The 72,089-nt window shown below is 41.8% G+C and overlaps 2 pseudogenes; both read left to right on the forward strand.

Moving 5' to 3' along the window:
- Positions 1 to 10,413: 10,413 nt before the first annotated feature.
- LOC116560571 lies at positions 10,414 to 13,981 on the forward strand (annotated as a pseudogene).
- A 19,574-nt stretch (positions 13,982 to 33,555) lies between these two features.
- LOC116560572 lies at positions 33,556 to 34,700 on the forward strand (annotated as a pseudogene).
- Positions 34,701 to 72,089: the final 37,389 nt, after the last annotated feature.

The following is a 72,089-nucleotide window of genomic DNA, read 5'->3' on the forward strand; positions in this document are numbered from 1 at the left end:
GTAGTCTGCATCTGTCCCGCACTCACGCAGGCCTCCTCCAAGACCCTGGAAAAAGCCCTTGCTGTGTATATAAATGAGCATATATTTTTGTAAAATTTGTAAATATTTTCTCTTTTTTTCTTTCTCGTTTTAGAGAGTGGGTCTTGCTCTGCCACCCAGGCTGAAGTGCAGTAGTGTAATCAAAGCTCACTGAAGCCTGGAACTCCTGGGCTCAAGTGATCCTCCTGCCTCAACCTTCCGAGCAGCTGAGACTACAGGCTCACCTGCACCTAAACTCCATTAATTTTGTTAAATTATTTTTTTTATAAAGACAGAGCCTTTTTGTGTTGTTTAGGCTGGCCTCAAACTCCTGGGCTAAGCAATCCTCTGTCCTTGGCCTCCCCGCCAGATTTCAATACTTTAACAGCAATCAGTTAAGACTTCTGCTACTTCTACTTCTTTACACCCTCCTTGTCTATGGAGGCATTGAAGTGGCTGTGGGCCTTTTATAGGATCTGGTTAAGAGGAAAGTGAATACTGTATATGTTAGACCTAAAAACACAAAAAAACCAACAAAACCTTAAAAAATTAAAAAACATATATTTTGTAGAGACAAGGTTTTTCTGTGTTGCCCAGGCTTGTCTCAAACTCTTGGCCCTAACTGATCCTCCTGCCTCAGCCTCCTAAAGTGCCGGGATTACGGGCATGGACCACCATGCCAGGCCAAAAAAAAATTTTTTTATGAGAAAGTGGAGTTGGAAATAACGTTATATAGTTTTTGTTTGTTTGTTTTTGAGGTGGAGTCTCGCTCTGTCACCCAGACTGGAGTGCAGTGGTGCAATCTCAGCTCACTGCAACCTCCGCATCCCAGTTTCAAGGGATTCTCCTGCCTCAGCCTCCGGAGTGGCTGGGATTACAGGCATGTGCCATGAGGCCCGGCTAGTTTTCCTATTTTTAGTAGAGATGGGGTTTCACCATGTTGGCTAGGCTAGTCATGAACTCTTGACCTCAGGCTATCTGCCCACCTCAGCCTCCCAAAGGGAAATATGCTATTTTTAACAGCTTTACTCGGATATCCTTTTTAAATTTTATTTATTTATTTATGAGTCCCCAGGTCTGTTCCATCCAAACATTGTTGAAGTAAGGGACAGATCCTTGTGACCTCTGAACATGTTACCTACTCATGTATTATTGAAATGTAATAAACAGCACTTTTTTTTTTTTGAAACAGGCTTTTGCTCTGTCACCCAGGCTGGAGTACAGTGGCACCAACATGGCTCACTGCAGCCACCACCTCCAGGGCTCAAGTGATCCTCCTGCCTCAGTCTCTCACGTAGCTGGGACCATAGGTATGCACTATGGTGCCTGGATAATTTTTCGATGTTTTTGTAGAGACAGAGTTTCACTTTGTTTCCTAGGGTGGTCTTCAACTCCCAGGCTGAAGCAATTCTCCTACCTCAGCCTCTGAAAGTCTAGAGGCATGAGCCAGCTGGGTGGGGTGACTCCAACCTATAATCCCAGCACTTTGGGAGGCCAAGGCAGGTGGATCACCTGAGGTCAGGAGTTCGAGACCAGCCTGGCCAACATGGTGAAACACTGTCTCTACTAAAAACACAAAAGTTAGCCTGGTATGGTAGCAGGAGCCTGTAGTCCCATCTACTAAGGAGGCTGAGGCAGTAGAATCGCTTGTACCTGGAGGCAGAGGTTGTAGTGAGCAGAGATTGAGCCACTGCACTCCAGCCTGGGTGACAGAATGAGACTCTGACTGTGTCTCAGTTAATTAATTAATTAAGTAAGTAAGTAAGTAGAGGCATGAGCTACCATGCTCAGCCTTAAACAAGCATATATTTAAAGTGTACAGTTTGAAATATTTTGACTTATGTTCAGTCTAGCCTGAGATGACATCACTAAGTCAAGATAATGTACATATTCTTCACCCTCAAAATTTTTTTCATACCTCTTAGTAACCTCTCTCTCTTGCCCTCACCCCCATCCCTAGGCAACCACTGATCTGCTTTCTTTCAATATAATTTGATTTTTTCCATAATTTTCTGTAAATGGAATTAGATAGTATATACTCCATTTTGTCTGTTTTTTTCACTCAGCCTAGTTATTTTGAGATTCATTCATGTGATTACATCTGTCAATAGTTCATTCCTGGCTGGGCATGGTGGCTCACTCCGGTAGTTCCAGAACTTTGAGAGGCTGAGGCAAGAGGATTCCTTGAGGCCAGAAGTTTGCAACTAGCCTGGGCAGTACAGGAAGATCTTGTCCCTACAAAAATGTTTTAAAAATAGTTCATTTGTAAATAGTTCATTTCTTTTCAATACTAACTAGCATCCAGTTTTATGGATATGCCATAATTTGCTTATCTGTTCAACTGTCAAGAGACATTTGAATTGTTTTCAGCTTTGGGCCATTACAAATAAAGCTGCTATGAACATTGGTGTATAAGCCATTATTTATATGGCTCATGCTTTCATTTCTCCTGGGTGAATACCTGGAAGTAGAATGGCTGGGTCATGTGGTAGATATATATTTCATTTTTAAGAAACTGCCAAGTTTTCCAAAGTAATTTTATCATTTTACATTCCCACTAGCAATGTACAAAAGTACCAGTTAATCTGTAGCCTTTGTAATACTTAATATGGTCAGTTTTTCATTTTAGCTATTCTAATAAGTGTGGTAGAATTTTTTTGTAATTTAAATTTACAATCACCTAATGACTAATGGTGTAGAGTATCTTTTCATGTATTTATTGGTCATCTCTATATTTTCTCTATAAAATGTTTTTCATCCCAGCATATGGGAATTAAAAAAAAGGTTTTTCAATTCTTTTGCCCATTCCGTAAAAATTTGGGTTGCTAATCTTCTTATTGGGTTTTGATAGTTCTTTATGTATTTAGGATACTCGGAAACACAGTCTGGCTCCATATGGCCAAAATAATATTTCCAAAGCCACTTACTCATCTCAAATGATGGCACGTGTGGGATGCCACACTCTTACCCCATGCTGCAGTATCTTCTCTACAGCACCCGGCCAAAGCAGCCTAAGTCCTTTTCACTAGCATAGGAGGAAGGAGCTTTTCTCCTAGCACAGGAGGAAGACTAGTTCAGACCTACTCATAATCCTGCCTACGGTCTAGTCTTAAATCATCTCCCATGAGCAAATGCTTTAACAAAAATACACCTACATCTTCCAAGAACCATCACTTTCAGAGACACTCCAGCCTACACTGGCAATTAGAAAAGCAAAAAAAAAAAATTTTTTTTAAAGTCTCTCACTCTAAAAGTGCATAGTCCTGCTAATGATGCCACTAATATATATCCCTGAATGGAAGGCTGAACATTTTAAACCTTCAGATGCCTTACAACTGCCTGCAGTTGTCTTCACAGTTGTCTCCAAGAACAATTGATGGATTCCTTCGTGTCATTTGCATTTCGTGGGTTTTATTTTGGCAACTTTTCTCCAAAGCAGAGATTTTCATCTCTGCTTCTAGAAACAGAACATTAATAGTAAATGTCACTTCTTCAGTTTCTCAAAACAGCAAATGTATTTATCTACTGGACACTGAAATATATATACTACATGTGTAATAATTTATAGCCTATAAATAAAAGTTTTATAATGTAATAAATATGATCTATTTATAATAAGTCATATATATATATATCAATAAGGAACATCTACAACTCTCCCTTCTAAGAAACTTTTTGGGGCAGGGCGCGGAGTATCTGGACTGATTAGCAAGCAGTTGGGGGCTGCTAGCACTCCGAGATGCCTACGTCTAGCATCTGGCCACTTCCAAACACTAGCAAAACTCTGATAGGAAAGTGAGGGAGCCACTCTACACAGAGCCAAGAAGTGGTGGCAGAATGTTTCTCCCATCCTAAGCTTTTCCTGCTACTGTAACTTTTAGTTATGCAAAACAAAGGAAGCTTTTACAAAAGGACATAGTATAGAAAAATTCATGGAAATTAGAGCTAACATTGTGCAAAGATTCTAGTTGATACAAGATGGATAGGAGGCCACAGAGCAGAGATGAAGCTAAGGGAAATCACAGCCCTTGGAATTAATTGACAATAGCATGAAACTTACTGTTAGCACTTGAACAGCACAGGTTGGAACTGTGCTGGTCTACTTGTATGCAGATTTCTTTCAGTCAATATATTGGAAATGTTTTTGAAGATTTGGAACAATTTGGAAAAACTCATAGAACTGCCACCCCTGAGACAGCAAGACCAATTCTTCTTCTTCTTCCTCCTCTCAGCCCACTCAACACAAAAATGACAAGGACAAAGACCTTTATGAAGATCCACTTCCACTTAATAAATAGCAAATATATTTTCTCTTCCTTATAATTTTCTTTTGTTTTTTGTGGGGAAGGAGGTGGAGTCTAAATCCATTGCCCAGGCTAGAGTACAGTGGCGAGATCTCAGCTCAGTGCAACTTCTGCCTCCTGGGTTCAAGCTATTCTCCTTCCTCAGCCACCCAAGTAGCTGGGAACAGATGTGCGCCACCATGCCCAGCTAAGTTTTGTATATTTAGTAGAGATGGGGTTTCACCATGTTGACCAGGCTGATCTCAAACACCTGCTCTCAAGTGATCCACCCCTTCGGCCTACAGGTGTGAGCAACCATGCCCAGCCACCTTATGATTTTCTTAATATTTTATTTTCTCTAGCTTACTTTATTGTAAGAAGACAGTATATAATGCATATCACATACAAATTTTTTGTTTGTTTTAAAAAGATAAATAGAGATGGGGTTTCACCATGCTGGCCAGGCTGGTCTTGAACTCCTGACCTCGTGATCCACCCATCTCGGCCTCCCAAAGTGCTGGGATTACAGGCATAAGCCACTGCGCCCGGCCCACATACAAAATTTTTGTTAACTATGTTATACATAAGGCTTCTGGTTAACAGTAGGCCATTAACAGTTAAAGTTTGGGAGAGTCAAAAGTTATACACAGATTATCAACTGTGCTGGGGGTTGGTGTCCGAAGTCCCTCATTGTTCCAGGGTCAACTGTAGTTATATCGCTGGATCTTGGGAATATGAAAAGATTTCCTGAAGTTTTGCCATTTTTTCTACCTTGACTCCTTGTTTGTTTGTGCTACTTCTCTGCTCAAAATAGAATATTTTTTAATGAGGAGCAGGGCAGGCAGGATCTCACTCTGTTGCCCAGGCTAGAGTGTAGTGGCATGATCATGGCTCACTGCAGCCTCAGCTTCCTGGGCTAAGGTGATTCTCTCACCTCAGCCTCCAGAATAGCTGGACTACAGGTGCACACCACCATACCTGGATTTTTTTTTTTTTTAAGGGACAAGGTCTTGCTATGCTGCCCAAGGCTGTTCTTGAACTCCTGGCCTCAAGTGATCCTCCTGCCTCAGTCTCCCAAAGTGCTGGAATTACAAGTGTAGCCACTGTGCCTAGTCTAAAAACTTCTTTAAGTCATTTTTCTGCCAGATCTTATTGCAGAATCTTGAAAAATTTTGGAAACAAAATCCAAGTCAAAGGAACTCAAAAGTCACAGTTGTTTGAGAACATTTATTATGGCATCAAAGACTATTAAACCCCTCAACAACCCTTGAGAATTTATCATATTTGATACAGCACAGTCATCATCATCATCTTCACATAAGTATTTTATCTTTTTTTTTTTTTTTTCGAGACAGAGTCTTGCTCTGTCGTCAGGCTGGAGTTCAGTGGCCCGAGATCTCTGCTCACTGCAACTGAGTAGCTGGGACTACAGGCAAGTGCCACCATGCCCAGCTAATTTTTGTATTTTTAGTAGAGATAGGGTTTTACCATGTTGGCCAAGATGGTCTCAATTTCTTGACCTCATGATCTGCCTACCTCAGCTTCCCAAAGTGCTGGGATTATGGTTATAGGCATGAGCCACCGTGCCCCGCCTATATTGCTTTTTTTTTTTTTTTTTTTAACACACTTTATACATTACATCTTATTTAATAAGTCAGAACAGCCATATGTGATAGATGTTATTATCCCCCTTTCACAGATTGAAAAACTGAGGCACAGAGAAATTAAGTCATTTACTAACAGCTAGTAAATGGTGGAATTAAAAAACACAGATTCATTTAACTCTGGAGCCATGCTGACTATTACCTCACCATATGCACTCCTTCATTCAATAAATGATATGTGTAGGAGCAGATTTACCATGAAGCTAATAAAGCTTAGGACCCTTGACTTGTCCAAGCTCCTTCCAAAGCTTGGGAGTGGGAGTCCCTCATGGTGTGTTCACGCAGCCGTGTGTCTTTGTAAAATTGGCAATCAATTAAGACTGTGGTCTGGTCACTCTGGCTCCTCCTCCATCACACTTACCCTCCCATCAAGTGGCACTAGAGTGACTGTGGATATTTTTGCGATAATGCTAAATTGGGGATTGGGGGATACAACTGATTTGGGTTTTGTGTAATAGTTTACGTAATTCACAATCTCTTTTGTGTAAGGTTAAGCTATCACTGCCTATGTTGCTGTAGAAATGCCTTTTGGTAATATTCTTACCACTTACTGTGAGAACTCATCTGGTGTTACAGTTCAACTAAAGGAGTTAACAAATGGTGAAGAAAATAAAATATTTGGGAGGTTGAGGCAGGTGGATCACTTGAGGCCAGGGATTCTAGACCAGCCTGGCCAATATGGCAAATCTCCATAAAAACACAAGAATTAGCCAGGCTTGGTGGCCCACGCCCATAATCCCAGCTACTCAGGAGGCTAAAGCATGAGAATTGCTTGAATCTAGGAGGCAGAGGTTGCAGTGAGCTGAGATCACACCACTGCACTCCAGCCTGGGCGACAGAGCAAGACTCTGTCCCCTCCAAAAAAAGAAGAACCAATTAGAGCAAAAATCACATTTTGGACATTTTAAATTAAACTTGCATAAAAATTCATAAAATTTAAATAAAAGTAAGCTCCTGTTAGAATTAATTAAACCATTAACGAAATTAGGTACAATGTAGTATTTAAACACCTTAGAGATATTTTTATTAAATGGTTTATATAAATGAACATAATTTTTCTGGATACTGTGCTTATAGGAAGTAGCTTATTCCCCCGCGGTGAATGATGAATCATGAATTTGATGAAGAACCCAGGCATATTATGACATACAATGGGTGATAAATTTGGGGCTCCTCCAGCTTGAATTGTCAGATGAACAGTGACAGCCAGGTCTTTACCTTCCTGGTACATAGTTACTGAAGCATTTGTCAAATGAATGATCAAATGAATGAGTGAATGAATCATCAGATTTATATACAATCCTGTAGACTGAGACCCTTTAGTTCAGAGAGGCTGGGTGATTTATCTCCTAGTGATCAGTGATCAGTGGCAGGTTGAGACAAGGACTTGGGTTGCCTCACTTTCAATCCTGCAGTCTTTAACAAGATTTCAAATTGTGAATGTTTTCTAGAAGGCTTTAAATAAGTCTCCACCATTTCCAACAACAATAGTACTGAAGGTACATCTTTTACACCGTGGGGACTATTGTCCCATAGGCAAGGATGGCTCCTTAGGAAATCCAGGAAACAAGGCAGTGATTGCTTTAGATATGCTTTCATATTATCTGACCTGGTTCTGATCAACAATATACCAACAAAGTGTTAGGGGGACAGAGGAGTCTCTCTAGATCAAGTGTTTTCAAACTGAGGGTCTTGACCCCATAGTTGTTAAAGAAATCGATTTAATGGCTGAATTTTAAAAGTAGAATAAAAAAGAAAATATCAGATTGCATTGCCACATGGTAAGGGATTAAGTATTATTTAGAGAAAACCTTATACCTTGTCATAATGTAAACATATATATATATATTTTACTGTGGATAGTAGTCAAAACTTATTTTTAAAAAAACTAGAGTTGGTGATCGAATGCCTAGCACACAATAAGAGGGTAACATTCAGCGTAATATGTATTTAGGGGAAAAGTAAGCCTGGGTATAAATGTAATTGTTTGGAGTTGAGGGGGAAAGGAGGAAGAACTACCACAGTTGGGTGGGCTCTTAAATCATGCACAGAGGAGAAAAAGCTCAGTGCCCAAGTGCTGAGTCCAGAGTTCAGGGCTGGAGGTCTCAACAGACTGGGCTGAGACTCAGGATCCTGAAAAGCTTCTCACTAAATGGAGATTCAGCCTGAGTTCAGGTCTGTGATGGATCCAGCTGGAGTTGATGTGGGCAGGCTTGCAGGGGGCTGACACCAAGCCAAGGTGTCACTGGGCATGGTCGAAGATTAAGGTGTTGACTTTAAGGTGCGTTGAGCCCCAGTTGCAGGTATAGTTGGTTTTATTCAGTGCTAGATTTTGAAGGAAAGACTTGAAGGGATGTGTCCAGAGTCCATTGGAAGTGGATGTAAAAATACTGGGAAACTGGAACTGGGAGCCTATTGAATTGTGGGGGATGCAATAGGCAATGGGGTGGGGATAAAGCCAGAGTCATACAGTGGGCTTAGAAAATCATCTCTATTACCTGTTTTTTTCTCAGATTACTTACTCCATAAAACAACTATATATGGATGATACTGCAGTGCTGCTATATTGAATATTATCCAAAAAGAATAATGAGTATAAAAGTGCTATACCTGCCTTTTTGTTAGTATTTTCCTACTGAATCTTTTTCCATACCTTTATTTTTAACTTTTCCCCTGACTTTTTTTTTTGAGATGGAGTTTTGCTCTGTCACGCAGGCTGGAGTGCAATGGCGCAATCTGCTCACTGCAGCCTCTGCCTCCCAGGTTCAAGTGATTCTACTGCCTCAGCCTTCCAAGTAGCTGGGATTGGATTACAGGCATGTGCCACCATGCCCCGCTAGTTTTTGTATTTTTAGTAGAGATGTGGTTTCATCATGTTGGCCAGGCTGGTCTCGAACTCCTGACCTCAGGTGATTGCCCACCTCGGCCTCCCAAAGTGATGGGATACAGGCATGAGCCATCGCCCCCAGCTGGCATTTTGTTCTATTTGTGTCTCTTGTAAATAGGAGATAGGTATTTTTAATTAAAATATATCAAATTGTTAAACAGCTTTTTACTAGGAAGGTGAATAACTGTCAAGATCCAAAAAGTTTAAAGTAGCAATTACAAAAAAAAATTTTAATGCTAATTCTATAACTAGATGTATTAAAATGAATGCTTTGCCAATTGGCTCAAAATACAACTCAGTAAATATTAATCTATGAAATTATGCTTTAGAGTAAATGACCATAGAAAAAGGAGTATAGGGAACAAATAGTGCTATTAGATCATATTAAACCAATGCCAGAGCACTGGTGATTTGACATCCACCAACTATATAACCAGGAGGAAAAAATGATAAAAACATTTTATTTATTTATTTATTTTTTGAGACAGAGTCTCGCTTTGTCAGCCAAGCTGGAATGCAGTGACACCATCTCGACCCATTGCAACCTCCATCTTGTGGGCTCAAGCGATTCTTCTGCCTCAGCCTCCGGAGCAGCTGGGATCACAGGTGCCACAATTGGCTAATTTTTGTATTTTTAGTAGAGACAGGTTTTCACCATATTGGCCAGGCAGGTCTTGAACTCCTGACCTCAGGTGATCCACTTGCCTCAGACTCCCAAAGTGCTGGGATTACAGGCATGAGCCACCACCACAGATGGACAAAACATAGATTTAAAAATCCTGTCTACTTTTAAAATCCTTTGAGACTTTAGAAAAAGGTCAGAATTTAACTTGAAATGTTTTACTTTGTTTTTTGAAGGAATGTATAGACTGTAATTGACAGATTGCCTATGGAATTAAATTGGGTACAGCTTCAGACCCCATCTTGACCTGGCCCTGTGAGTTACTTCTGTTATTTCAGCACTTTGGGAAGCTGAGGTGGGCGGATTGTTTGAGCCAAGAGTTCGAGACCAGCCAGGGCAAAATAGTGAGACTCCTGTCTCTACAAAAAATAAAAAAAGAAGACATAAGGAAGCTATTTGGGTTTTTCCACTCTTTTAATTTTTAATTTTATTTATTTATTTTTTGTTTTCTTTTTTTTCCACAAAACTGGTTCAGAAGAAATTTTTATTACATATAACTATATATAATAAAATACATATTTATATATAATATATAATAAAGATATATATTATATATAAGAAAAACATATTTTGTATCATATATCATTACGTATATGATTATATCATATATATATTTGAGACAGGGTCTTCCTCTGTCTCTCAGGCTGGAATGTAGTGATGCAATCATGGTTCACTGCAGCCTTGACCTCCCCAGCTCAAACAATCCTCCAACCTCAACCTCCCAAATAGGTGGGACTACAGGTACACACCACCACACCCAGCTAATTTTTTTTTTTTAATTTTTTAATTTTTTTAGAGACAGGGTCTCAGTATGTTTCCCTGGCTTGTTTTAAACTTCTAGACTCAAGCAATTCTTCTGCCTTGGCCTCCCAAAGTGTGGAAATTACATGCATAAGCCACTGCACCCTTTGACTTCTTTAGAAGAAAAAGTCTCTAGAAGCCACTCTTTGACTTCTCTAGAAGAAAAATTATGTTTTTAAAAGACAGATTATAGAAGAAGTGACTGATACTGCAGTGAATATCCTAGCATAATGCATGACAAAGGTAAGTTCATGATGTTCATGATGGGGGTGGGGTGGGAAGATATTCAGCTGGAAGGGGCATGGCTGTGGGTATGGGAAGCCAACTAGTCAGAATGAACACCAGCCACAGGGCTGGAGAAAGGTCCTGAAGCCCCCCTACAGTACTATGTATTAATGTTTTAGTGTGTGTTTCTTGAGGATCTCTAGAGGGGCTGGGCAGCAGCAGGGCTCTTAGGGGATCAGGTTAGAGGCCATTTCCCAACCAGTATGAGAGATGGTATTTCAAGACAACAATCTAGGTGCTAGGGATGCTTATTGCTTCTAGAATGATCAATATTTTTAGGCCTTTTCAGTAGACAGGCCTTGGAAATGTATATCTAGTTTTTAAAGATAAAGCGTCTCATAAATTTGTGCAGGCACACACTTTCAATTCAAATTCAGCATTTTTACTTACCTTCTTCTTTATCACATTTATATCTTCTTTCTTTTACACCAAAAATCCTGATTCTCAAGAACACAGGGAATGAGAGTTAGAGTAATTCATAGTTTCGATGCTATTAGCAACACTAACAGTACCACCACTGATGTGTTTACTGAAAACAGCTAATATTTTTGCCTGTGCTGTCTCCATTTCCCCTGCGTAAAAGCATCTGTTCTTTAAGTACACTAACCAGAGCATGTAGCCATTACATGCTATACTCTCTCTTTCTACGCTCATTTGTCTTAGATCTATAAGTAACTGTGTATGTAATTTTTTTTTTTTAGAGATGGAGTTTCTCCATGTTGGTCAGGCTGGTCTCCAACTCCCGACCTCAGGTGATCCGCCCGCCTCAGCCTCCCAAAGTGCTGGGATTACAGGTGTGAGCCACCGCGCCTGGCCAGCCCATTCTTTAATATATTCCTGAGGAAAGGCACATGACAACATATTTCCTGATAGCAGATTGTTTGTGTCTTTTATATTTGAGGCCATTTTGCTAGATATAAAATCCTGGGCTTCACTCTCAAGCAGGCTTTCTATAGGTAGAGACAAGATGTCTACCAGTGGCTCCAGAATTGTACCCTTCTAGCTTAATAACCCTGGAAGACAGAGAGTTTTGCTTTTCAAATAATTCCAGCAAGTCTTGGGATGAGTTCTGATTTTACTCTTTTGAGTCATGTTTTCATCTTGAAGCCAATCACTATTGTCAAGTGGATGAAATGCAAAGATGAGCCAGGCATGAACTGTACATTCATCCTGGATCTAAGGAGTGGGATAGCCCCATCCAAGCCAAATGGATCAAGAGTGGGAAGGGATGGATTCCCCAGGGACTATCAGTGTGCTGTCAGTAGAAAAGGCAGGAATCGAGGTTAGATAGGCAAAAGCAATAGGTAGATATCCACTATAGTTTCACATGTATGGATAGATTTTCCTCAAATTATTTGCCAGTTGTTTCAGGGATGAATCCTTCATCTGTCCAACTAGGAACGGAACTGCCATAAAGGCCCACTTTTGTGATTGTAGCAACACCTAACGAGAGGCCAGATATTTACTCAGTTGGGCAAAGCTACAACGCTCCACTACTTAGATGAATCTGGTCTAACATTGTAGTAGTATGAATCCTGTGGCCAGATGTATTGTCATGATCAGTTATTAGGAAAAATACTTAACTGAAACGACATTGTCAGACATGACATTTGACAACAAATATGTGAAACAAGGAGACCAACAAATAGAAAAACATATTAAGAGAAGGTTCTGACCTTTTGAGATATAATCAGAAGTAGAATTTGCTTTTAATGCTGCAAATGGAAACTTAAAATGATAGAATTGGTTAAAATTACAAATTAAATATAGATAAAATTCCATTTCTAGCAGCAGAAGAAGAGATTGTTATGTGTCACTATCAAATGCAACAAATACATTTGGCAAAAGAATCTTTTGAAGTTGGGGTCTTGAAAACGTCCATTTTCATGAACTGGGTTCCAATTGGGTATCAATATTTTAGATGATAGAAATTAAGTAGCAATTACTCTATTAAGATGGGGAGGGGGTAGGTCTTTCATAGATAAAACATTTAGGTAGCAGAATACAAAGTCATTTTTAAAAATTCTAGCATTTATTGCATGCATTTTTCCCTTCTGATTTTCCATGTTTCTTGGGCTTGAGCTATAGAATGACTGAACCGTGCCTTTTTCCAGTGATTTCTTACTGCATCTCCCTTAGTAGCAATGGGGAGCAGTTACATTAAAATTTAAACATTCTTTAAAAATATAAGATGTGGAGCAGAAATCCGCATCCAGGAACAGAGCCCTTTGCTCCTCCCTCAGAATGAATGGAGACCAGAAATCAGATGCTTATGCCCAAGAAAAGCAGGATTTCATTCAGCACTTCTCCCAGATCGTTAGGATGCTGACTGAGGATGAGATGGGGCACCCAGAGACAGGAGATGCTATTGCCCAGCTTAAGGAGGTCCTGGAGTACAATGCCATTGGAGGCAAGTATCACCAGGGTTTGATGGTGCTAGTAGTGTTCTGGGAGCTGGTGGAGCCAAGGAAACAGGATGCTGATAGTCTCCAGCGGGCCCTGACTGTGGGCTGGTGTGTGGAACTGCTGCAAGCTTTCTTCCCGGTAGCAGATGACATCATGGATTCATCCCTCACCTGCCAGGGACAGATCTGCTGGTATCAGAAGCCAGGTGTGGGTTTGGATGCCCATCAATGATGCTATCCTTCTGGAAGCATGTATCTACTGCCTGCTGAAGCTCTACTGCTGGGAGCAGCCCTCTTACCTGAACCTGATCGAGCTCTTCCTGCAGAGTTCCTATCAGACTGAGATTGGGCAGACCTGGACCTCATCACAGGCCCCCAGGGCAATTCGGATCTCGGCAGATTCACTGAAAAGAGGTACAAATCTATTGTCAAGTACGAGACGGCTTTCTACTCCTTCTACCTTCCTATAGCTGCAGCCATGTACATGGCGGGAATTGATGGTGAGAAGGAGCATGCCAACACCAAGAAGATCCTGCTGGGGGTGGGAGAGTTCTTTCAGATTCAGGATGATTACCTTGACCTCTTTAGGGACCCCAGTGTGACTGGCAAAGTTGGCACTGACATCCAGGACAACAAATGCAGCTGACTGGTAGTTCAGTATCTGCAGCAGGTCACTCTAGAACAGTACAGGTCATGAAGGAAAATTACGGGCAGAAGGAGGCTGAGAAGGTGGCCCAGGTGAAGGCATTATATGAGGAGCGGGATCTGCCGGCCGTGTTCTCACAGTATGAGGAAGACAGTTACAGCCACATTATGGGTCTCACTGAACAGTATGCAGCACCCCTGCCCCCAGCTATCTTTCTGGGGCTAGTGCACAAAATCTACAAGTGGAAAAAGTGACCTAGAGACTGCAAGGGCGGGGAGAGGAGGCTCTCAACAAATAAATTATTGTGTAATCTTAAAATATATATATATGATGTATACTTATAAAATAATGTAGCACAAGAAAAAGTGACCTAAGATTACTTCTGAAAAAACAATTAAAGGAAGCAAGTTCATTATTGATAATTGTTTGGATTTACATGACTGCCCAAATCTCAGGTCAAATTGTAATCCCCAGTGTTGAAGGAGGGGCCTCATGGGAGGTGACTGGATCCTGGGGGCAGATTTCCCCTGTGCTGTTCTCATGATAGTGAGTGACCTCTCACAAGATCTGGTTGTTCTTTATATTTTTAAAAATAGAGACGGGTTTTTTTTTTTTTCTTTTTTTTTTTTTTTTTGAGACGGAGTTTCGCTCTTGTTGCCCAGGCTGGAGTGCAATGGCGCGATCTCGGCTCACCGCAACCTCCGCCTCCTGGGTTCAGGCAATTCTCCTGCCTCAGCCTCCTGAGTAGCTGGGATTACAGGCACGCACCACCATGCCCAGGTATTTTTTGTAGTTTTAGTAGAGACGGGGTTTCACCATGTTGACCAGGATGGTCTCGATCTCTTGACCTCGTGATCCACCCGCCTCGGCCTCCCAAAGTGCTGGGATTACAGGCTTGAGCCACCGCGCCCGGCTAGAGACGGGTTTTAACATCTTACCCAGGCTGGTCTTGAACTCCTGGCCTCAAGCAATCCACCCGCCTGGGCCTCCCAAAGTGCTGGGATTACAGGCATGAGCCACCATGCCTGAGATCTGGTTGTTTATAAGTGTGTAGCACCTCCCTCCTCTCTCTCTCTCCTATTCCAGCCATGTGAGACGTGCCTGCTTCCCCTTAGCCTTCTGCCATGATTGTAAGTTTCCTTTACTTTCTGTACAGGCTGCTGAACTGTGAGCCAACTGAACCTCTTTTCTTTATAAATTACCAGTGTCAGGTAGTTCTCTATAGCAATACGAGAACAGACTAATACAATCGTCTTTTATATTCTGTCAGTAAAAGCTAAATATTGATTCTGTTTTTCTCTTTACCCCTTTTTAATCTTCATACCACTCATTTAAAACAATCAGATAACTGGATTTCTCAATTTATGAAGCACAGTAGATTTTTGTCAAGGGGACATAACTTTCCACAAACTCAAATAATGTATCCCCTCAAGATGCAGCTGAATATGCCTAAAGCTTTAATTATAAGGCACTTTCAGACTTCTCATGTCAAGTTCAGGTTGAAATGGAATTTGTTGGCATGTAAGAAAATGCAGTAATTTATATACACACACACCAATTTAGACACTCCAGATCTATTCCTGATGGACCAAAAAAGTACTGAAAGATAATTTTGGCTTTATAAAAGTGTTCCAGAAGATATGATTATTGTAATTTTGCTCTATTCCAATTTTTCCTTAGATTTGTGCCCTTCACACACAAATACATACTTCTTCAATTTTTCCCCATTTCTCAAAAATCCAAGGATTCTGTATGTGTGGTACAGCTTGTCCCTGGATTTTCTGACTTTTCATTTTTGCATAATACTTTAGCATCCATGAATACATTTCTCTAGCAGTTGAAGATTACTAAACTTTTCTTCCCTGAGCAGTGTAGCAATGAATCTTTCATTCAACAGGAACATGAACAATTAGGCTTTTATTAGTTAGAGCATGGAAAATTCATTATGTTCAGTGTTTGATTCCATCGATTAGGTACTTTTAAAGACCTTTCATGCTAGTCACTGGTCCACTTGGGAAATATGACAGTTCATATCATTACCATCATAGAAATGTCTGCTGCTAAATGTCTCAGATCAAATGACTCATCAGTCTCCACACCAGTGATTTCCAACTTTAACTTCTCAAATCTCTGACCACCCCCTCTTACCCTCTCACTGGCAACAGCTAACCTCACCTCCTACGTTGTAGAGGAAATAGAAGCCCCATCTTCTCAATATAAAACATATAAGCCTACCTTTCCTCCTTCCTGTAGTTACAATAGAGAATTTATACTGATTGCTCTTTAATGTTAACCCCTTCTTCCTTAATTGTAGTCCATTACCTCCCTGCTTCTAAAAGGTACTACTTTATCAGTTCTTTTTCTGCTCTTGTACATTCCATCTCTCCCCACCTACCCTGATTAGATCCTCTGAATTGAGCTCTCAACACATTCAAGTCATTCCCATTTTTATTTTTATTTATTTGTTATTTATTTTTTGAGACAGTCTCACTCTTGTTGCCCAGGCTGGGGTGCAATGGTGCTATCTTGGCTCACTGCAACCTCCACCTCCTAGATTCAAGCGATTCTCCTGCCTCGGCCTCCCAAGTAGCTGAGATTACAGGCACCCACCACAATGCCAGCTAATTTTTGTATTTTTAGTAGAGACGGGGTTTCACCATGTTGGCCAGGCTGGTCTCAAACTCCACCCACCTTGGCCTCCCAAAGTGCTGGGATTACAAGCAAGAGCCACCACACCCAGCCTCATACCCATTTTTAAAGAAGTCTCTCAGTCCCACATCCCCTTCCAAAGATCATCTCATCTCTCTCCTTTCCTTTATGGACACACTTTTTGAATGTGTGATTTGTATTTGCTGTGTAGCTGCTGTAGTTACCTTCCCCAAATCCACCTCCCCTTCTTTCTAACAAAAACTGATTTGTGGGAGGGGAGCAGCAATGGGTCCAGCTAAAGAGCTACATTTCCCAGCCTCCCTTGCAGCTAGGAGTGGCCATGTGACACAGTTATGGCCAGTGATTTGTGAGCTGAAGTCATCTGGGAATTTATAGCAAATGTTTGCTTTCCTAAAATGGCACCAACCTTTCCCCCTTGATGTTTCTTCCTTTTTCCTATCTGAAACACTGACTTGAGAATTAGCAGCCTTCTTACACTCACAATGTTTAAAAAAAAAAAAAAAGCCAATACTAAGGATGACAGTGCAGAAAGATGAAGGATTCTAGAACATTGATGACATTGTGGAGCCACTGCACCAGCCTGAACTATCAACCTCTGTCATTCTTGTTATGTGAAAGAAATAACCCAATATAATTAAGCTATCTTCAGCAGATTCCATTACATGTGGCCAAATGCAATTCCTATTCAATGCTCTTGATCCCTACATTTCCTCACCTTCCACTCACTCTCAAGCCATGCCATTCTGGCTTCTGGCAGGTCATTCCACTGAGCTCACCAGGGACCTACATGTTGTGAAATCCAGGGGGCATTTTTCAGCTCTCGTATTAACCTCTGACTCTGCTGTCCGTGTCCTTCTTCTTGAAACCACCTCCACTCATTCACCTCCTGCTGCTCCCTCTCTGTCTCCTCCACAAGTTCATCTTCCTCTTCTAGCCACACTGTCTTGCAGCCTCTAGGACATACCATGGCCTTTGCCACATGCTATTCCTGCTGTCCGTTATGCTCTCTTCTCCCTCCCTTTGCCTAGCTAACTCTCTCTCATCCTTCAGTTCTCCATCGATTCTCAGTGTCCTCAGGGAAGCCTCCCTTGACCTCCTTGTGAGATCACATTACCTTGTTATACACTCCCTCACAGCTCTTAACACAGGTGCAACTGTACCTTCTCTAGCATGGCTCCTTGAGTAGGTCATCTCGTCCTGCAGACAGTAAATGCTGTGAAGTGAGGGACAAGTCTATTTTGCTCTTTATTGTATTCCCAAACCCACATAATATGTGCTCAATAATAATAAATGAGTAAATAGATCAATGTGTAATTATATAGTGATCTACTTATTTGTTTATTATCTGTCTTTCTCCATGACAGCAGGAAACAAAACTATTTTGTACATACAGTTCTAACACATCGCACATGGCACACAGCAGGAAAACATTTTAATTTTTGAATAAATGAATGAGGATTCCAAAGGAGACAATATAGTAGTTCTACCCATATCATGTCAGTGTTTTGAGGTTTTTATTTTTATTTTTTTACTAACTTTTGATACAGTTTCTGGTTACAATAAAGCACCAAATACCTTTACTGTCCATAGAGAAGAGTCATTTGGAAAATGTTACCGACTAGCTTGTTCTCACAATATGTTTTATATAAAATAAGAAGATCTTGAATATATACACTTCTCCCTTTCTTCATTGCTACCAACCTGCATGAAATTACTATCATATTTCCCTTGGACTGCATTGAACCACATACCTTTCCCTGAGTGTGATTTATTAAAGTATATATAAACTTGGATGGCTCAGAGTTTTGATTGAATCTTAAAGCCAAGGATCATATCTATTTATATTATTCCCAAAGAAAACTAGACACATATAGGTGCATCAGTAGTTTTTGATTTTATTGTAGCGGTTTATTTCTGTTCTTCATTTCACAACATATTTAGTTCAGTTAAAGAAAGTAAGTATTTTTAAACAGCAACAATTTTTGGTTTCAAATGACCAAACTGAAAATATTCAGTTAAGATAAAACATCAGTCATGGCTGGGCGCAGTGGCTCACGCCTATAATCCCAGCAATTTGGGAGGCTGAGGCGGGTGGATCATTTGAGGTCAGGAGTTCAAAACCAGCCTGTCCAACATGGTGAAATCCCGTCTTTACTGAAAATACAAAATTAGCCGGGCATGATGGTGCATGTCTGTAATCCCAGCTACTCGGGAGGCTGAGGCAGGAGAATCGCTTGAACCTGGGAGGTGGAGGTTGTAGTGAGCCAAGATCATGCCACTGTACTCCAGCCTGGGCAACAAGAGCAAAATTCCATCACACACACACACACACACACACACACACACACACACACACACACACAACATCAGTCACCAGGTGTGGTGGCTCCCAACACTTTGGGAAGGTGAGGTGGAGGGATTGCTTGAGGCCAGGAGTTCAAGACCAGCCTGAGCAACATAGTGAGCCCCTCTCTCTCTATTAAAAAAAAATGTTTTTTATCGGGAAACTTTATAGCTGGGCTGTGAATTTTTTTAAAAAAAATATTTTTTAATTGCCAAGGTTGTGGCACACATCTGTAGTCCTAGCTACTCAGGAGGCTGATGTGAGAGAATTGCTTGAGCCTAGGCAGTTGAGGCCACAGTAAGCCATGATCACACACTGCACTCCAGCCTGTGTGACAGTGAGACCCTATCTCAGCAAAATAATAATAGGTGAGGCACAGTAGCTCACACCTGTAATCCCAACAATTTGGGAGGCCAAAGCAGGTGGATCACCTGAGGTCAGGAGTTTGAGACCAGCCTGGCCAACATGGTGAAACCCTTCTCTACTAAAAAATACAAAAAATTAGCTGGGCATGCTGACATGTGCTACTCAGGAGGCTGAGGCATAAGAATTGCTTGAACCTAGGAGACGGAGGTTGCAGTGAACCGAGATCACGCCACTGCACTCCAGCCTGGGAGAAAGAGCAAGACTTTTGTCTCAAAATAAATAAATAAATAAAAGAGAAAGAGGAGGAAGAGGAAGAGGAGGAAGAAGGAGGAGAAGGAGAAGAAGGAGAAAAGGAGGAGGAATCAGTCAATGACTTTTTAAGTCCTCCCCCTCTTTCCTGCCACATGAATTCTTAGCCATTGAGGTACCTGAGATGTTCAGTGAGGTTGACATTTATGCAACTGTGACAGCCCTGAGCATGTCCTCTGGCTGTGGTCAGCTCATCTGGCTCCTGCTTCTCCTCTAAGGCCAAGCTCCTGTCTGTCTCCTTGACAGGCCTTCTTCGACGACTCATCCTCTCACACACGTGCCACGTCACTTATATATGTTTACATAAACATACGTGTGGATATATCCTTTCTCTCCAACCAGCCAGGGAAGGGTGAAACAGGTATCTTATCATTGTTTTAGCCACAGGGCCTACTACAGAAAATGCTCCACTGCTGCCAATGCTCAATGCTTGTTTTCTTTTCTTTTCTTTTTTTTGAGACGGAGTCTCGCTCTGTTGCCAGGCTGGAGTACAGTGGTGCAATCTCAGCTTACTGCAACATCCACCTCCCAGGTTCAAGCAATTCCCCTGCCTCAGCCTCCTGAGTAGCTGGGACTACTGGGACTACAGGCACATGCCACCATGCCCAACTAATTTTTTGTATTTTAGTAGAGACGAGGTATCATCATGTTGGCCAGGATGGTTTTGATCTCCTGATCTCGTGATCCACCCGCCTCAGCCTCCCAAAGTTCTGGGATTACATGTGTGACCCACCATGCCCAGCCCTTTTTAGTTAGTAAGATTTAACAATCATTTACTATCTGCTGGGCACCGTTACACTCAATAGGTGCTGCCGTTGTTCCCTTCCCACAGATGAGAGTCTAACAAATTGCGTAAGTCTCAGTTAGTGAGTAGTATGCCCCAGATGCAAAACCCAGCTCACCAGATTCCAGAGCTAAGGCTGTAACCATCAGGCTACTCTGTGCTTGCGTCATATGCCGAACTGCAACCAGGCTGCCTTTGCTCTTGACTAACTTTGAAGGCATCAGGTGACCAGCTTTGCTCACAACTAGTCAGAGGCATTTCACATTGTTCTCAAATGAAATCCTAAGTCTGCAAATAATTAAGAAAGAAATCATTTTGGAAACAGCAGGAAGGTATGATCTATAGAAACCCACTTTGACAATGGGATGCACACAGCTCAGGGCTATAAAAAGCCACTACATTAAGATTGCAAAAGTAAGGTTGGGCGCGGTGGCTCACGCCTATAATCCCAGCACTTTGGGAGGCCGAGGCGCGTGGATCACAAGGTCAAGAGATCGAGACCATCCTGGTCAACGTGGTGAAACCCCATCTCTACTAAAAATACAAAAATTAGCTGGGCATGGTGGCAAGTGCCTGTAGTCCCAGCTACTTGGGAGGCTGAGGCAGGAGAATTGCTTGAACCCAGGAGGCGGAGGTTGCGTTGAGCCGAGATTGCGCCATTGCACTCCAGCCTGGGTAACAAGAGCGAAACTCCATTTCAAAAAAAAAAAAAAAGATTGCAAAAGCATTAAAAATCAAATTGCCTTATAATTTTTTTTAGAGAACTGTAAATGGCACCATATCATCTCTGGGGAAATCTTTCCCTAAAGCTCCAATCCTCTTGGTCACCCGGATGAATAAAATTGGCCTCCTTCCTTTTCATCTCTTCATTCTCTGCCCCATCAGGTCAAAAAGAAACGATCTTACTTCAAGACTTAAGCTTTGTTGAAGTTTCTAGCTAGTTAAGCTGAAAGCAAAAAAGTCATTTCGGCCAGGTGCAGTGGCTCACACCTGTAATCCCAGCACTTTGGGAGGCCAAGGTGGGCAGATCACCTGATGTCAGGAATTCAAGACCAACCTGACCAACATGGAGAAACCCTGTCTCTACTAAAAATACAAAAATTAGCCGGGTGTGGTGGCACATGCCTGTAATCCCAGCTACTAAGGAGGCTGAGGCAGGAGAATCTGGAAGGCAGAGGTTGCCGTGAGCCAAGATAATGCCATTGCACTACAGCCTGGGCAACAAGAGTGAAACTCCGTCTCAAAGAAAGAAAAAAAAGAAAAGTCATTTCACATTGGCATGATAGTAGAAAGCATTTGGCCACATTTTAGTTTAACAATGGAAGAATATTAAGATTTAGTGCCCGCATTTAACTAATACAGTTGATTAATACCCTTCCTATCAAGGAAAAAAAAAAAGCTTTGCAAAGTCTTGATTATTGATATTTTAACCAGCTTACCCTATTGTATTTTGAGTGAAAGTCACTATATCATTAACCACTGAGTTCCTCACAAGCTCAAGAGACTCCAACCGTTGGGGAAAAGTCCAGGGGTAAAATAACTCAGGGACATGAACCTGCAGCAAAATGGAATTTCTTCAAATTGAGGATAGAAGGAGCAACAGATAAAAGAAACTGGCAACTGGAGATGTCCTTTTTTTTCTCCGTTCTAGAAGCATGCTGGCAGAGGCTTTAACTAACTAAATTTACTTGCAAGTTCTCCAAAGGGAGTGATCATATTGTAGCAGGGTAACTTTTCAGAACACTTTACTTGGCAAACAAGTTCCTGGGACGTTGTAAAATACTTTATTCTGAACCTTAATATAAGTATAAAAATGCCAGCATGTCCATTGCATATCTTAACTATAAAAAACATGAGTTTAACTATTCACTGAAAATGGAAATTTCAATCATATTTATAATTTACTAGAGCATGCAATCTTCATTTTGAAAGACTTAAAGCATCAAGGAGGTATTTATCCAAAATTAGCATCCAGTAATAGCACCTTGGGATATCCCTGTTTTGGCAGCATCTGTAGCCAGATCTGGTTACAGTTAACAAATCTAATGCTGGAGCCACTGACCTCAGGAAAACAAGTGTCCTCTCCAATATCAAGTCCACATTCTGGGCAATGAGAAATGTGCTTGATGTAATTGCCTGGAGGCCTGGCCTGTTTGCTCAGGTATCTGGCCAGCATAGTGGCCCCTTCACAAAGAATGAAGTTTTCATCTCTTCCTCAGATTCATTGCTCTATAATTAATTAAGCATTGCATTACCCCCTCCCCGACAAAAAAAAGTTTGCTTGGCTGAATATAATACACTACCATTTGTTGATTTATTTATCAATGAATCCAAAGTGTATTGAATGCCCACTATGTACCAAGCACTTGGCAGGCCATAGAGATAAAAATATTAAGTGACAGGGAATCTCTTTCATTAATAAGCTCAGCATAGGCTCAATAATTGTTTGAAGGACGCAGAATGGATCTTCTATCTATATTTTATCTTTCCAGCTCAATCTTAAAAGCCCATTTCAGGTCTTACCTTCTTGCTCATTTATTTAGAAAATCTCTATTAAGTTCCCAAAACTGTATTGGGCACTGGAACTACAAAGATGTGGAGAATGCAATCCCCATCACTAGGAGCTTTAGCACTGCAGGCACTGCAAGGCAGACAGGACCGGATCATGGCAGATATAAGCCACGCTAACCACGGAGTGTGGGCTTTAACCTACAGCCCCGAGGCAGTATTAGACAATCTAAGGAAGAGAAGCATGATTAAATTTTCATTCTGGAAAGATCATTTTGAGAATGATAATAAAGATGGATGGTAAGGAAATCTGGCTGGAGGGAAGGAGGCCAGAAGGAAGGAAAAATCAAATTCCAAAGCTATGGAAGATTTAGCTAACAAGATTTAGCAACAAATCGAATGTGAAGACTGAGGGAAAACATAAAATCTAGGATGACTCTTAAGATTCTGGCATGAGTGGCATTAGCAGGAGAAGGAGGAACAGGCTAGTAGAAAAAATGAGCTCAATTGTAGCCCTGTGTAACATCCAGGTGTCATCATCAAGTTTGCTGTTTAAAATATTTGCCTGAAACTCATGAAAGAGTTAAGGATTCAGAAGTCATCATCTTGTAGATGGCAGCTGAAACATAATTTCAAATAACATTGCCAGTTCTGTATCCAGCCCATAATACTCCCTGGTTCCAAATACCTTGAACTCATCCTCACTATGTAACAGGAGCCCTGCCTCTACCTGCTGATCAGGTACAATGACCTCTGCCAAGATGGTGACTCCTCTGCTTGCCTCCTGGCCCCCGGACACAAGGACTCCAAAGTATCTGTAGGACACTCTGAGGACTCCAAAGGCGGCACCCATAGCCTGTAGTTCACTGCATCCCCTGGCAAGAGTGCACGCCCATACCAGCCCCTTCAGCCATGCGGAGCCCAGAGTTGTAGGGGTGGAAACAAAATCCTCCAGCAGCATTTTCAGAGTGATGATAAGTCAAGGAAAAAAAATGTTTTACTAAGTCTTGACTATTGTTATTTTAACCAGCTTACCCTTTTGTATTTTAAGTGAAATGCACTGTTACTTAAATACAAAAGGGTAAGCTGGTTAAAATATCAATAGTCATATCAACAACTCATCCAGTGTTCATTTTTTCATTCATTTATTATTCATTAATTAATTCGTTTTTGGCCAAGTAACAAAAATGGAATTTCTATCTCATATTCTAAGTAATGTGAAAGTCTATGGGTGGACATTGATGAGTAAGCTTTGATTCCCTACCCTAAAATATCTCATAACCTGGTTATTATTATTATCAACTGAATAATTATTATCAACTGAATAATTCTCTAATTCTGTGTGTGTCGATCTTAAGTTGCTAAGAAGAAAATAAACTTCTCAAAGTAAAGGACATTCTTTCAGTCTCCTTAAAAAAAAAATCCTCATAAAGTCCTAGCATAAATTTCTGCTCTTTGTAGATGCTCAGTATAAACCTTGAGGGTTATATCAATTACACATTTAAAAATATAGACCAGGTCAGACACAGTGGTTCACTCTTGTAATCCCAGCACTTTGGGAAGCTGAGACAGGCAGATTGCTTGAGCCAGAAGTTCGAGACCAGCCTAGGCAACATGGTGAAACTCTGTCTCTACAAAAAATACAAAAATTAGCCAGCATGGTGGCATGTGCCTGTAGTCCCAGCTACTGAAGAGGCTGAGGTGGGAGGATCTCCTGAGCCCAGGATGTTGAGGCTGCAGTGAACTATAATCACACCACTGCACTTCAGCCTGGGTGACAGAGTAAGACCCTGTCTAAAAAAATTTTTTTAAATTATATATATATATATATATATATATAATTTCTCCATATATATATGGAAAGAGAGAGAGAGAGAGAGAGAGATCAATGTGTTTATTTTTAAAAAATAGTTTTGGAGGGGAAGGGCTCTGACTAGAAAAGACAATCCTCAACTTATGATGATCTGACTTATGATTTTTTGAATTTACAATGGTGCAAAAGCAATCTGCATTCTGGAGGAACAATACTTGGAATTTTGGGCTTTGATCTTTTCCCAGGATAGCAGTGTGCAGTCCAATATTCTCTCAATGCTGGAGGGTGGCAAATGAGCCATAGCTCTCAATCAGCCACACCATCGTGAGGGCACATAATCAATACTCTACGGTGTGCTGTGTTGCCAGAGGTTGCACCCAACCATAGGCTAATGTAAGTGATCTGAGCATGTATAAGGTACGCTAGTCTAAGCTATGATATTTAGGAGGTTAGGTGTCTTTTTTTTTGAGATGGAGTCTTGCTCTGTTGCCCAGGTGAGAGCTTGACTTACTGCAACCTCTATCTCCCAGGTTCAAGGAATTCTCCTGCCTCAGCCTCCCAAGTAGCCGGGACTACAGGCAAACACCACCACACCCAGCTAATTTTTGTATTTTTAGTAAAGATGGGATTTCACTATGTTGGCCAGGCTGGACTCTAACTCCTGACCTCATGATCCCCCCCACATCAGCCTCCCAAAGTACAAGCGTAAGCCATTGCGCCTGGCATGGGTTAGGTGTCTTAAATGCATTTTCCACTTTTTCAGCATATGATGGGTTTATCAGGATACGACGCCATTGTAAGTCAGGGAGCATCTGAATTAAATTTTCATCATAAAAAAACAGAAACATTAAACATTAAAAAGATTTTTTAAAATACTCATTTTAATATACTGCCCAAAGATAAGCACTATTAATATTTTATGTAGAATACTCAGTCTTTCTTCTAACTACAAAAACATGCTTTTTAAAACATTTTTGGCAAAATGGATCATATTAAGCATATATTTGTGATTTCTTTTCATTTATTAATGTTGTATCATGAACATACTCCCATTCCATGAAATATAGATTCTCACCTCATTATTTTTAACTGTTTCGTTGTATCCCATTGTATTACATTCCATGATTTATTCAGCAGTTTCTATACTGATGCAAACTTATATTTCCAAATGTTCACTACTATAAAGAGTGTAATAATGAACATCTTTTTACTTACGACTTTACACTTTGTGTGGTTTATTCCATATAATACATTTCTAGAAATTGGTTTATATATTTCTAAGACCATCTGGGTATATTATCAATTTGTTTTGTTGTTGTTGCTGTTGTTTTGAAATGGAGTCTTGCTCTGTCACCCAGGCTGGCGTGCAGTGGCATGATCTTAGCTCACTGCAACCTCTGCCTCCTGGGTTCAAGTGATTCTCCTGCCTCAGCCTCCGCAGTAGCTAGGATTACAGGCATGTGCCACCATGTCCAGCTAATTTTTGTGTTTTCATCATGTTGGCCAGGCGGGTCTCAAACTTGTGACCTCAGGTGATCCACCTGCCTCAGCCTTCCAAAGTGCTGGGATTACAGAAGTGAGCCACCACTCCTGGCCACCAATTTGTTTTTCCAATATAAGACTATCCCCGCCTAGGGTTTGAGTTTCAAAATCCTAATTAAGGTTGTTTATTAAGGCTATTTGGAAGCCAAAGGCAGAAACTCATGATTTTTAAAAGATTGAAATATCGCACACATGAATTTCTCATGTCAGAAATGAACTTGATAAAAATTTATAAAATGAACACACACACAAAACCCAGATTAAGAAACATATCATTACCAAAACCCCTCTCCTACCTCCTTCTAGTCCCTACACACCACCGACTTTTCTTCCAGAAAGCTCCCAGCCAGTGTCTGAGCACAGCCCAGCGAGGGACCCCTCTAGGATTTTCTCAGAGCTACACCTCAAGCCTAAGGTGCTTCCTGCTCAACCCTCCTTCCTTTCTCCTCTGCCTTTACAGGTGTCAGACCCGCACCATGGCCTAGAGACTTTCCCAGACTACTCCCGCTCCTTTTCCCTCTTGTCCTTTACCAGATATTACCCACAACGAATCTCTCCCCCTTCTAACTTTGCCTTCATGTCTGCTTCCCTAAGGACCCATCAGCACAGCTGGTCCTGAAGGCAGTCGGAAACAACAAGCTCTGTTTGGGGACTGAACTGCGTGCCTCCCAGCTGTCAAGGAGAACCGCATCCCAAGTGGTATGTGGGCAGGGATAGTCCCAGTCACAAGGGCTAGCCCATTTGCTAAAAATACCATCAGTAGTGACTTGAGAGTGACATCCCAGTGGAGAATACAGTGGCTGGTGAGAGGATTCAAGCCCTGGAAAGCATGGGGACCTGGGGGAGGGGAGGCACCTCACACGGGAACGATGGAGTAAGCTGATTGCTCAAAAGCTGCATTGACATCCTACACAACAGCTGTCCCCCACCTTTCTGGCACCAGGGACCAGTTTTATGGAAGACCATTTTTCCACAGACTGGGGTGGGGTAGGGGATGGTTTCAGGACGATTCAAGTGCATTACATTTATTAGGCACTTTATTTATATTATTATTACATTGTAATGTATAATGAAATAATGATACAACTTACCATAATGTAGATTCAGTGGGAGCCCTAAGCTTGTTTGCCTGCAACTAGATGGTCTCATCTGGGATGATGGGAGACAGTGACAGATCATCAGGCATTAGATTCTCATAAGGAATGCACAGCCTAGATCTCTCACATGCGCAGTTCACAACAGGGCTTGGACTCCTATGAGAATCTAATGCTGATGACCTGACAGGAGGTGGAGCTCAGGTGGTAACGATCACTCGCCTGCCATCCACCTTCTGTGCAGCCCATGAGTCCGTGGCCTGCGAGTTGGGGATCCCTGCTACAGAGGAAGCATTGCAAACAGAGGGCAGTCAACAAACAGTTACAGCTAAGTGTGAGAACCAGAGGGTCTCTTCAGTAATTTATAGGGTGAAAGAGTTAGCACAGCTAAGGAACAAACTCAGGATCTGAGAGTCAGGGTCAAAGTTCCCCAAAATTGTTGAACGCTTGGTCAAGGCAGGGCTATTGTGCCCCAGTTGAGAAAACCTGGGGCCCTGAAACATAGGATGGGAAAATCTGAGTGGATGACCTGAAAGACGGCATATCTGCAGACTCCCTGGTGCTCCCAGAATCTGCATAGGTGGCCCACCCCTCCCTGTGCAGAAAGACACTGCAGAGGCCTCTCCCCTCCAGGCAACTGGTACCCCCTGAGAAGCTGTGCCCACTTCCTCTCCTGGCTGCAAGGTCGATAATTTGGGGTAATTCCAGTATAACTTGACTGGGGACATCTGGGCCTGGTAAGGGCACGAGTGTCCCTACCTCAGCTTATACCTGTGGTCCTGGGGAACATCATGACCAACAAACCGAGGAAGAAAAGCCCATGCTTGGTTTACGGGTGGGTCAGCTCAATGTGTGGGTATAAGCTTTGTCATTGGAATGGGCACAATGGGCATGTGAAGGGGTGGCATGGTAGCAGAGACAGGGGCTACCTGTGACCCAAAATCATGGACTTCTCCCAAATTCCTGTGTTGAAACCCTAACCCCCAAGGTGATGGTGTAAGAAGGTGGGGCCTTTGGGAGATGGTTAGATCATGAGGGCAGAGCCCTCATGGATCAAAACAAGGGGTGGCTCATGGCAACCACAGATAGGTGCACTGTTTGCATTTCCCTTCAAGAAAGAACTGAATGATCAGCTGCAAGGAGAGCAGTCAGCGGACAGCCTCCAGTTACAGCACCTTTAAGACCGGCTGCACCAATAGATAGATCTCAATAGAGATCTGTTGAGCTGAGGCCGTTCTTTCCCCACCCCTGCAGTCCCAGCCAATGACTGAGCATGGCAAGGGGCCACTCAGCACCCTCCCGTATGTTTGAGAACTTGTTATCCAAATCCCCAATCCCAACCACGGGATTCCAACAGGAGCAATTATGCTCTTTTATGTACTTGTTCCCATGGTCAAAGTTGAACTTGTATAAGGATGGATGCCCAAGCTAGGCCACGCATAGTCCTTCCCCTGGCTTTTGTTGTTGTTGTTTAAACTATAGCTGAGAAGAACATCTCTCTAGTGCAGGAAGTTGCAAGAGATGGGCTCGGGAGTTGTTGGTTTCTGGCCATATGAGGAAGCCCATCTGCAGTGAATGAGAAAGAAACCAACAGACACAGACACATAGAGAGGAGACAGAAAGTGCCTGCAGTGTCGGAGCTCTGAGGTCCAGCTGTACCCAGCTCTCCTGAGTCTGATTGTTCTAACCTTTTTAGTTTGGTATGTTTCCAACAGGTGTCTATCACATGTGACCAAATGAGTTCTGACACACATTTAGAAGTATCCTACACCTATTTTATATTAATAGTTAATGTAGAGTGAGTTGATGGTTTATTATGTTCTAGACAATGGGCTAAGCACTTTACATATATGAATTCATTTAGTCCTCCAAGTAACAACATGAGTCTACTCTGTCTCTGTTATTTCTCCCAATTTACATATAAAGAGACAGAGGCTAATTTGCTCTAGATCAAGGCTACGTAAGGTATTTTAGCACATGACCTTATAATGGGGGCTTTGGAGAGCAGAAACTTTGGAAATGTGCCATCTTCAAGTGTTTTAGTTTCTCACTCAGTGATGTCATCTCTGTTTTGTGGCATGAGCAAGACAGACTTGCAGCTGCAGGTGTCTTGCAACCCCTGCTGAGGGTTGAAAGATCTTTTTCAGGAATAAGGAGAGCAGCATGATACAGAAGCAGAATGGTCATTCCCTACATATGCACATTTTAGAAGCTTATACTGGGATTCAAGATTGGACAAGTATGAGTAGTTACATGGTCAGAACATATAAATTGGGACAATCCTAGAAATCTAAGAAGTAAAGATAGACTAAGAAGTAAGGTACACAGGGGGGTACCTCCCAACAGCTAGCTCTCAATAGAGACTCCTGGAAAGCCAAATCCTTCCCTCCCAGAGGACTGAAATCCAATGTCAGTGAGTCGCTCCTTTATGTGAAGCATCCACATGACCTCTGCTCTCTTTTAAAATTAAACTCTGAGGCCAGTCAAGGTGGCTTATGCCTGTAATACCAGCACTTTGGGAGGCCAAGGTGGGAGGATCACTTGAGGCCAGGAGTTCAAGACTGGTCTGTGAAACATGGTGAAACTCCATCTCTACAAAAAATATAAAAATTGACCAGGCATGGTGGCTCACGCCTGTGGTCCCAGCTATTGCAGAGGCTGAGGTGAGAGGATTGCTTGAGCCCTGGAGGCAGAGGTTGCAGTGAGCCAAGATTACACCACTTTAGTGCAGCTTGGGTGACAGAACAAGAACCTGTCTTAAAAAAAAAAAAAAGAGTAGTAAAAGGTGGGGAAAGCCCTCTCTAACCCCACCACTAAGTGGAACTCTGTTAGTACCAGGACTCTGCCTCTGGGTCAAGACCATCCAAAAGAAATATAATTCGAGCCACATATTTCATTAAAATTTTTCTGGTAGCCATATTTAAACATTTTTTTCTAAAAACAAGTGAAACTAATTTTAATAATATGTTTACTTAATACAATATATAAAAATATTATTTCAATAGGTGGTCAATTAAAAATTATTAATGGACTAGTTGATGTTCTTTTTTCATAAGCCTTTGAACACTAGTATATTTTACACTTAGAACAAATGTCAATTCAGATGCTAAATTCTCATCAGAAATACTTGATCTGGCCAGGTGCAGTGGCTCACGCCTGTAATTTCAGCACTTTGGGAGGCTGAGGTGGGCAGATCACTTAAGGTCAGGAGTTCAAGACCAGCCTGGCCAACAAGGTGAAACCTCATCTCTACTAAAAATACAAAAGTTAGCCAGGAGTGGTGGGCACCTATAATCCCAGTCCTTGGGAAGCTGAGGCAGGAGAATCACGTGAACCTGGGAGGCAGAGGTTGCAGTGAGCCGAGACCATGCCACTGAACTCCCACCTGCGTGACAGAGCAAGACTCCATCTCAAAAAATAAAGAAGGAAAAGAAATATTTTGTCTGTATTTAGATGTCATAAAATTAAAAATGGAAAAATTAGTGTTATACACTAAGTTGTTCAAAATATACTTAAATTTTTTCCAATAACTAAATCCAGTATCAGTTTTCAAATTTAAATTTAAACTAATTAAAATGCATATAATTAAAAACTCTATTCCTTGGTCACAGCAGACACATTTCAAGTTCTCAGTGGCCCTGGTGGCTAGTGGCACCATGTCAGACAGCATAGAGAACGTTCCAGTGGTACCAAAAGTGCTCTGGGACTGTGCCATACTAGATGGTTCCAGCCTTGGCCCTGCAGAGTTGGAAGTGAGTTATGTACACAAACAGGTTCCTCAGCTTCCCAGAGGCCTTCCCATGCCTCTCCCTGGAGTCCCGGACTAAGGCTTCTGAAGCCCTTCCTCCATCTACTCCCCGACACCCTCCCCAGCAAAGCAGTTAACAGCAGGAGCTCTGGAGTCACAGAGATCCCAGGTTCATCTTAGCTCATCATTTGCCAGTCATTTGGCTTCCAACTGGCTAATTAATTTCTCTGAGCCTTGGGTTTCTCATTAGTAAACAGACGATAATATTTTAAGGGAATGTTGTGAGGAGTGCATGAGGTAATGAGTACAAGGCCTGACACAGAAAATAATGAAAGGTTATTATCAGACAAAAACCCCAAACTCTTCTACAGAAGAGTTTGCTTTTGTAGATCCCTCCCCAGCATCCTCCTGCCACCCGGGCCAGGTTATTCCTTGGTATCTTTGGGAGGGATCAGGAGTCAGTGGGGATGGGGAGGGACTGGGGAGGGCCTGGTGTGTGGGTGCTGGGGTGCCCCTGTGAGCCCTGTGGTTGTTAGTTTTCGGGGCATTTACACCGCTGCTCTCTTCAGCTCTTTCTTCCCTGCTTATCGGTTCAGATGGCTTTTGCTCTGGAACTCTCAGTCCTACACGGCCCCCCTCTTTCTTCTGTGACCTAGAACAAATGATTAACCACACAAAACTATCACCTACATCCTCTTTCCAAGGACATCAATGACCTCATTCAGTCCAAACCCATGGGCACTTTCTCCTCCACCTCTTGGCAATGTGTAAGCTGTTATTTCTCCCCCTCCTCATCCTGGCTATCTCTGCCACCCAGGCCTTTCTTCCCCCTGCCTTTTCGAAGGCTGATCTTTTCACTGCTTCCTAGGTCTGAGCCTTCCCCAAGCCAGTCTCACTTGGGAAATCTCATTTACTCCAAAGCCTCAGCTCAGGGTCCCTAAACTGACAACTCAAAACCTGCACCTCCAGTTCCCACATCAGGCCCAATTCACAGCTCCCCACTGGCCTCGCCTCCTGCATGACCCACCTCTAAATTCATCCTTACTGCCTTCAAACCACCAAGGTTCCCACTTGCTGTGAGTAGGGGAAGAGAACACACAAGTAGCTACAAGCACCCATATGCCCTTCCTGACTTCACTTAACCTTCACAATGACTCTGGGAGGAAGGAATGCCAGTCTCCAGTTTACACCTGGAAAAGACAAGACCCAGAAGAGGAAGAAAACCTAAATCCAGGGCCAGGCATGGTGGCTCATGCTTGTAATCCCAGCACTTTGGGAGGCCGAGGTGGGTGGATCACCTGAGATCAGGAGTTCGAGACCAGCATGGCCAACATGGTGAAACCCCGTCTCTATGAAAAATAAAAAAAATTAACTGGGCATAGTGGTGCAGGCCTTTAATCCCAACTACTTGGGAGGCTGAGGCAGGAGAATCGCTTGAACCCAGGACGCAGAGGTTGCAGTGAGCCGAGGTCGTGCCACTGCACTCTAGCCTGGGCAACAGAGCGAGATTCCATCTCAAGAAATATAATACATATAAACAAAAAAGAAACCCAAATCCAGGTCTGCCTGAATTCAGACTCCATGCTCTTTCCAATCCATACGTCTGCCTCCCATGATTCATTCAATAGATTGAAGCTCTCTGCCAGGATGGATTACATACTATCTGTCTTCAAAAGATTGGCAGTTCAGTGACAGAGAAGATATGGATAAATACAGTAGTGTGGAAGTGCTGAGATAGGGTCTTGGGGTCAGGAAAAACTCTACCAGAGAAGCGACATCTATACTGAATTAAGAAGGACCAGTAGGAATTATACAGGAAGAGAATAGGGTAGGAGGAAGTGGTGAGCAGTGAGTGCAAATGGCTGAAAACAGGAGAGAGAGAGCTGGGAGGCTGCACGTGGTTTTAGCGTGGCAGGAGCCAGTGCAGAAGGAGCCTGGGAAAGAGGTAAGCAGAGGCCCTCTAGAGTCTAGATTGAAGGTGCAAGAAACCATTCAGTGCTTTTAAGTGGAGGAGGGGCAGGTGCAGGTTTGCATATGAGAAAGAATCACCCTGGCTGCATGTGGAGAATGGGCTGGAGGGGCTTACTGTGGGTGGAAAGACACTGAGCAAGCCACTGGCTTAGTCCAGATGAGAGAGGATGATGATGGTGCAAAAGATGGGAGAGGCCCCTGGATGAAGAGGACTAGAGAGCTACGCAGGATGATGACAGCACAGCACTTGGTGGCTGACTAGATGTGCAGGACTTACATTTGCAGGCTGGGCAATTGTGTGGATGGTAGTGGAGTCAGTGAGAAAGGGACACAGGAGAAAGGGCAGGTGTCAGGGGATGAGGATGCATTTCACTGAGGAGTTGTTGAGTTGAGGTGCCAGTGGGACACCAGATCAGGATAGACAGTGATATATGGGTTCACAACTCAGGATAAAGAACTGTTGAGGATAGACACAGAGGTCTGAGTGTCATCAGTGGCAACTTGAGCAATGGGAATATATAAATGATCCAAAGAGACAGGAAGTGAGAGGACATGAAGGCTGGAGCAGGAACTTTGAGGAATACCAGCATTTAGGAAGTGTGCAGCAGAAGAAAGACCTTAGAGGAGAACTGTGAAGAAGAAGTCAGAAGGTAGAAAATACACACACACACACACACACACACACACACAGCCCTCAAGTGTAACCAAAGCCACTGCAAGTGTAACATGCCAATGCCTGGCACATAACAATAACTTAGTTAAGTGTTAGCTACTACTATTATTATTATATTAAAGAATATATTTCAAGGAAGAAGAGAAAAAATGATAGCCATAAGGAGACATGAATTTAGGGAAGCTTTTTAAAGGCTTCCCTCGCTGTTACGCTAAAAAAAAGAAAACTTCCTTCTTGCCAAACGCCGCCATCATGGTGTTCAGGCACTTCCTGGAGGTTTACCAGTTGGCCTATGTCTCCTCTGGACCTTATGCTGGAAAGTTGTCACAGTTGTAGATGTTACTGATTAAAACAGGGCTCTGGTTGATGGACCTTGCACTCAAGTAAGAAGATAGGCCATGTCTTTCAAATGCATGCAACTCACTGACTTCATCCTCAAGTTCCCACATAGTGCCCACCAAAGGTATGTCCAACCAGCCTGCCAGCAGGTAGACCTCAATGCAAAATGGGTAGCCACACGATGCCAAGAAGATTGAAGCCAGAGAAAGGGAAGCCAAGATGACAGATTTTAATTGTTTTAAAGCCATGAGGCAAATAAAATGAGGAAAAGAATAATCAGGAATTAAGTTAGAAGCGCGGTGGCTCACGTCTGTAATCCCAGCACTTTGGAAGGCCAAGGCGGGTGGATCATCTGAGGTCAGGAGTTCAAGACCAGCCTGGCCAACATGGTGAAACTCCGTTTCTACTAAAAATACCAAAATCTGCTGGACTTGGTGGCGCATACCTGTAATCCCAGCTATTCGGGAGGCTGAGGCAGGAGAATCACTTGAATCAGGACGCGGAGGTTGCAATGAGCCGAGATTGTGCCATTGCACTCCAGCCTGGGCGGCAAGAGTGAGACTCTGTCTCAAAAAATAAAAAATAAAAAATAATCAGTTTAGAAAGCTTCTTAAGGCAGCTCTCCTGAAAGCTTCTACCAGAAAAGCACCTGCTCTAAAGTTCCAGCAAAAAAGATGACCACTGAGGGCAAGAAGGCTCCAGTCTGGAAGGTTCCTGCCCAGAAAGCCACAGGCCAGAAGGCAGGACCGCTTCTGAAAGCTCAGAAGGGTCAAAAAGTGCTGTCCCAGGGAGCACCTGCTCCAAAAGCATCTGGCAAGGAAGCATAAGACGCTACTATCAAAGTAATAAAGGTTCTTTTTGATATGTTAAAGGAAAAAAAAGCTTTAAAATTTTCATCAAAGAAATACATGTGAATGGTTCAAAAAAGCAACAGTCCTGAGCCACCCTTTCCCAAGAGAAGAGGCAAGCACTTTAAATTGCTTCTATGTTGTAGTAACCTCCAGGTCGCTGGAGGTCTATTTCTTGATTTATCAGCCTTTGACATTCTCTATTAAACTCCTGATACACTGGATGAGAATTTAGTTCACTTACACTCCTCTCTTTCCCCTCTCCTCCAAAGTGGTTGTATCTCCATTCTGTCTCTCCACTGGCCCTCTTTGCAACCTACTTAAGCTCCCTTTTTCATTCTATTAATCATGGATATTGTCTCTTGACTCTCTATTTCTATGATAAGGACAATAGTAGTCTATTCTTCCTCTCAAGAGGGAAAGTTTATTTTGGTTTGTTTTGGTTTATTTTGTTTCTAAAATGTGGAGATTCTTAAATAGGCCTAAATGGAAAGTAATCAATGGCAGTAAATAATTGAAGATAGATGACAAAACAGTTGTTGGCATGAGATCCTTGAAGAGGCAGAAGAGGACGAGGTAGAGCCCAGCGTGGTACATCTCCTCCACAGCAGCACTACCAATTTCCTAGCACATATCTTGGAATTTTCTGGGACCTATGGAACTCCTTTACATCCTGGATCCAATCAGCTATACAATTTTATAGATGTGCTTCTTCAATTCCTGTCTTTCTATTTATTTCTCTCCTGCTCATGGCTTTAGTTCAGGCTTTCATTATTTCTGGTTTGGACAACAGGCTTTTTTTTTTTTTAAGTGAAGGCAAGCTTATTAGGAAAGTAAGGGAATAAAAGAATGGCTACTATATAGGCAGAGCAGCTGATCAAAATTCTTTTTTTTTTGAGATGGAGTCTTATTCTGCAGCCTTACTCTGCAGCCCAGGCTAGAATGCAACAGCACGATCTTGGCTCACTGAAACCTCTGCCTCCCGGGTTCAAGTGATTCTCCTGCCTCACCCTCCTGAGCAGCTGGGATTACAGCACCCACTATCTTGCCCAGCTAATTTTTGTATTTTTAGTAGAGATGGGGTTTCATTATGTTGGCCAGGCTGGTCTCAAACTCCTGACCTCAGGTGATCCACCCGCCTCAGCCTCTCAAAGTGCTGGGATTACAGGCGTGAGCCACTGCACCCAGCTGACAAAAGGACTTCTAACTTCTAAAAAACTTCTAACTTCTTGATCTCTTTCTCTACTCACTTTTCCCTCTCATGTCTCTTACACTGATGCTGGGTTAATCTCTTAAAGCAGAACTCTCAACATCCTACTCCCTTGTTCAACCTCTGCAGGCTGGCTTTTAAGGCCTTTCATAATGTAGTCCTAGTCCAGCATGGGATAATAAAAGGTTCAGTCTGGGAATAGTGAGGCAGAGGTCGGGGCAAATAAGCGCAGTTCCTCAGACCCACCTGTTTCAACAAGAGCTTCAGGGCCGAAGGAGGCAGTGGATAGGCACCCAAATGTGTCTACTGCAAAATCAAATAGCCATAGCATGGGCTCTGGTTCAGAAATTCTCCTAATATTTCCTTTGAAAATTCACAAAAGAAGAAATACAAAAAGCTAATAAACATATTTAAAAGTTCAACATCACTGATCCAGAAAGGCGGCCATGAGTGTGTCCCATTTTGTAAAGGGCTTCCTCTGTATCTGTTCTTAAATGAAATCAGTAGCTGGACATCTTAGCTGGCAGCTGCCTTCCCCTCCTTCTCTGATCTGAGTCATTTGGGAACTGGATATGCCTGGCTTAGGGCACTAACTGTGGAGAGCATGTGAGGTATGTACCTCTGTGTCACAGAAGCTCTAACACCGAGCAAGATTATTTTTAGAGGTGACCTTCTAGGTTCCACGGAAAAGTAAACAGACAGATGCACATGATTTCCTCTGAGAGACTCGTGGTAAATAAACCAGGACACATGCACTCGCTATTATCCTGCGTCAGGTGAAAAGCTTTATTGAAAGCTGGAAATCAACCAGAATAAAGAGGGGGTAACCGAATGAAAGAACATAGCATCCAGCTGCTCAGTCAGAAAACTGCAGGTGGAACAACTTATCCATTCTGAATTCTTGGAAAACATGTTGTTTTCAATAAATTTTCAATACTTCCCCATGAACATATTTGTAAAATGTCTTATTTAATGTCTTGCCTTTCATTTTGTATTATTCTTTTTGTTATTACCTTTGTTATTTTTCTTGTGTAATGCATTTATCACTTTTAAATGAACATTATTTTTAAAAATAGAAAAATCTCCATAATCCTGCCCCTTGTTAATAGTTTGTTGGCCAGTGGGGTGGTTCATGCCTGTCATCCCAGTACTTTAAGAGGCTGAGGCAGAGGGATCATTTGAGTCCAGGTGTTTGAGACCAGCCTGGCCAACATGGTAAAACCCTATCTCTACTAAAAATGCAAAAATTAGCCAGACATGATAGTGTGCACCTCTAATTCCAGCTACTTGGGAGGCTGAGGTGGGAGGATTGCTTGAACCAAGGTGGCAGAGGTTGCAGTGAGCTGAGATTGTGCCACTGTACTCCAGTCTAGACAACAAAGCCAGACCCTGTCTTAAAAAAAGAAAGGAAAAGGGAAAGGAAAGTGAAAGGAAAAGGAAAGGAAAGGAAAAGAATTGTTGTATATGCCTCCATATATTGCATACAAATATTCATATCTATATATAAACAAAATAAAAAATATAGCCTTACAACTTTCTTTTGTCATCTAGCAGTACCTGTTGGGCATCTTTTCACGTTGGTATATGTAGGTCTCATTCTACTGTTGGACGTTTAGGTCATTTCCAGTGTTTTTCTGTTACAAAAAGCGCAGAAGTAAGCATGTTTGAAAAGATATCTTTGGACACTCACACTCATCCAGCAAAAACGTGGACAACTTCTGGGAGTAAGAATTCTGGATCAAAATATTTATATATTTTAAAAGTTTTAATGTAGTTGCTGCCAAATTGCTTTTCACTTGTCTCCTGGAATGTATAAAAATACATTTATTTCTCAGGAAGACTTAGCACCTAACACAGTGCCTGGCATACAAAAGAGCTGTTTATTAATTGCTGTTTAGATTAAATCATCATAAATATTTGTTATTATTCTGGTTATGAAAAGCAATGCTTCTGACATGATTGAAGTGTTTACCCCGTCTGCCTCACTCCTAATCGTCCCAGACATTGGAGGTATTTAAGTGCTGGTAAAGCACTAGAGTAGTGGTGGTGGTAGTAGCAAATATAATTTTTAAGAAATAGTCCAAAAGCCAGGCTTAGTGGCTTATCCCAATAATACCAACATTGCGGGAGAACCAGACGGGAGGATCCCTTGAGCCCAGGACTTTGAGACCAGCCTGGGCAACATGGCAAGATCCTGTCTCTACAACAAAATTTTAAAAATTAGCCAGGCATTTTTTAAAATGAAACCTGTAGTCCCAGCTACCCAGGAGGCTGAGATGGGAGGATCATCACCTGAGCCCAGGAGGTTGCGGCTGCAATGAGCCGTGATCGCACCACTGCACTCCAGCCTGGGAAACAGAATGAGACAGTATAAAAAACAAAGTTCATATCACAATACTCCTGACTGACTCCTTGCTGGCAAGCTATTTGTTGTAACCTAAAATCATAGAAATCTACAGTAAACAGGGGCCTAGACATTAAATATTTCTTTTTTTATATGAATAAGGAAAAGCCCAGAGAGGTAGTGATTGGTCAAAGGCTTGAGAATTATAAATTTTACTTAAAGCACCTCTTCCTTCCCACCTTCCTTTTTTGACTTAAATGCACAGATTTAGTATAAGTTTATTGCACTTGACTGTATCATATAAATGAGGCACATTATTGACTAGAATCTTCAAGTCTTTTTAGGTCTGTCAATTTATCTGCCTAGAGCTTCCCTTCTTGCCTTCCTAATTTTCTACTTCAAATCAGCCAAGGATTGAAAATGAGATAACCAAGTTTGTTAAAACTATACGTCAAGCGTGAAACTATTAGAACTACATGTGAAGGGGTGGAATCACTGTGTGGTCTAAGGTTTTCCTATGAGTGAAACACAGGCTCTCAATATCTTTTTGTCAGCTGTTTTGGCTACTGGAGACAGCTTATGTGTGTGTGCAGGCACTTCCTAGGCTTCAGCAGTGTTGCCATGTTCTGGATTGTACGGTAGGTGCACCTGACAGCAATCACTTAACTTGCACATACCCTGAGAATGACCTTCTGGCAGATGCACCTGACAGCAATAATTTAACTTAAGCATACCCTGAATGGCAGATACACCTGGCAGCAGCAATAACTTAAGAAATGAGGGTTGCTGGCCGGGCGCAGTGGCTCACGCCTATAATCCAGCACTTTGGGAGCCCGAGGCAGGTGAATCACTTGAGGTCAGGAGTTCAAGATCAGCCTAGCCAATATAGTTAAACCCCATCTCTACTAAAAATACAAAAATTAGCCGGGTGTGGTGGCAGGTGCCTGTAATCCCAGCTACTTGGGAGGCTGAGGCAGGAGAATTGCCTGAACCCAGGAAGTGAAGGTTGCAGTGAGCCGAGATCGTGCCACTGCACTCCAGCCTAGGCAACAGAGCAAGACTCTGTCTCAAAAAAAAAGAAAGAAAAGAAAAAAGGGAGGGAGGGAGGGTTGCCACGTGGAGGTTGTTGGGGGGAGGGTGCTGAGGGAAGGTGCTATAGTCACTGCATGCCTTTTGCAAGTGGTTGCAGTTCTGTCTAGCCAGCCACTGCTGGATTGTCCCTGTATGTAACTTCCCCCAAATAAAATCCTATGTCTTGTTTGCTGGCTCTGGGTCTCTTCTTCAGCCTCTTGAACCTGGTGTGATCCTGGTTAAAGTTAATAGGGGTCTAGCATAGCACAGATGGATGAGATTATATATTATATAGAGTGAAATCTTAGAAGGTATTCAGAGCCCTTTAGATTTCAAAACTTCCCAAATTCTAAGAAAACAAGTAGCTAAAGAGTTTGTTTCAAATGCTGTTAGCTTTTGGCCAAGGTCTAAAGTACAGTGAAATAAGAATTTTTTCTCCATCCCTTTGCAGGGATATAACTCCAACTTTGATTTCATTATTAGAAATTTTAGAAATAGTGTCCACAACAGACAGAATAACGACTGTTTGAAGATGTTCATGTTCTAATTCCTGTAATCTGTGAATATGTTACCTTATATGGAAAAAGGGAGTTTGCAGGTGGAATTAAGGATCTTGAGATGAGGAAAGGACCCTGGATCTTCCAGGTGGGCCCAATGTAATAACAAGCATTCTTTTAAGTGAAAGAGGGAGGCAGGAGAGTCAGAGTCCAGGGAGATGTGACAACAGAAGCGGGGGTTAGGGTGGAGAGGAATGCCAGAAGAAGAGACCCTGAGCCAAGGAATGCAGGCAGCCTCTGGAACCTGGGAAATGCAAGGAAACGGATTCACCCCCAGAGCCTCCTGAAAGGCATGCAGCCCACTACCAATACCCTGATCTCAGCCTAGCAAGACCACTTTGGATTTCTGACTCCAGAACTGTAAGTTAAGAAGTCTGTGTTGTTTAAGTCACGAAGCTTCTGGTAATTTGTTCTAGCAGCAACATGAAATCAACACACTGTTTTACCATAAAGCAGTTCAAATCTGCATTTTGACTGAGGGACAACTGGTCTTTTGCATATTAAATCAGGGCAAACATCTCTTAAGTATAAGTGGTAATTTAGGCCAACATATTTAAACAGTATCCAGTGAGAATTTACTGGAATCCGTGGTTTTATTTCCTTTCTGGTAAGTGTAAATTATTTGTAGAAATACAAAGTAGTGTTTTGTTTTGTTTTGGTCCAGTTTTTATTTTTTTAGAGACAAGTTTTCACTATGTTGCCTAGGGTGCTCTTGAACTCCTGGCCTCAAGCAATCCTCCTGCCTCAGCCTCCCAATTAGCCGGGATGACAGGCATGAGCCACCATGCCCAGCATTGCTTATTATTTTAAAGGACATGATCATAATTATTAATATCTGTACCCCAAAAGTAATAATAAAGAAATAAAACTGGCTGGGTATGGTGGCTGATGCCTGTAATTCCAGCACTTTGGGAGGCCGAGGCAGGTGGATCACCTGAGGTCAGGAGTTTGAGACCAGCCTGACCACCATGGTGAAACCCCGTTTCTACTAAAAATACAAAAATTAGCTGGGCGTGGAGGCATGCACCTGTAGTCTCAACTACTCAGGACGCTGAGACAGGAAAATTGCTTGAACTCAGAAGGCAGAGGTTGCAGTGAGCTAAGATCACACCACTGTACTCCAGCCTGGGTGACAGAGCAAGACTCCTTCTTAAAAAAAAAAAAGAAAGAAATGTATATAACTTATTTTTATCATGTTTCATATTTTAATATATGTTATGCCAAAAAACTATTAAATATGATTTTTCTCATTTCAATTATGATGAGCTTTATGACAAACCATCTCTATTCATTTATTTATAGCTTGTCACCCAGGATGGAGTGCTGTGGTGCAATCATAGCTCACTGTAGCCTCCAGCTCCTGGGCTTAATCCTCTTGCTTCAGCCTACCAAGTAGCTAAGACTACAGGTGTACCACCATGCCCAGCTAATTTTTTGTAGAGATGGGGTCTCACTTTGTGCCCCAGGCTTGTCTTGAAACAAACCATCTCAATAGAGCAGAAGAATATTAAGCAACTAGGAAATTCACATAATTTTGTGCCTTAGTTGAAGCTGGAAATGCTTTGATAAACTATATTTTTTTCAGGATGCTCCACCTAACTGAACATAGCAGGAGCCTCATAACTTGCATGGACTTGGAAATAAAGCATTCTGGGGCCTCAGGCAGGACCGGGACTACAGTGAGGTGCAAAAAGCACAAAATTTAAGGGAACACCCAAAATTGCAGCAATCAAGATCAATAATTCTTTTTCTTTGAGACAGGGTCACACTCCATCACCTAGGGCGTGAGCCACTGAGCCCTACCAAGAATGGTCTCTTAATGCAATATTTTTGAAAATCAAAACAACGAACTATGGCCTATGGGCCAGCTGGCTGATGTTTTTGTAAATAAAGTTTTATCAGCAACTCTAAGTGGGACAGGAGAGGAGGAATAGGGGCTAAGAAAACTGAAGTTAGCTACAGTTTTGCCTAAAAGATAACTAGGAGAACAAATGCACATGCTGAAAAAAGCACAGTAATGTACCAGAAAGCAGCAGGAAAAGAGAAAGACCAAAACAACCTAGGAAAACATATCTGTCACAAATATATCAAAAGGATAATAGTCTTCATGTGTACATAGTTAACAGTCAGTAAGAAAAATACTAATATACAACTATACAACTGAGCTAAGAACAAATAGTCCATTCAGAAAAATGAAAAACAAATTGGCAATAAAGACACCAAAAACATCCAACCTCATTAGTAAGTAATACTTGTAAATAAAATAGAGGTGACATTTCAACTATCAAATTAATTTGCTTTTAATTTGTGCAGGAAGACAAATCTGAACGAACATATAAATGGTACAACTTTTTGGAAGGAAATTTGGCAATCTGTATCAAGAACCCAAAATGTTTTGTACTTTTAGAGTAATATCATCTCTGGGAATCCATTCTGAGAAAATATTGCACAATGTTGTGAAGGAGTTCCACACAAAGTTGTTCCCCAAAGCGTTAAACCTTCGTTTATTCATTAAACAAATGTTTATTGATTGCTTATTTACTAGAAAAAAATCTATTTACTTTGGAGACTGAAATGAACTGTTATGAAAACATCTGTCTCTGACAAGCTGCAAGTCAAGACATTAATTTTCCCTATGGGTCTGTTACGCAGTTTTCTTTTAACATTCATAATGATTGGTTTTGAATGTGTGATCAAAGGATAGTAAATATATTATACTCATTTGTTAAAAGTCCTACCATTCCTTGAAAGAAATGGAATTTGACATATGTTTCCAATTAAATTTAACTTAATTACAAACTCACAGGGGAAATATGTATTCATACACTGTAGGCAGAAATGTACAGTGGTAAAACTTTATTAGAAGGCCTTTTAATATTATCTACTAAATTTTAAAATATTCCTTCCCTTTGACCTAGTAATTCTACTTCTAGGAATACATTCTGTGAGAACACTCACATAAGTATAAAAAAATACATGCACAAAGATGTTCACTGAAGTACTGTTTGTCATTTTAGGCCAGGCACATGGCTCACACCTGTAATCCCAGCACTTTGGGAGGCCAAAGTGGGCAGATCAGTTGAGGTCAGAAGTTAGGGACTACTAGCCTGGCAAACATGGTGAAACCCCGTCTCTACTAAAAATACAAAAATTAGCTAGGTGTTGTGGCACATGCCTATAATTTCAGCTACTTGAGAGGTTGAGGCAGGAGGATCGCTTGAACCCAGGAGGCGGAAGTTGCAGTGAGCTGAGATTGTGCCACTACATTCTAGCAGCCTGGGCAATTGAGTGAGACTCTGTCTCAAAAAAAAAAAAAAAAAAAATACTGTTTGTAATTTAAAAAAAAATAGAGACAGCTCAATTTTCCAATATGGGGGCTGGAGAAATTATGGCACTTCATTCAATAGAATAGTATTAATAATAATTAGCCAGCCAGGCACAGTGGCTCACGCCTGTAAATCCCTGCACTTTGGGAGGCCAAGTTGGGTGGATCACCTGAGGTCAGGAGTTTGAGACCAGCCTGGCCAACATGATGAAACCCTGTCGGTACTAAAAATATAAATATTAGCTGGGTGTGGTGGGCACCTGTAATCCCAGCTACTTGGGAGGCTGAGGCAGGAGAATCACTTGAACCTGGGAGGCAGAGGTTGCAGTGAGCCAAGATCATGCCATTGCACTCCAGCCTGGGCAACAAGAGTAAAACTCAGTCTCAAAAAAAAAAAAAAAAAAAAAAAGGAGCAATCTTTCTGGAGGGTAATTTGTAATATGAACCAAAGCTCTAAAACTGCATTTATCTGTTGACCCAGTGATTCCACTTCTGGGGATTTATCCTGGAAAAATGATTAATGATACAAGCAAATATTTAGCTATAAGAAGATTCTTTGTATTTTCTGTCAAATAATCTAAAAGAAAAAGAAAGGAAAAAATAAACTATTGTAGATTCATATAAAGTATTCTGCAGCCATTAACAATAATATAGAAGTCTATTGATGTAAAAAGTTGCCTACTTGTTTTAAAGTGTAAAAAAATAAAAACAGGTCAGGTGTGGTGGCTCATGGCTATAATCTCAGCACTTTGGTAGGCTGAGGTGGGTGGATCACTTGAGGTCAGGAGTTCGAGACCAGCCTGGTCAACATGGCAAAACCCTGTCTCTACCAAGAATACATAAAATTAGCCAGGCATAGTGGCATGTGCCTGTAGTCTTAGCTACTAGGGAGGCTGAGGTGGGAAAATTGATTGAACCCAGGAGGTGGAGGTTGCAATGAACTAAGATTGTGCCACTGCACTCCAGCCTGGGTGATAGAGCAAGACTCCGTCTCAAAACATAAATAAATACAAATAAAAGCAGATCACAAAGCGATATGTATGGTATGTTCCCCACTTTTGTAAATCTAAAGCTACCGATCTTACGACTTCGCTAAGTCCCTGGCTCGCATACAGTTACATGATTTGAGAGGGGAATGAAGCTAGATGTAAACTGTGACTTTTCCCAAAGCAATTCAGTAACTTGGGTTGTATGATTTTCACTGCCTGGAATGGCTTTCTCTGCCCTGTGTGAGGAATTCTAGTGAGGCTCTTTATCATCTCTTCAGTACCCTGTTGAGGCTAGTGTAAATTGCTAAGTTGGAGAATTATTTGGCACTTATCACTTTTTAAGTGTACATGGCTTTTGACACAAGTCTGCTTTTAGAAATTTATCCTGGCCAGGTGCGGTGGCTCATGTCTGTAGTCCCAGCACTTTGGAAAGCTGAGGCATGAGGATTGCTTGAGCATAGGAGTTTGAGACCAGCCTGGGCCACATGGTGAAACCCTGTCTACAAAAAATGTAAAACCTAGCCAGGGGTGGTGGTGTGCACCTGTAGTCCCAGCTACTTGAGAGACTGAGGCAGGAAGATGAATTGAGCCAGGGATGTCGAGATTACAAGCGAACCGAAATCCAGCCTGGGTGGCAGAGCAAAACCCTGTCTTAAAAAAAAAAAAGTATTTTTGTACAAATACCCAAAGATACATGTACTAGTGTGTCATAATATTGTATATAATTATTTTAAAAATTGAAAACATATATGCCAATAAAAAAGGTTTAGGTTAAGTAAATTATGGTACATCCAGTGGACTACTACATGGCCACTAAAATAGGCAACCTATACAGAAGAAGCAGGATAGAAAAAAAATATTTTTAATTAAAAAGAAAATAGCCAGGTACAGTGCAGTAGCTTACGCCTGTAATCCCAGCACTTTGGAAGGCCGAGGCAGTCAGATGGCTTGAGCTCAGGAGTTCAAGACCAGCCTGGACAACATGGCAAAATCCCTGTCTGTACAAAAAATACAAAATTAGCTGGATGTGATGACATGCACCTGTGGTTCCAGCTACTTGCAGTGCTGAGGTGGGAGGATCACTTGAGCCTGGGAGGTCAATGCTACAATGAGCTATGTTTGCACCACTGCACTCCAGCCTGAGTGCTCTGGGTGCCAGAGCAAGACCTTGTCTCTTAAAAAGAAAGGAAAAAACCTGAAAAAGGTAATGATGTAATAACAATGGTAATAGCAGTAGTTAATATTCATTGAGCACTTACTATTTACCAGAATTATAATTTATAAAATGTCATTTAAAGCTTATCACAATTCCTTTTTTTATACTTTAATTTCTGGAGTACATATGCAGAATGTGCGGGTTTGTTACATAGTTATACACGTGCCATGGTGGTTTGCTGCATCCATCACCCTGCCATCAACATTAGGTATTTCTCCTAATGCTAGCTTATCACAATTCTGTCTTACTCGTCTGTATATTAGACAGGAGAGAAAGTAAAATATAAAAGAGCTGAAGAATTTAATTAACTTTAATAAGCAAAGAGATTAGCTGAACTCTTCAGTGGGAAAGTGTTAAATTCCATCCTCTCAAATCAAGCAGGACAACATTTAAAGGGGTTATCACAAAAATTAGGTAAAAAGGTAAAATTGGAAAGGGATAGGGAATTCCCTTGGTTGTGAAAATGAATCACAGCTGAAAGGGATGGGCTGTGAGCTCCCACTAAATGGCAGACAGAGTCCAGCTATTACAAGGGTTCAGCTTCTTAACTGGTAACCCCGGTGGAATTCCCAGGAGATGTACCTCCCCCATCCCTCCACACCCCCATCTGGAATCTTTGACTAATACCTCTAAATCTAGAACCTCAAATTGTTGACTGACAGTCCTGAAAACAACATCGGATTAACCAACCCAAAATTCATCTGTTCCCCTTCATTGGATAGTGTCTGCCATTCCAGATAACCATGAAGAAATTAATATAGTTTTAATGATACCTTGTATAAATTATATTTACCAAGATGTAATTACAAATGTTCACCTCACTGTGATGCTTGTGTATGCATTCTGTGTGTTTGAGATGTTTTAGAGACTCTCACAGGCTGGAAAAAAATCCAACATTTTATACTGTTTTTTAATGGAAATAGTTAGGATTTGACCAATTAGAGGTATAGTGAATATTTTAATCAGTTACATGAATTGGATTTCAAGTATAGGTTTGGTTTTTATGCTGCGCAGATGCCTGGGAGAATTTGACTTACTAAATTTTCACTCATACTGTAACATTTATTGAGTGATTACTACCTGCCAGGCATTTAAGTGTTTCGCATGCGCTAATTCAGATAGCTCACAATAACTCTATGGGGTACATACAGCTGCTACCCATTTTCATTTTATTTTATTTTGGTTTTTTTTGAAATGGAGTCTCACTCTTTCGCTCAGGCTGAAGTGCAGTGGTGCGATCTCGGTTCACTGCAACCTCTGCCTCCCGGGTTCAGGTGATTCTACTACCTCAGCCTCCTGAGTAGCTGGGACTACAAGCATGTGCCACCAGGCCCAGCTAATTTTTTTTTTTTTAAATACAGACGCGGTTTCACCATGTTAGTTGAGCTGGTCTCAAACTCCTGACCTCAAGTGATCTGCCTGCCTTAGCCTCCCAAAGGGCTGGGATTGAAGGCGTGAACCACCATACCCAGCTTCCCCATTTTCAGACGGTAAAATAAAGGCACAAAGAGTTACATGATTTGCCCAAAGTTGCAGCAGAGCCACAATTTAAACCTCAGCAGTCTGGCGGGGAGCCTATGCTCCTAACCAATGCCCTTTCGGTGCTCAGGAGGACTCCTACAGGAATACTCAGCTTATAAGTGCTCAGGACTGGGCTGAGAATGGGCCAAGGTGATTTACATAGTACAGTGTCAACCTGCCTTGGTATGGGCATGAAGTACCTGAGACCATCAGATACAGGAATGTGTGGATTTGACATATTTACGGGAATTTAATTAATGAAATTTATAAACAGTGTTGAAATATGTAAGAGAATTTGATTTGTTAAATCTGTGTGGTTTCATAAGTTTACAATGCTTAAAAAAATTCTATTACCTTTATACATAGCGTTTAAATGGGAAATTTAATATGTCAGATTAATAAGCTCACTGAACATTAATCAAAGTACAAGTGAAACGGTTTTATTTATTTATTTATTTATTTAATTTTTTTTTTTTTGAGACGGAGTTTCGCTCTTGTTACCCAGGCTGGAGTGCAATGGTGCGATCTCGGCCCACCGCAACCTCCGCCTCCCGGGTTCAGGCAATTCTCCTGCCCCAGCCTCCTGAGTCGCTGGGATTACAGGCACGCGCCACTATGCCCAGCTAATTTTTTGTATTTTTAGTAGAGACGGGGTTTCACCATGTTGACCAGGATGGTCTTGATCTCTTGACCTTGTGATCCACCTGCCTCGGCCTCCCACAGTGCTGGGATTACAGGCTTGAGCCCCCGCGCCCAGCCGAAAGGGTTTTATTTTAAAATAAATTGATAGGCGGGGCACCCTAGCTCATGCCTGTAATCCCAGCGCTTTGGGAGCTGAGGTGGGTGGATCATCTGAAGTCAGGAGTTTGAGACCAGCCTGGCCAACATGGTAAAACCCCATCTCTACTAAAAATATAAAAATTAGCCAGGTATGATGGCAGGTGCCTGTGATCCCAGCTACTTGGGAGGCTGAGGCAGAAGAATCAGTTGAACACAGCGGGTGGAGGTCACAGTGAGCCGAGATCACGCTACTTTACTCCAGCCTGGGCGAAAGAGCAAAACTTTGTCTCAAATAAGTAAATAAATAAATAGGGCCAGATGCAGCGCTCATGAGGTCAGGAGTTTGAGACCAGCCTGGCCAACATGGTGCAACCCCATCTCTACCAAAAAAAATACCAAAAAATTAGCTGGGCATAGTAGCGTGTGCCTGTAATCCCAGCTACTTTGGAGGCTGAGGCAAGAGAATTGCTGAACCTGGGAGGCAGAGGTTGCAATTAGCTGAGATCAGGCCACTGCATTCCAGCCTGGGCAATAGAGCAAGACTCTGTCTCGAAAAATAATAATAATTGATAGATTATTATGTAACAATAATATAGATTATTGTGTAATAATAATATAGATTATTAATAAAAATTGATAGATTTATATGTAAATTTGAGAAATGTGGTTACATGCTTAATAACAACTAGGCTTAAAATTTACTGCCATAATAAATACCAACTGAGATGCAAGCAGCTTTATGAGTTCCTTCCCATGCACAAAATATACTCTCAGACATTTAAAATCTCAATTAACAATTGGTACGGTTATGGTGCCGTTTTGCAGAGGTGAAGATAACCTCTGAAGGTGATGGAACTAGGAAGTGGTGGACCCTGCATTCCAGCTCAGGTGACACCAGATTGCCAGAGTCAGAGCACTCCATCACTTTCTTCCACCTCCAGTATATGCAGAGATATTTCATTTCTATAGAAAATAATATTAGTTATGAATACATATCCTGGAAGAATATATGCCAATATGACAACATTGGTCTTTCCTGGAGTGGGAATTATAAAGAACTGGGTTTTATATTTCTGTAATGTTTATGATTTGAGTAAAAGGAATTCTCTACCTCTTCACCCCATTTTTCAACAAATCTCTTTGCTGCCTACTTAAAATTAAGGGAATGGCCAGGCACAGCAACTCACACCTGTAATCCCAGCACTTTGTGAAGCAGAAGGATCGCTTGAGCCCAAGAGTTAGAGACTAGCTTGGGTAACATAGCCAGACACCTCTCTATAAAAAAATTTTTTTTAATTAGCCAGGTGTGGTGGCGCACACCTGTACATCCAGCTCCTTGGGAGGCTGAGGCAGGAAGATGACTTGAGCCCTTGTGGGTAACCCTCCATCTGGGCACTGAGGAAGGAGAGCTAAGCAGACCTCCAGCACAATTAGTGCCTGAAGAATTTATTATATATAATATTTTTATATAATTATATCTTAGTTTGCAGTCGGAGGAATGCCTAGAGCAGACATGTTGTAGAGCATGGGGTAAAAACAGCCACACCAGGACAAGAATCATGACCCAGGCGGTAGTGCCCCTGCCTGAAAGGGCATGCGCTACATGGCAGGTCTGCCCAGGCAGCAGCGTTCAGTATCGTAAAGATATCCGCTGTATGGCAGGCTTAAAGCAAGAGTCACTCCTCCTGAAAGGGAGTTGTAGTATCTTGTGTCCAGTTTTTGCAGAAAGCTGGTCTAAGGCTGGCAATCCCGCGTACGTCTAAGGGCTTAAAAACCCCTCTGATATAATCGCGCCTGGGTGGCTATACACCATGTCAGCTCTCTCGCTACTGTGCTGACTCAAAGCATCCTCCTATAGAAATCCTTAGTAGCAGCCTGCAGGTGGCTGTATACTCTGTCAGCTCTGTTGCTATTATGCTAACTCAGAGCATCCTCCTATAGGAATTCTTAGAAGTAGCCTGCCCCTAGATAAGAAATGTTGCACACTGCACCCTCCTTACTGCGCACTGCACACCTCCTTAGGGATGGACCCTGTGCGGCACACTGACCACCTCCTTCTCTTGGTGACCTAATGGGAGTCACCAAGAGACTCTTTGCTTATCGCACACGTAATTGTCTTGAGCCTATCACTATCCTTAAGATGACCTCACTCACTACCCTTCCCCCTAACCTATACCTAATAAATACAGACATGCCTGGACACTCAGGGCCTCGCCTGTCTGCTTGTAAGTGACGTTGGCCCTGAGCCCAGCTGTCTTTGTCCAGTTCTTTGGTGTCCTACCTCCTCATTTCTAGGCTCCAGCCCCTCAGCACAGAGATAGGGGACACCCCACGACCCTAGTAGGGCTGGACCCTACAGCCCTGGAGTTTGAGGCTGCAGGGAACTAAATGATAGTGCCACTATACTCCAGCCTGGGTGATAGAACGAGACCTGTGGAAAGAAAGGGAGAAAAAGAAGAAAGAGGAGAGAGAAAGAAACACAGAGAAAGAAAGAAAAACAAAGGGAATTCTGCACCTCCTTATGTTTCTTTTCTGTGTTGTCAATCGGCATTCTGTAGTCACTTAGTAGTATCTACTTCATGGGTTTTCTTTTCTTACACTCCTGTTGGTGCTTAAAATCCCCCCACCCCCCAGATAGGCCTCACTGCAGGGTGAAACTTTTCTCTATCACCCAGTTTGGAGGGCAGTGGCGAGAACTCAGCTCTCCACAACCTCCACCTCCCAGGTTAAAGCCATTCTTCTGCCTCAGTCTCCTCAGTAGCTGGGATTAGAGGCATGCAGCACCACACCCAGCTAATTTTTGTATTTTTAACAGAGGTGGGGTTTCACCATGTTGACCAGGTTGGTGTTGAACCCCTGACCTCATGATCCACCCATCTCCGCCTCCAAAAGTGCTGGGATAACAGGCGTGAGCCACTGTGCCTGGCCCTTTTTCTGTTTGTTTTTTGTTTGTGTTTTTGAGTCAGAGTCTTGCTTCTTTGCCCAGCCTGGAGTGCAATAACTCGATCTTGGCTCACTGTACCCTCCACCTCCCAAGTTAAAGCAATTATCCGGCGTCAGCCTCCCCAGTAGCTGAGATTACAGGCACGTGGTAATTTTTGTATTTTTAGTAGAGACGGGCTTTCACCATGTTGGCCAGCCTGGTCTCGAACTCCTGACCTCAAGTGATCTGCCCGCATCGGCCTCCCAAAGTGCTGGGATTATAGGCGTGAGCCACCATGCCCTGCCAAAACTTTTTCTTAGGCTCCCATTCCCCACATGTCATGAAATTAGTCACTCCCTCACCTATGCTACCTTTGTGTCTATCATTTGTTTTTGTTATTAAATGTATAATGCCGAATTATAGTTACTTTTCTGTGTCATATGTCTCAGTTATCCCACCATGTAGCACAGAAGTTGGCTGGTTAAACCGAATACATAAAGCAATTATATGTTTTTCTTTCTTTCCTCAAAAGCCTTACTCTCCGTTGGTCCTTTAGACTAGCATTGGGGTAGGTGACACAATCAAGACTTAAGCTGAAGTGAAGGAATTCAGTTAAGAGGGTGTCACAAAACTAGAGAAATGGAATAGCCTCTCTGAAAAAGAATCATGTGCAGGGAGCCGCTGAGAGAGGACCCATGTCACCTATGAGCAATTGGGAGGGAGAACCTTGCCTTCGTTTCCCAGGGTGTGCCATGTCCTGCTGCTCACAGACTAGCCTGGCCGATTGTATTTCTCAGGGTCCACTTTTCTACTTAAAAAAACAAAATACAAAAACAACTAATCCGTTCGCTGGAAGAATATTTTTAGATAGCTGGGGCCTGGGAATACTTCTGTTATTTATCATAACCCCCGTCAGTGTGCATTTTATTCTGTACTGCTTCAGGGGTGGGAATCTCGGGTTAGGGAGGCACTGCGGAGGGGCAGCCCTGCAGACCCCCTGCCTGCGCCCCCCAATGGGGGATAGCCGAGGGCGGGGTGGTGAAACCAGGGTCTGCCCCGCCCCTTTCTCCCCTCCAAGTCTGCAAAGGGACTGGAAAGTAAAAATGAGAGTAGAAACCATCCTGAGCACCCTCGCTCAGGCTGGCGACCCACACTGGTCACGCAGGCTGTGGGAGAGGAATGCGGGCGCCAGCGGCTTACAGGTAGGAGACCTTCTCAAGGAAAACCGGGAGCACCTTCCTCTGGCCGCGGCCCCGCCCCGCCTCCCTTGGGCCCCGCCCACAGGAGGCTCCTCCCACCACGAGGCCCCTCCCCATTTCTACACCTTGGCCCCGCCCTATGCGTTTGCCTCTGAGGCCACGCCCCCTAGGACCGGGCCAAGCCCAGCACTGAGGGTCCACGAGGCTTTGGCCTGCTCTCCCACTTCCTCCTACTTTTCCTCCTGCCTCTACTCCTTTTTGGGGGACGAGTTCGCGCGCTGGCCCACATACCTTGTGGACTCCGGGTGAATGGCCTGAAGCAAACACGGGGTTCTTTCCCATAAGGGCACGTCTAGGCCCGAGGATCGAGTCACCTCACGTGTGTTTCTTTGCGGTGAGACCTGTTGAGGGGCGCGGACCCTGAAGATCCCTTTGGGTTTCTTCCTCCTGGCTCACTGGCCGGACCCAAATGATGAGAAGGGGAGTAGGCAGATAAATTGTTGAAAAAAAGGAATGCTGCTGAATTATGGAGTGCCTAACCAAGAAAAATCAAAGACTAAGGAGATGAAGGGGCACCAAAATTTTGGAGGGGCAGATTCGTTGTCAGAAAATAGAAATGGCTAGAACCATCATCAAAGTGTCAGTCATTTCAAACTGCCTTTTAATTATAGTCCACAGGATGCCTGGTAATTACAGTAGACATGTGACACCTAATACTTGCAGACCAAGTTCAGATGGAAGTATTTAGAGAAATGCAGGCAGACCAAGTTCAGATGGAAATATTTAGAGAAATGTAAGCATATCAAGTTCAGATGGAAATATTTAGAGAAATGCAGGCACAAAGCAGGAAATTGGGGTATTGGTGTTTTCAGAGTTCTCTGGGTATCTCTTTGGGTATTAGGGGGAAAAACGCCAATGATATTTATCAGACATAAAAAATGACATGAAGCCACTGTCATCTGGTTTTCCTTAGGCCCGACATCAGGTAGCACTGACAGCAAGTATTCATTGGCTATTGGAAGCCCTTGTGATCAAAATGAAGCCAGGTGACAGCACATACAGTTGTTTACCTGTGTTTTCCAAAACTGAAGAACGCTGCTCTCACACTTCTTGTAGGGAATGTAAAGGAAACAAACCACTCACCTGCTGCAAGTGCTTAGCATTGTGCTAGAATAATTACAGAAGCTGTCTCAGGCTGGGCATGGTGGTGCACGCGTGTATTCCCATCAAATGCAAGTAGGTATGCTTGCATTTCTACTTGGGAGGCTGAGATGGGAGGATCGCTTGAGCCCAGGAGAGATCACAACACTGCATTCCAGCCTGGGTGACAAGGTGAGACTCTGTCTCAAAAAATAATAATAATTCAGCAGTAGTTGGTTACAGAGTGAAAGTACTCCCACTTGATTTTTATTTTATTATCCTGGACTTGATATTTATTAACATATTTTTATTATTTTATTTATTTTTATTATTAAGTGAGATTTTTATCACACTTGATAATAAAAGGTGAATTGGAAACTGGCTGTTTGCAGGATGCTTGCTGTTTATTACATTGAACCTTCACAACTTGTATGAGATCTCCATTATCCTCATTTTACCAAGAGAAAAACTAGGGCTTTTAGAAGTTAAAGTAATTTGCCCAAGGTCACATGATTAGTAAATTATCAGTTTAGCATTGAACTCAGGTCTCCTGTCTCCCCCAAATCATACAGAATGCAGGTGTGTACATTTATCTAAGTGCATAAAACTACAGTTAAAATGGGTACATTTCATGTAAATCATACCCCAGTAAAGTTGATTTTTTTAATCATGTGGAATGAGTAATGTTATGAGAAAACTCAACAAAGAAACCACATTATGATTTCACACATGAAAGTTTAGATATAAAGGCTGGGCATGGTGGCTCACGCCTGTAATCCCAGTACTTTGGGAAGCCGTGGCAGGTGGATCACTTGAGATCAGGAGTTCAAAACCAGCCTGGCCGAGATGGCAAAACTCCATCTCTACAAAAAATACAAAAATTAGCTGGGCATGATGGCACACGCCTGTAGTCCCAGCTACTTAGGAGGTTGAGGCACAAGAATCACTTGAACCCAGGAGGCAGAGGTTGCAATGAGCCAAAATCATGCCACTGCACTCTAGCGTGGGTGACAGAGGAAGACTGTCTTGAAAAGAAAGTTTATGTATAAAGATATGCCTTTATGTATAATTAGCATACATATTGAAAGATTGGTGATACCACTGTCAAGCATTGTTCATTCAAGTGACCTTCCCAAACTTCAGTACAGATGTATGTAAATATCAAGCAGGAAGCTACCATGGGTTAGGGGCATGAAAGTCTGTCTTGGAAGTCAACTAAGCAAACACAGAATTGGAAACAACATCAGAAGTTTGTGATACCACACCTACCTAACAAAAATACCTTCAAAGTGCAGGGTTCTGAGAGGATCAGACACTTTTGCTATTAGGTATACACAAAAGTCACCTTTCGTATGTGTAATATACTATGTGTGGTACTAAGGGTGGTGATTACAAGCTGTGCAGCAGAGCTTGGAAGTTTTTATTTTCAGTTACACCAAGGCTGTGTTTGACTGTTTAAAGACAATATACTGGCCGGGCGTGGTGGCTCACGCCTGTAATACAAGCACTTTGGAGGCCAAGGCGGGCGGATCACCTGAGGTCAGGAGTTCAAGACCAGCCTGAACAACACGGTGAAACCCTGTCTTAAAAAAAAAAAAAAAAGAGACAATATTGACAACTTTTTCATTTTATAATGTTCTATTTTGAAGTTTTACCAGTTTCGGAAACATCTTGAATTTAAGGCTTTAATGAAATTTTGTAAATCAAAAATTCATAAAATTGTTATTCTGAACAATCATGATTGTCTGTACATATGTAGAAATAGGATATAGCATAACTCAGTTTCTCTCACAAGTGGCAAACTGGTTTTCATAGGATGGTTAAACTGATAATAGTTGCCACCCTGGCTACAATACACATATATTTGTATCAGTCAATTTAACAGCCCCCCTTATGATGATAAACTCCACAGGGCCTCAAAATAGGATGTGACTGATTGGATTTCACTGTTAGGAATTCTGCACAATCTTATGTTTTCCTAGAAAATATTTTCTTGGCCGAGCGCAGTGGTTCATGCCTGTAATCCTAGCACTTTGGGAGGCTGAGACAGGAAGATAGCTTGAGCCCAGGAGTTCAAGACCAGCCTGCGCAATATGACAAAACCCCATCTCTACCAAAAACACAAAAAATCAGCTTGATGTGGTAGTGCATGCCTATGGTTCAAGTTACTCAGGAGGCTGAGGTGGGAGGGTCACTTGAACCTGGGAGACAGAGGTTGCAATGACTGGAGATTGCGCTACTGCACTCCAGCCTGGGCAACATAGTAAGACCTCATCTCAAAAAATAAAAAATTAAAAATTAAAAAAATTAAACTAAGGCTGGGCATGGTGGCTCACGCCTGTAATCCCAGCACTTTGGGAGGCTGAGGCAGGCAAATCACTTGAGGTCAGGAGTTCAAGAGCATGGCCAGCATGGTGAAACCCCCTCTCCACGAAAAATACAAAAATTAGCCGGATGTGGTGGTGGTCACCTGTAGTCCCAGCTACTTGGGTGGCTGAGAAGGGAGAAACACTTGAACCTGGGAGGTGGAGGTTGCAGTGAGCCAAGATCGCACCACTGTACTTCAGCCTGGGCAACAGAGCAAGACTGAATCTCAAAAAAAAAAAAAAAAAAGAAATTCAACTAAGATGTATACGTAAAAGATATTCACTGCAGTGGCATATATAATGACAAAATTGGAAAATCTAATCTAAATCAACAGTAGTAACATATATGGAATAGATAAGAGACTGTAAACAACTACATCAAAATGTTAATTGTGGTTATTGCTGAATAGTAGGATTCTGGGCCACTTGAATTTTCTTTATACTTAAAATTTTTTTTTTACATTCTCTACGATTAGCATTTTTTATAATCAGTAAAATAAATACTGCTTTTTAAAAAAGAGAACAGAATCCTTGGAGGGCTTAATAAACACTTAACTTCTTGATCATAACTAATAGAACAAAATATGAGTGCTTTTACATGGTAAATAGCCCAGAAATAGTCCCAAGCAATGACTACTTTAGAAATCAGCCTCACTCTGCCACCTCCTCTCATTCCTATCCTTAACTAGTTGTCAGAACTGTTTCCTGTCGTTGAAAGCCTGTTTCTACCAAAGTAGAATAGTATAAAATGAATAAAGTCTAAAAGCTTACACCTAAATAGATCTAAAATGTTAACATTATTAAAAATTAATAACACAAACCCAAAAAGTAATTTTATGTTTAATGATGCTTCCTTCTTTCCAAAAATCCTAAGAGCCCCAGACCCTGTGCTAAATACTGTTAAAGTGCCCAAAGTGAGGGTTTTTCAACTAAAACATTCATCTGCATATACAGTATGTTTCATATGTCCTAGGAAGAGGTCCGCAAAGCTACACATGAAGTTATTAAGTCTCTAATTATGAAATTATAAATGTTTTTAGAAAATTTTTGTTTGTCAATATTTTCAGATTATTGTGTAATATGCAACTATGGTCTTTTGTCAAAAGAAAAAGGTGTTTTAATGTCATTTTGGCAAAAATAAATGCTACCTAGAGCTGTTAGAATTTGTGCCTTTTGAAAGACCCTTCTAACTTGCAAGTAGGAAAACAAGTTACTAATGACAACATGGAGTTTTGACACACTAAGCAATATAGCTTTATATTTGGTATCTTCCTAATACTTGGGAAGAAAAAAATAAGTCCTTTGAACATGTTTATGAAGCAATTTAAGAAATCCTCTTGGAAAACTAAGTTGTGCCCCAACTATTTAAATAAGTTAAATTAACACCTTCCATTGGCAGTTGCATTGGTGGAGTCATACATCAATGAAGGATTTAAAACAAGACAAGTACTCTAGCAGAAAATTAACAAAACAAAACACCATGTAGAAACACACAAGTTTCCCAGTAAAACGGCATCAAGTTAATAATTGGTCTTTAAATAAAAACAACTGGGGCATTTTTGCATGTCACAGATTTCTGAGATAAAACATTACCTGTGGGTTGGTAACATGACTCATTTTACAAAGTATACTGGTCCTTTGTTTTATATAAAGTAGATGTTCAATACCTTTTTTTTTTTTTTTAAGACGGAGTTTCACTCTTGTTGCCCAGGCTGAAGTACAATGGCGTGATCTTGGCTCACCGCAACCTCTGGCTCCCGGGTTCAAGCAGTTCTCCTGCCTCAGCCTCCAAAGTAGCTGGGATTACAGGCATGCGCCACCACGTCCAGCTAATTTTGTATTTTTAGTAGAGATGGGGTTTCTTCATGTTGGCTAGGCTGGCCTCAAACTCCCAACGTCAGATGATCTGCCCACCTTGGCCTCCCAAAATGCTGGAATTACAGGCATGAACCACTGTGCTTTTAAAATAATTTAAAAGTTCATAATAATTTAAAACTTTTAAAATAATTTAACTTAAATAGTTGGGGCACAACTTTGTTTTCCAAGAGGATTAGAAAGGTTATTTTTAAATAACCTTTTTATTTTACAAAATTTTGGATTCCAACTTATACAATTGAAAAATGATTCCTAAATTTAATTTACAAATGAAGATTAATTGCTCACTGGACAAAATTTAATACTAATTTTTTTTCCTAAATTTGAGCATCTAGAGGAAAGTCTCAATTAATTTGATTTCACATCTAATAAAATGAAACAAAACCATCTGATTAAGGCAACATGATGTACTGAAAAGAGCTTTGAACACTGGAGTCTCCCAACATTGCAACTATTTTGTAACTTTGGATTCAAAAGTGATTAAATCAGAGGTGATTAAACCCATCATCTCCAAGATCTTTTTAGGTTTTAAGAGTCTGTGAGTTGGGCTGGAAGCAGTGGTTCATGCCTATAATCCCAGCACTTTGGGAAGCCAAGGCAGGGAAGATAACTGGGGCCCAGGAGTTTGAGACCAGCCTGGACAACATCATGAGACCCTCTCTCAGTTTACAGATAAATATAAATAAAAAAGAGTCTATGACTTGAAAACATACATGGAGATTCTAAAAGGTGAAGAGAAGGCAGCCTGGCTAGGAAACTCAGGGCACAAAGAACAGTGATGCATCTTTCAGACTGTCTTTCTACCTCATCTATACTGCACTTGGAGCTGAAGAAAGTGGCAGCTCCAACAGAAGCCTACTGTCCTTAGCCAACGGACCTGAAAAAGAGAAGCCTAGTAAGCAGAAAACCTTTAGAAACGATAACTTCTACAATGGAGCCAAACGTGGCAGAAAAACACTGTGCCCCCAACCCATTCACCTGAGTGAAAGCCAAGTGGGGACCTTAGATTTCCACCTTTGCCAGACCATAATGAGATGTCCCAGTGCCACCCACCACCACCCTGCCACCACCAGTGTGGTGCCAGAGGAAGCCTAGTGAAGAGGCAGGACTTTCACAACCACCCAGAAAGTCATGAGGTGGAGGCCACATGCTTTACCCCTGTGATGTCAGAGGAGTCCACGTCAGGAGGAGACTGAGGCCCTCCTGTCAGGGACACATGAGTGGAGCCTTAGTGAAGACCTGGAACGCCCATCTCCACACAGAAATTATGAAGAGCACTTTCAACCCAGGTGCCAATAGAGGCCAAGTAGGCCTGAAGAGTACAGCACCCGACTAGACTTCTAACCCCAACCAGCAGTAACATACTGGCCAGCCAGCCCCACGCCCCCACCCTCCTTGCTAGAGCATTATCAAACCAGCTGAAATAGAATGTTTCAGTAAGATCCATGTCCTGTCCTTTGAAGCACAAAAATTTTTTATTTTGACTAGGTGTGGTGTCTCACGCCTATAATCCCAGCACTTTGAGAGGCCAGGGCAGGCAAATTGCTTAAGCCCAGGAGTTTGAGACCAGCCTGGGCAACATGGTGAAACTCCGTCTCTACAAAAAAATACAAAAATTAGCAGGGCATGGTGGTGCAGGCCTGTAGTCTCAGCTACTCAGGAGGGAGGCCGAGGCAGAGGATCACTTGAGCCCTGGAGGCAGAGCGTGCAGTGAACCAAGATTACACCACTGTACTCCAGCCTGAGCACCAGAGTGAGACCCGGTCTCAAAAGAAAACAAAGTTTTTTATTTTGAAGTCTAATTTGTCCTTTTTTCTTTTGTTGTTCATATTTTTGGTGTCATATCAAAGAACCCTTTGCCAAATCCAAGATCATGAAAATCCCTATGTTTTCTTTGAAGAGTTTTATAATTTTAGCTCTTACATTTAGGTTTTTCATCCTTTTTGAGTTAATTTTTATATATGGTATGAGATAAGGGTCCAGCTTCATTGTTTTGCCTGTAGCTATTCAGTCATCCCAGCACTATTTGTTGAAAAGAGTATTCCTTCCCATCGAATGGTCTTGGTACCCTCGTCAAAATCAATTGACTATTGTCTGGGCACAGTGGCTCACACCTGTAACCCCAGCCAGCACTTTAGGAGGCTGAAACAGGAAGATCATCTGAGGTCATGAGTTCAAGACCAGCCTGGCCAACATGACAAAACCCCATCTCTACTAAAAATACAAAAACTAGCCAGGCATGGTGGTGGGCACCTGTAATTCCAACTACTCAGGAGGCTGAGGCAGAAGAATAGCATGAACCTGAAGGCAGAGGTTGCAGTGAGCAGAGAGCACAGACTTACACTCTAGCTTGGAAGACAGAGTTGACTACAGATGTGTGGGTTTATTTCTGGAGTGTTAATTCCATTCCCATCCATCTATATGTCTGTCCTTGTGCCAGTACCACACTGTTTTGATTACTACTGGTTTGTAGTATATTTGAAATCAAGAATTGTGAGTTTCAAACTTTTTTCTTTTTCAGGATTGATTTGAATATTCTGGGTCCCTTGCAATCCATTTGAAATTTAGAATAAGCTTGTCAATTTCTATGAAGAAGTCAGTGGGGATTCTGATAGGAATTGCATTAAACCTGTAAATCAGTTTCAAGAGCATTGCCCGCTTAACAATGTTAAATCTTGTGACCCAAGAACATGGAATTTTTTTCATTTCTTTAGATTTCCTTTAGTTTTGTTCAACAATGTTTTGTAGTTTTCAGAGTATAAGTTTTACACTTTTTTTTTTTAATTCAACCTTTATTTTAGGTTCAGGGTGTGCCTTTCAGGTTTGTTACATGGGTGTGTTACATGATGCTGAGGTTTGCTTACAACTGATGCCATCACCCAGATAGTGAAGCATAGTACCTAACAGGTAGTTTTTCAATCCTTGCCCCCTCTCTTCTTCCCTCTTCTAGTACTTCCCAGTGCTTCCTGTTCCCATCTTTATGTCAATGTGTACCCATACTATGGGTGATTATTGATGGGAACACTAAGCACCAGGAACTACTAGGAGGAAGGAGAGAGAAGGCAAGGGATGAAAAAATGGGAGCTAAACTCTTTTTTTTTTTTTTTTTTTTTTTTTTCGAGACGGAGTTTCACTCTCTTTGCCCAGGCTGGAGTACAATGGCTCAGTCTCAGCTCACTGCAACCTCCACCTCCTGGGTTCAAGTGATTCTCCAGCCTCAGCCTCCCAAGTAGCTGAGATTACAGGTGCCCACCACCACACCCAGCTAATTTTTGTATCTTTAGGAGAGTTGGGGTTTCACCATGTTGACCAGGCTGGTCTCGAACTCCTGACCTCAGATGATCCGGCTGCATAATCCACCACATAAACAGCCCAAAGAAGAAAAATTACATGAGCATATTAATCAATATAGAAAGTACATTTGAAAAAATTCAGCATCCATTTATGATAAGAATTGTCAGATAACTACAAATAAAGGGAAACTTTCTCAACTTGAAAAAAAAAATCACAAAACCCCCTACCAGTAACATTATACTTTATAGTGAAAAACAACGTTTTTCTCCTAATATCATGAACAAGGCAAGGTTGTTCAGTCTTATCACTCTCATTCCACATAGTTCTGGAAGTCCTAGCCAATGCAATAAGCAAGGAAAGGAAAGAAAAGGCATACAGATTGGAAGGGAAGAAATAAAACTCTTCCTATTTGCAGATGACATGATTGTCTACATAGAAAATCCCAAGGACTCTATGGAAAAAAACAAAAACCCTCCTAGAAGTAATAAGTACGTTCAGCAAGATTATAGAATATATGATAAACACAAAAATCAATTGCATTTTTCTATGCTGGCAATAAACGTGTAAACACCAAAATTAAAAATGATTTCTGGCCGGGCGCAGTGGCTCACACCTGTAATCCCAACCCCTTGGGAGGCCAAGGCGAGCAGATCACCTGAGGTCAGGAGTTTGAGACCAACCTGGCCAACATGGTGAAACTCATTTCTACTAAAAATACAAAAATTAGCCAGGCATGGTGGTGTGTGCCTGTAATCTCAGCTACTCAGGAGGCTGAGGCAGGAGAATTGCTTGAACCTGGGAGGCGGAAGTTGCAGTGAGCCAAGATGTGCCACTGCATTCCAGCCCGGGCAACAGAGTGAAATTCCATCTCAAAAAACAACAATTATGATTATCCCCCACAAAAATGAAATACTTAGGTCTAAGTCTACCAAAACATATAAAGGACTTGTATGATGAAGACTTCAAAATACTGATGAAAAAAAAATTTTTTTTTTTTTTTTTGAGACGGAGTTTCGCTCTTGTTACCCAGGCTGGAGTGCAATGGCGCCATCTCGGCTCACCACAACCTCCGCCTCCTGGGTTCAGGCAATTCTCCTGCCTCAGCCTCCTGGGTAGCTGGGATTACAGGCACGTGAAAAAAAATTTTTAAATCTAAATAAATGGAGAAATGTACTGTGCTTATGGGTTGGAAGACTCAGCTTAGTAAAGATGTCATTTCTCACCCAAATTGATACATAAGTTTAATGCAAATCCTACCAAAATTCTAGTAAGATTTTCTGTAGATAGACAAGATTATTTTAAAGTCTAGATGGAAATGCAAAGGACCTAGAATAGCTAAAACAATTTTGAAAAAGAAAAATAAGGTAGGAAGAATCAGTCTACCCAGTTTCAAGACTTACTTATATAGCAATCAATACCATGTGTCATTGGCGGAGGGATAGAGACATAGAAGAATAGAATAGAATAGAATAGAATAGAATAGAATAGAAAATAGGAGACTAACCCAGAAATAGGCACACACAATATACCCATCTAAATTTTGACAAATGTGCAAAAGCAATTTAATGGAGAAGAGATGGCATTTTCAACCAATGGTCCTGGAGTAAATTGGACGTTCAAAGGCAAAATAATGAACCCCAAGTCTCACACCTTATGCAATATACAAAAATTAACTCAATGGATCATAGACTTAAATGTAAGGCATAAAACAGTAAAACTTTTTAGGAAAAATAATTAGGAGAAAATGTTCAAGATCTAAGGCGAGGGCCAGGCACAGTGGCTCAAGCATGTAATCTCAGCACTTTGGGAGACCAAAGAGGGTAGATCACATGAGCCCAGGAATTCTAGACCAGCCTGGGCAACATGGCGAAACCCAATCTCTATCAAAAAAAATAATGATACAAAAATTAGCTGGGCGTGGTGTCATGTGCCTGTAGTCCCAGCTACTGGGGAGTCAGAAGTGGAAGGATTGCCTGAGCCCAGGAAATCGAGGCTGCAGTGAGCCGAGATCACGCCACTGCACTCCAACCTGGGCAACAGAGGAGACTCTGTCTCAAAAAAATAAATAAGTAACTGAAGTGCTGGGATTACTGGTATGAGCCACTATGCCTAGCCTAGCTTTCTAAAGCCAACCTATAAAAGGAAAAATTGGTAAGTTGGAAATCATTAAAATTTAAAACTTTGACTCCACAAAAAAACGTAAAGAAGATGGAAAGACAAGTTACAGACTGGGAGAAAATATTTGCAAACATATTCAACAGAGTACATATTCAACAAAGTACTAGTATCTCAACTACATAAAGAATTTTCACATCACTGTACTCCAGCCTAGGTGACAAATCCATTTCTTAAAGAATAAAGAAAAAAATCTACAGAAAGCTATCACTACACACACCCAACAGAATGGCTAAAATTTTAAAAATAGTGGCAATACCAATGCTGACAAGGATGTAGAGAAAATCACTCATACATGATGCTGCAAATGTAAAGTGATACAGCCACTTTGGAAAAACAGTTTGACAGTTTCTTAAAAAACTAAACATGCAACTACCATAGGACACAGCAATAGCATTCCTAGGCATTCATGTCCGAGAAATGAAAACTTAATGTCCACCTTAAACCCTGTACACAAATATTTATAGTGGCTTTATTCATTGTCTTAATCATTTGGACTGCTATAACAAAATACCTTAGACTGGGTAATTTATAAACAACAGAGATTCATTGCTCACAGTTCTGGAGGCTGGGAAGTCCAAAATCAAGGCATCAACAGATTAGGTATCTGGTGAGGGCTCATTTTTCATTTATGGTGGCTTTGTGTATCCTCACATAGTGGCAGGGAAGAGGGGCTAACAAGCTCCCTAATACCCCTCCTATTTTTTTTTCCTTTTTTTGAGACAGGGTCTTGCTGTGCTGCCCAGGCTGGAGTGCAGTGGTGTGATCTTGGCTCACTGCAACCTCTGCCTCCCAGCTCAAGCCTATTAAAGTGAGTATGTCTATAAAAGGGCAACATGAGGAATCCTTGTGGTGATAGAAATACCATGTATCTTGACTATATCAATGTCAGTATCCTCGTTGTGATACTATAGTATAACTTTGCAAGATCTTAACACTGGGGGAAACTAGGTAAAGGGTATATAGGATCTCGCTGAATTATTTTTTATAATGTATGAATCCACAATGATCTCAAAATTAAAAGTTTAATTATTTCTCCTGGATTTAAGGATCAGTAAGCTAAAAAAAAAAATGAAAAAAATAAAATATCAAGTTTAATTTTTTTTTTTAAGACAGAGTCTTGCTCTGTTGCCCAGGCTGGAGTGCAGTTGGCACAATCTTGGCTCACTACAACCTCCACTTCCCAGGTTCAAGCAATTCTCCTGCCTCAGCCTCCCGAGTAGCTGGGACTACAGGCATGTGTCACCACACTCGGCTAATTTTTTGTATTTTTAGTAGAGAGGGTTTTACCGTGTTAGTCAGGATGGTCTTGATTTCCTGACCTTGTGATCTGCCCACCTTGGACTCCCAAAGTGCTGGGATTACAGGTGTGAGCCACCATGCCCAGCCAAAAGTTTAATTTTTTAGGGTCTCAGCCAAGCACAATGGTTCATGCCTGTATTCCCAGCACTTTGGAAGGCTGAGGCAGGCAGATCATTTGAGGTAAAGAGTTCAAAACCAGCCTGGCCAACATGGTGTAACCCTGTCTCTACTAAAAATACAAAAATTAGCCAGGCATGGTATCAGGTGCCTGTAATTTCAGCTATTTGGAAGGCTGAGGCACAAGAATCACTTGAACCCGGGAGGCAGAGGTTGCAGTGAGCAGAGATCACGCCATTGCACGCTAACCTGGGAAACAGAGCAAGACTCTGTCTCAAAAAAAAAAAAAAAAAGGAAGAAAAGGTAAGAAACAAGGTATCACTATGTTCTCCAGTCTGAAACTCCTGGGCTCAAGTGATGCTCCTGCCTCAACCTCCCAAGCAGTTGAGACTGGTGTATACCACCAGTACAGGTGTGTACCACCAAGCCGAGCAAAAGTTTAATTTTTTAAAGAGTCTAAAATTTGCTGTCTAGATAAGTGAGAGAAGCTGACGATATTATATCACTCTAAAAAAAATAGTTTTGGTGAGATGTGTTTTTAAAAGGTCATAAAAAAAAATAAAAATAGAAAAAAGAAAAAAAAAATAGTAACTGTACCTTTCTGGCCCTCAAAGGCCCATTTCTTAATACCAGCACCTTAGGGGTTAGGATTCAATGTATGAATTTGGGGTTTGGGGGAGACAAATATTCAGATCATAGCACCCACCTTTCCTCTGGCCTCATCTCCCACTAGGCGCCCCTGGTATACTGAGCTGCATTCTGGCTTCATTACTTTTTTTTCATATCTGAATCAGTTCACATCTCAGAGTCTTTGTACTTGTGGTTCCCTCTGTCCAGAACACCCCTCCCCTAGATATTTGCAAAGTTTCCTCTTGATTTTAGATCTTTAATAAAATGTGATGGCTTCTGGGAAATCTGGTTGCCTAGACACCCTATCTAAAGTAACAGTACTATCACTCTCTAGCCCTTGACTTTTTTCTATAAAGCATCTGCCGCCAGATGCTTTATAGAAAAATTAGCCAGGCATGGTGATATGTGCCTGTAATCCCAACTACTCAGGAGGCTAAGGCAGGAGAACTGCTTGAACCCAGGAGGCAGAGGTTGCAGTGAACTGAGATCATGCCACTGCACTCCAGCCTGGGCAACAGAGCAGGACTCCATCTCAAAAAAAGAAAGAAAGAAAATGATCAATAAACATTTGGCAAATGAATAAATTCAGATAGTAAGGGAAATTAAGCCTTAACATTTGCCACAGAGATTGCCAAACAAAGATGGAAGTGAGAAGAACATGAAAGAAAAGTCATACTGATATTCATTGAATGCCTCAAAGTAAGCAAACTCAGTACCAGAGGTCACATTCCTGTTTTACTGAAGATCAGGAATAGAAGACAATGTGCAGAAGATAATTTTGTGAGACAAAGTACCTGTGTTCCTATTTTAATCAATATTCCTATAGTATTAAAAATGGAGGCCAGTCACCGTGGCTCACGCCTATAATCCCAGCATTTTGGGAGGCCAAGGTGGGTGGATCATGAAGTCAGGAGTTCAAGACCAGTCTGGCCAACATAGTGAAACCCCGTCTCTACTAAAAATACAAAAAATTAGTTGGGTGTGGTGGTGTGCAATTGTAATCCCAGCTATTCAGGAGGCTGAGGCAGGAGAATCGTGTGAACCCAGGAGGCAGAGGTTGCAGTGAATCAAGATTGCACCATTGCACTCCCGCGTGGGCAAAGTGCAAGACTCCACCTCAAAATATTTAAAAAATTTTTAAAAAGGAGAGGTATAGGGAAAAAGCTCATTTGGGGATTTTGTAATATTTAAGACAATTTTGGGTGAGGGTTATGGCTACAGTTTGAGATGACTTTGATCACATTTTTCTGAGAAACTTTGATTCCTTACTAAAAATTATGAAAGCCAAACTTAACCTGATTTAGCCAAAGTGACATCAATTTCCTGAAGCAACAAGAAGCTGCCCACTTCATACCAGCATTAACCTACTTTCAGACTAATTTCTAGACAGGTAGGTGGCATTAAGGCCCTGTTGCTGGCGATTTGGGGATTTAGGATATTTATGACTATTTCTGGTACCACATTCCTGCTCAGAACTATGAGACTATCTCACAGCCTTAAATTCCATGTCTGATCAAACAGTGCAAATCACAGATCCTATGCCCCATACATCCAGAACCAACCTGGTCCAGCCCAGTTTAGGAGTGTCGATGATCCAGGCAGGTCAGCAGCATCTCCATTTGGAAAGAGGAATTTGGCCTTCCCTGAGTGTGTCATTCTCCTCTTCTAACCTTCAGCAGTCCATTACTGATGAGTAAAGTCCCCATTCCTCCATCCACAGGCTTAATGGTACCTATTGTACCTGTATTTGTTAGAAATCAGTGGTGAAGCCATTTGGGCTCAGGATTTTCTTTGTGATTTTTTAAAAAAATTATTAATTAATATATTTCCTTGTTAGACATCTATTCAAACTGCCTATTTCTCCTTGAGTTAGTTTTTTATAGGTTTGCCTTTTTTTTTTTTTTTTTTTTTTTTGAGACGGAGTAGTCTTGCTCTGCCACCCAGGCTGGAGTGCATGGCACGATTTTGGCTCACTGCAACCTCTGCCTCACAGGTTCAAGTGATTTGCCTGCCTCAGCCTCCCGAGTAGCTGGGATTACAGGCATGTACCACCATGCCCAGCCAATTTTTGTATTTTTAGGAGAGATGGGGTTTCACCATGTTGGCCAGGCTGGGCTCAAACTCCTGACCTCAGGCGATCCACCCGCCTCAGCCTCCCAAAGTGCTGAAATTACAGGCTTGAGCAACCGCGCCTGGCCTGTGTCTTTCTAGGAATAAATTATCTAATTTGTTGGTACACAATTGTTTATAGGATTTCTCCTCATCATTTATTGCCCCACTGAATCAAATGCTCCTAAATACGACCCCATGCTTTCCTGCCATTTTCACTTTTGTACCTGGAATCCCTTCAACTTAGTCTCTACTTATTGAAATTTATTGAATGCCTACTAGAACCAAAATATTCTTCAGAGTTCTCTAGGGAATACATAAACAGATAGAGTAAGGTCTGGCTCCCAAAGAGCTAGTATAGTGCCTTCTGAAGTGTGTTCTTCAGAACAGAAGTCCTACAAAATGCAACTCAAAAATAAGAAAGACAGGGGAACATGGTACCATATATAATTTCTTCTGTAGGTGGTTCATAATTCTCATTAGTATGTTTATTACTCTAAGAAGTTCTGCCATAGAGAAGCTCAGAGTTTCCCAAAAGTATGTGATCATCAAACCCTTTTGTCACATAGCATCTATTAACAACCTAAAAACTCCTGTTCAATGGAAAATACTTCAGGAAACTGTGGACTAGATAAAACACATACCCAAGTAGTTACAGTGCAAGTCAAATGTCATAACTGAGAGCTAGTCCTGTGACCCTAATAGGTCCATTGCTCAATGTGCACTGCAAGTCAATACACGGAGACACTGTGTTGCAGCAGAGACAGGTGTTTACTTGTAATGCTGCCTAGCAAGGAAACAGGACAAAACCTCAATCCATCTTCCTGAGGAGTCTGAGGCTAGGAATTTTAAGGGCTTTGGAGTAGGCTGAAGTGTAGAGATTGTTGATTGGCTGAAAAGTGACGGTGGCAGGAATCATGGGAGAGAAAGATGAGGAAATGATATTCTAATGCTGATTTGGTTTTTCTTTGGGGGTCTTTAAATTGTTTGGCATCAGCTGGTCTACTGGAATTCAGGATCTGCTTAAGCAATTCCTAAACAAAGTCTTATGATTCTAACATTAGAGATCTTATCTATCTAACTTCAGAAATCCTGTCTATAGGAACAATGGGAATGCAAACAGTCAGCATCTAGTGTCATCAGTATCTAGAGACTTTCACCTACAAGGAAGTTTGTCAAAGTGCAGGCTGATTTGTGCTTAATAATAATTATATTTCTGTCCAGAATTTTGTTAACCCTGTGAGCATAGCTTCAGTCCTTAAAACATGAGTAGGAAGATGAGGGAAACAAAGGAAAGACAGAGAAGGAAACATAAATAAACCATCCAGGGAATAGAAAGAATAGCAGGAGAGGCAGAGACAAGAGTTTAAGAAGCTAAAGGAAAAGAGAGTGGGTCAACAAGGTCAAAGAGACCAAGAAATGACTCTTGGATTTAACAATCTTGAAGTCATCATCAACCTTCAAAATAAAAATTCCAGGAAAATGGTGGAAGCACATAAAAGGAAATAAGGAGGAAGTAGAATAGTATGTGAATTCCAATGAAGCAGAGATTATTGTCTCTTATTTGCTGGTGCTCCCCAAACCCTAGAAACCATAACTAGTGTTAAAAAAAAAAAATCCTTTGACAATTAAATTTAGCAGAATTTAATTGAGCAAAGAACCACTCATGAATTGGGAGGTGCCCAAACCAGAATAGGTTCAAAGAAGGCTTGGTGCTACTGCTTGGACAAAGAAGTTTTATGGGCAGAAAAAGGAAGGTGAGGTACTGATGAGGTACAGAAATAGATTGGTTACAGCTTGGCGTTTGCCTTGTCTGAACCCAGTTTGAAGAGCTGGCCACCTTTGATTGGTCAACACTTGGTGATTGGCACCACAGTAGGTTATGTAATCACCTCATGGGTTCTTCCTGCCCATTACACAGGCATAACCAGTTCACTGAGGCCATGTATTGCATTAGAGAAAGAGCTTAATTAATGCCAGGCCAGCCATGTGGTTACTACTCAAATCAGTCTCCCCAGAGGCTTTGAAGTAGGGGTTTTTCAAGGATAGGTTGGTGGGCAAGGGTGTAGGGAATGGGTGCTGCTGATTGGCTAGGAATGTAATCACAGGGCTGTGGAAAAGTCCTTGTGCCCTGAGTCCATCTCTGGGTAGGGGGCCACAGGATCAGTTGGGTCAAGAGTCATGAGTCTGGGTGGGGTCAGTCAGTTGCCAGAATGCAAAAGTCTGAAATACATCTCAAAAGACCAATCTTGGGCTCACAATAGTGATGTTATCTCTAGAAGCAACTGGGGAAGTCACATTCCAGCCTAAGTAACAGAGTAAGACCCTATCTCAAAAATAAATAAATAAATATCCTAAATTATTCCGATGGTTAGCTTGGCCTATGTCCAGGAATGAGCAGAGACAGCCAGCCTGAGGCTAGAGCCAAGATGGAGTCATCTATGTTAGATTTCTCTCACTGTCATAATCTTTGCAAAGACAGTTTCAGTTTCTGTTTACACATCCAGTTAGGTTACAGTTCACTATGTACAGAGAAACTTTAATATATGTAAATATGGCTGGGTGTGGTGGCTCATGCCTATAACCCCAGCATTTTGGGAGGCTGAGGTGGGTGGATCCCTTGAGCCCAGGAATTTGAGATCAGCCTGGGCAACATGGCAAAACCCCATCTCTACAAAAAGTTAGCCAGGTGCAGTGGCATGCATCTGTGGTCCCAGTTACCTGGGAGGCTGAGGTGGGAGGATTATCTGAGCCTGGGAGGTCAAAACTGCAATGAGCCATGTTGGTGCTACTGTAGTCCACCCTGGGTGACAGAGTGAGATACTGTTTCAAAAAATGAATAAAATATGTAGAGACAACTTTAGGCTAAACTTAATTTAACACTAGCACATTGGCTGGGCGTGGTGGCTCATGCCTGTAGTCCAAGCACTTTGGAGGCCAAGGCGGGTGGATTACCTGAGGTTGGGAGTTCAAAACCAGCCTGACCAACATGGTGAAACCTCGTCTTTATTAAAAAAAAAATTTTTTTTTAAAAAAAAACACTAGCACATCAAAAGCTCCCCATAAATTAAACAAGTGAATGAATTAATGTGTGGTGAGTGATGGTTTTTAAAAAGTGAGGCAATGGGGGTAATAAAGGAAAGTCTACAGTAATAGTGTAGTTGAGGAAAGGGGCAACTTGAACACACTTCTAGGCAGAGGACTCCAGCGGAAAACTAGATGCCAAAGATGCAAAATAGGGAAACTGATGGAACACTATCACAATTAAAGCAAGAGGAAATGAGAACAATGTTACAAGTTGTAGGAGAGGAGAAGGTAGGTCTCATTATGGGTTTCATATTTCCATTAACTATATCAAAATCCACTCAGCCACTCAAGCTAGTATAAATAAAAATTATTGGTTGCTTATACTCATTACTGGAAATAGAAAGAAAAAAGAAAAAACAAAACAAACAAAAAATTACTGGAAGCCATTGTTTTGGACTCAGCTTCTATACTAGGCACCAAAAGACCAGACTAAAAAAAAAAATAGACTCATCGCTTCTGGTCCTAGGTACTTCGGGAACCGAGGCTTAGGTGCAGACAAGGCCAAGTCAAAGAACCACATCACACACAACCAGTTCTGAAAATGGCACAGAAATGGTATCAAGAAACCCCAATCACAAAGATACGAATCTCTTAAGGGGGTGGACCCCAAGTTCCTGAGGAACATGTGCTTTGCCAAGAAGCATAACAAGAAGGGCCTAAAGAAAATGCAGGCCAACAATGCCAAGGCCATCAAGGCCCTTGTAAAGCCCAAGGAGGTTAAGCCCAAGATCCCTAAGGGTGTCAGCCGCAAGCTCGTTTGACTTGCCTACATTGCCCACCTCAAGCTTGGGAAGCGTGCTTGTGCATGCACTGCCAAGGGGCTGAGGCTCTGCCGGCCAAAGGTCAAGGCCAAGGCCAAGGCCAAGGATCAAACTGCCCAGGCTGCAGCTCTAGCTTCAGTTCCCGCTCAGGCTCCCAAAGGTGCCCAGGCCCCTACAAAGGCTTCAGAGTAGATATTTCTGTCTGCCAACGTGAGGACAGAAGGACTGGTGCAACTCCCCAGGGCTGCCATCTGCATGTGGCTGGGATCCTCCTGGGCTATTTGTACAAATAAACCTGAGGCAGGAAAAAAAAAAATAGAGTCATCTATATTAAAGTTTTAAGTCACCAAACTCACACTAAGTTCTTGTCTCACCTTCCTAGAAGGCAGGAGAAAGAGTTACAGTTTCAATCTTCCATCCACATGATAATGAATTTCCCTCTGCTTTAATCCTTACACAAAAGAAGGGGCCTGAAGTAATCTGACATTAACTAGTTGTTTTTCTATTGTTTTAGCCTCCTGTTCCCACCTTAGAAGAAAAGTTGCTTTGAAGTGACTAATATGCTCTGTTCTTTGCTTCTGCTTTCTTCAGCCCTTGTCTGTCTATAAAGCCAACCTCTTTTGCTCAGCTCATCATGTTACTAAAACTTCAGGGGTTTGGGCTAGGTGCTGCTGCTTGGTGCACAGAAAGCCAATCATTGAGACATTGAGTATTGCCAGGGAAGAAGGTTTTAAATCAAGTCCTGCAGTTGAAGAGATGGGAGATCAGTCTGCATTCCATCTCCCTGACCAACTAAAATCAGGGGTTTCTGTAGCAGGGAAGAAATGTAACTATACGCAGAAAAAAACAGAAATTAGGCAGAGGTAAGGAAAATAAGTTGGTCAACAGGAAGCAGGTGATCAGTTAGGCAATCATGATGGGTTAAGAAGTCTTGAGTCTCTTTGTTCATATGCAATGATCTGTTAACTTTCAGCTCCTTGGTACTATGTGAGAGGCCTGATGGTTGGTTTCCTGAGAAAGGAACTCAGATAAGACAAATGCAACTTCTCAAGTTTTAAGACTGTGAGGATCAATTTTTATGTTTATTCAAAAGAAGTCATAAACATCAGTTTTATGGGACAATTAAGCCAGTTTCAATCCAAACACCTACTCTATTTTATGGAATAAAATATTGCCTGATTCTAGAATCTCAAAGCCAACTAAGATCTTTAAATTTGTTGTAATTTTGTCCCTTGATGCTAGAAACCCCAGTCTTCTTTAACGCGTCCTTAACTTTCATCTTCTTGCCTGCTTACATGGGCACCAACCTTTCTCAATTCTACACCTGTCATGCTCCATAGCCACTCCGAATTTTTATCCCCACTGGCACTACCCTAAGGCATTTGCCATTTCTTTCCTGAAATATTTTAATTATTTTC

Source organism: Sapajus apella, unplaced genomic scaffold (genome assembly GCF_009761245.1).
Source record: "Sapajus apella isolate SASKATOON/1434 unplaced genomic scaffold, GSC_monkey_1.0 scaffold26, whole genome shotgun sequence".
Taxonomy (NCBI): domain Eukaryota; kingdom Metazoa; phylum Chordata; class Mammalia; order Primates; family Cebidae; genus Sapajus; species Sapajus apella.